We start from the raw sequence: 50921 nt of genomic DNA on the forward strand, positions 1-50921 counted from the left end.
AAACAATCAGGGCCAGCTAACACCTCCCAACAAAGGATTCCCCCAGGCAGGAAGCAGCCAGGCCTTGTAGCTGCAAGGCATTTAAGTGCTAATCAAGCTGGCCAATTCCAACATTCAAATTTGCCTCCAATAGACAAGAGTTCTTTCTCCCACTCTGGACATTCCACAGATATATAAACCTTGCTTGCCTAGTTTCCAACAGACCTCACAACCTCTGAGCATGCCTGCCATAGATGTGGGCAAAACATCCGGAGAGAATGCTTCTGGAACATGGCCATACAGCCTGGAAAACTCACAGCAACCCAGTGATTTCAGCCATGAAAGCCTTCGACAACACATTGAAAATTGAGTTTTGCCTTCAAGTCATTCTACATTCATGGCAAATCTATTGTGCCATTTCCTTCCTCTGAGCACCCTTCCACACAGCCACATAACCCGGAATATCAAGGCAGAAAATCCCACAATATCTGCTTTGAACTGGCTTATCTGAAGCCACATGGACATATATTCCAGTTCAAAGCAGATAACGTGGCACTTTATTCAGCTCTGTGGAAGGGGCCTGAGGGTGCATCTACACTAGATTTGATGCAGTTTGACATTACTTGGACTACCATGGCTCAAGACAATGGAATTCCAGATTTTGTTGTTTGGTGAGGCAGAGGAGGCCCTTGTAAAACTACAATTCCCAGTATCCCATAGCTTTGAGCCATGTCAAAGTGGTGTCAAACAGCACTGGCCCAAATCCCACTTGCTTGAAGTGATTCTTATCCCACATTTTTAATGCTCATTCTGTCAGTGTGGGAAGATGCTTTCCTCTAAACAACCTCGCTTTTGTTCTAAGTGCCCTAAATAATTTCCCTCAATCAAGAAAAATATATATTTGAATTGCTGTGTATTTTCCAGGATGTATGGTCATGTTCCAGAAGCATTTTCTCCCAACGTTTTGCCCACATCTATGGCAGGCATCCTCAGAGGTTGTTAGATGTATATCAACCCCACAACCTCTGAGGATGCCAGCCATAGATGTGGGCAAAACGTCGGGAGAAAATGCTTCTGGAACATGGCCATACAGCCTGGAAAATGCACCACAACCCAGTGATTCCGGCCATGAACGCCTTCGACAACACAAACATGCATTTTATTTTTCATCTAATCTGGAGGGCTGAATGACCACCAATCATTCAATGCCCATTTAGGCCCCTTCCACTCAGTTGAATAAAATCCCACATTTTCTGCTTTGAACTGGAATATATGGGTGTGTGGACTCAGGGCCCTTTCATATAGCCACATAACCCAGAATATCAAGGCAGATAATCCCACCATATCTGCTTTGAACTGGGTTATCTGAGTCCACACTGCCATATATTCCATTTCAAAGGGGAAGAGGCCCCAGATAAGCCATTTCAGATATGGTGGGATTTTCTGCCTTGATATTCTGGTTTATATGGCTGTGTGGATAGGCCCTTAGAGCTTTCCAAACCTCCTTCATGCCCCCCCCCCCCCCCAATTTTTTGCTCAGGAGAGACTGCCGCCATTTTTGGTGGGGTTAAAAAAAAGAGAGGGAGAACGGGTTCGACCAATCAACACGCAGCCTTTCAGCAGCCCCAGCCAATAGAACGCGAGCGGTCGGGCCAAAGGCGCGCGTGACAGGCAGTTGGCCCTAACGGTCGTCATTCGACGCCACTTTCGGTTGAGGTTGGACGCAGGAGGCGCGAGCAGGGAACGTGACAGTCGCCGTCTTCGCGAGACACCATGGTGCGGGGAGGGGACTCGTTCGGTTCAGGTTCCCGCGGGGCACAGTTGGGAAGGGAGGACGGGGCTCGAAACCTCCGAATGGCAGGCGAGGCTTGGCTGGGCAAGGACGAAGGAGGGCCTTCTCGGACGTGAGGCGCCGCCTCATGCGGAGCGCTCTCTCGCGCCACGCGCTTGGGAAAACAGCCGGCCGCCACAGCCAATAGGAAGCTGCCGCGTACCCTCCCTCTTTCCCCGCAAGGCGGGAAAAACGCGGAGGGCGACGGTTGGTCTCGCGTCTGTTGGAACGCGCTGCTTTGAAATCGCCTCAGGCTCGCCATGGTACGGGCGGGAAACGCAGGCTGCGTCTACAATAGGCCTGGGCAAACATGGGCGCATCAAGTGTTTTGGACTGCGGCTGAGAAGGAAAAGGAAGGGGCCTGAGGCCGTTAGGAATGGTGGGAGCTGGAGTCCAAAACACCTGGAGGGCCCAAGTTGGCTTGGTTTACATCGTGAAGTTGAAGCAGTTTGACAGCACTTTAACTGGCTCTGCTTCAAGGCTATGGAATCTTGAGGGTTGTCGTTTGGTGAAGCACCCGCATTCTTTGGCAGGACCGTGTAAAACTACGACTCCCAGAATGCCATAGCTTTGAACCAGACAGTTAAAGTGCTGTCAAATTGCATTTATTCTACATCGTAGATGCACCCAGAAGAAGAGGGTAATCACAGCAGCAGAAATTGTATACGCTCCTAGGGCTCTTCTAAATGCATAAAAGGGAGGGAAGATCATAATGGATAAATAGAATATAGGGCTGGTAATGTGGGGTGTCGTGTCAGGACTCTTCTGGACTCTCGGACCAGTTCTTAAACACTTCTTGAATGAGTTTGTGTGTTCCAAGTAGACTGGAATGTACCTAGTCCTAATGTTTTTTTATACTGGTTTTAAACCACTTCTTTGGCTGTGTTACAATAGCAGATTCCCAGATTCGCTTAGTGTTTACACCTTATTTCATTTTTTTTTGGTTAATTAATATTTAATGTTTATTTCACCTTAGTGATATTTGTCTTTACTGTTCTAATGAAGCACAAATCCTATGTAAAATCATACTTTGTATTTTTGACATTAATATTGAAATCTGAAATATATACAGAAATTATTTGAGTATTCCTTATCCGAAAAACCTGGGACCAGATGGGTCCCCCTTGGGACACATGTTGTGCAGGCCTGCTCTAGGCTGAGGTTTTGTGGTTTACTGCCTCCTGGCCTTATCATAGCCCTCCGTCCTGTATAATAATTCCCTTTTTGGGAGCAGCATGGAATAAGCTGTCTGTCTCATACACCCAAGGTGCAGTGAAATAACTGGCCCAATGAAACCAGATTAATGGGAAATGCCTATAAAAGGTTCTGAGACTTTATTAGGTATTAGAATTGAAACATAAACATGAAATACATAACATAATTTCATTTAAGAGTATTATAATTATGATCCAGATTATATTTTCAATCAGATAATGCAAATGCACAATAAAAATATATTTCATCAGAAAAATGTGATATTTGCAGTCAAGTACACTAATCTCGGAAAAATTTAGCAATGGTTTTCTATGGATTCAGGCATTGTGATTTAGAATTTAAAAAGAGGTTGCATTTTTTATGAAATTTCTTAAAATTTGATCTTTGTAATGTCTTCTCTATTATGATGAAATCTATTTGCTGCAGAATTGCCAGCAAAAGATAGAGATCTGTGACCATTTCAAATGTTTTCTTCAGTGAACAAATATAAGACCAGTTTGAATAAAGAAATGATAAAGTGGAGTATAAATACAATAATAATTTTGGAATCCCTCTATTTGAATATACACCAAAGAATTAATGAAATTTGACACCAGTTTAGCTGCTGCAGCTCAAAACTGGAATCCCGGAAGTTCTAGTTTTACAGGAGCTTTACTTTGCCAAATAGGAATGGTGCCTTGCCAAACTACAACTCCCATGATTCCATAACATTGAGCCTTTCCAGTTATCTGGGAAGTTAAAACCAAGTTTAAATACAGAATTCATTTGTGCTTCAAATATCGCTTGTACACACAATATTTTAAATAACTTTTTTAGTATTTAAAGTATGCTGAGCTATCAGAAAGCAAAGTTATCACTATTTTTGCCAACTGAACATTTTTAGAATATTTTAGGGGATATATATATATATATATGCATGCCTTATTACGGTTCATGGACCCGCAGCTGTTAAGTGGATAACACACAGGAATTTACAGAATATTCAAAACCAGAGAAATAGGCTAAACAGACGCATGCTACACAAAGTCAGGTAATGCCGTGATTGGAGACTAGGCTCTTTTATTTTATTTATTTGCCATATTTATATCGTGCTCATCTCACTCTCAAGGGGACCCAGAGCAGCGCACATAAAGGCACAACTTGGCCAAACAACACATATCCAGTAAATAAAACATACACATTAAAACACCTGCTGAAAAAATTTCAACAATTAAAATCATGTAATCCATTATCCTAGTCCAGACCAATATTGAATTCCAGATATGAGGTACACAAACCTGTCTTTAGGTGCTTAGATTGTAATGAAAGTGGGTGTCATGTTCCTTTTCAGGAATGTTGAACAGTTCTCAAAGTATCATTAGTGACATTTTATAGCTGTAAACTCTTTAAAAATGTGTTAGGAGATACAGTTCTTTAGAAAAGTGAGAAGCAACTAACAATCTAAAAAGAATATTATATTAAATACGTAGCTAGCTACTGTATGCATATTTGTAGTAACTTGTTCTTCAAGCAGCAGGCTAAAACCTTTTCAGGCAGGATTTTAAAGAACATTTTTAAAATGGAGACAGGGTTCTGATTGTTATTTATATATTTTAAAGATTTAATGGTTTTAACTTTTTAATATGCCTATGTTTAATTCAATTTCAATGTTTATGTATTTTTGGTTTTAAATTTTACATTTTTGTTTTATTTTTTAACATTGTTAGCTGCTTTTGAGTGTATTTTAAAAGTAAAAGCGGGATATAAAAATTACTTGTTTTTAAAAGATTGATTGGTACAGAAAACTGGAAGTAAAGGCATTAATCTGTCTTGAAAAGAGATGTTTTAAAATGTCTTGAATTTTCTCTTTTTAAAAAACAGCGTGAATGCATCTCTATCCATGTTGGACAGGCTGGAGTTCAGATTGGTAATGCCTGTTGGGAATTGTATTGCCTTGAGCATGGAATCCAACCTGATGGCCAGATGCCAAGTGACAAAACCATAGGAGGCGGTGATGATTCCTTTAATACTTTCTTTAGTGAAACAGGAGCTGGTAAACATGTGCCCAGGGCTGTCTTTGTGGACCTCGAACCAACTGTGGTTGGTATGTATATGAGTGTTAAACTATGCATTCAAATTAAAGTACATTTTCTGCTTTGTTAGGAATAAGTATAATATTTTGGACACTATATATAGGATGGGTTCATCTAAGAACTTCGCAATGTAATTTATGTTGTCTATTGATACCTTTCAAAAGCATTGTGAGTTCATTAGTGTTATTTAGACAAGTCTTGTCTAACAAGCAATAATGCTTACTTGAAAACAAGGGTTATTTGAGTAGATTTTTAGATATCCACTACCCTCCTGTATTGTAGTGTATTCCATATCAAGGAAACTGCTTCTTCCTAATGCAGAAGCAATTAACAAAAAATATTTTTGAGTTAATCTGAAATAGTTTTTTCTGGGCCATATTTTCTTTTGAATGTTCAAAACAGATCTTTTCCTTTGAAATCATCTACCAGAAGTGATTTGATAATGGGTCTTTTTTTTTTAAGGATTTACTAGCAATTATAGAAAAACTGCTAGTTCTTCTAAAATTAGTAGAGTTTGCAGAAAACATGTAAAATAAAACTAGTTTTATTAAAGTTTTTGCAATGGAACTGAGACTTTACCTGAGAATTTGCAATCTTTGTTACATAAAACTCTAAATGCAATAATACTATTTGGTGATTAAAATGTATTAGCTCATAACAGGGATAAGGAAAATAAAATAATATTGTTCAAATTGAAATTCAAGAAAATATATATATTGGATGGAAAAATTATAAATTAACAAGATTAGAACAGCTACAATTCAGTAAAATTTTTGTTGCTGATTATTCATTTTTTAAATATTGCAGATGAGGTGCGTACAGGCACTTACAGGCAGCTATTTCACCCCGAGCAACTTATTACTGGAAAAGAAGATGCTGCTAACAATTATGCCAGAGGGCATTATACCATAGGAAAAGAGATTGTTGATCTAGTGCTGGATCGCATTCGCAAGTTGGTGAGTTTAATATTAAGATTGGAATTAATGCATGTCTGAAGATACACATCTTTATGTTAATGTAAAAATGAAAAAGTATCTCAGTATTTTCAGAAAGCAGTGATGGGGGGAGCTAGTTTCTTGGTTACCCTTGAAGGGATTTTTGTTTATCAATCGCAAATTGGCTTTCCATTTTTCCCTTGAATGGATGGCTGTTTTAAAGACAATAATATTTAAACATAGCATTAAAATTTCATTAGAATATACCCATCTCATTTCTAAACAAGTCTTCATTTGTAGTGATAATCTTAACAAGGATTGAGGGTTAAAGGTATCCATAGGTGAACTATCTGATACTGGTTACTATTATTAAGGCAGTGTACTAAATATAATTTATAATTGTGTACTTTATGCCTACACAATTGCAAAACTACAATTTTGCTTGTCTTTTTTCTAGGCTGATCTATGCACAGGTCTCCAGGGTTTTCTAATTTTTCATAGTTTTGGAGGAGGTACTGGTTCTGGATTTGCATCGCTGCTTATGGAAAGACTCTCAGTTGACTATGGCAAAAAGTCCAAGTTGGAGTTTGCAATTTACCCAGCTCCACAAGTGTCTACTGCTGTGGTGGAGCCTTATAATTCTATCCTTACTACACACACAACACTGGAGCATTCTGACTGTGCATTCATGGTGGATAATGAAGCTATTTATGATATTTGTCGACGCAATCTTGACATTGAACGTCCTACCTACACAAATCTAAATCGCCTCATCGGTCAGATTGTTTCTTCCATCACAGCCTCACTTCGTTTTGACGGGGCTCTGAATGTAGATCTGACAGAATTTCAGACAAATCTTGTCCCGTATCCCCGAATCCATTTCCCTCTGGCAACATATGCACCTGTTATTTCAGCTGAAAAAGCGTACCATGAGCAGTTGTCTGTGGCTGAAATCACCAATGCCTGTTTTGAACCAGCTAATCAGATGGTAAAGTGTGACCCTCGTCATGGTAAATACATGGCCTGCTGTATGCTGTATAGAGGTGATGTTGTCCCAAAAGATGTTAATGCTGCTATTGCAACTATCAAAACAAAGCGTACCATTCAGTTTGTGGATTGGTGCCCAACTGGGTTCAAGGTATGAGTATGTTGTTTTTTTGTAGTAAATATCAACACTATCTTCATAGCTATGCTGATAATAATTTTTGCTCTGCATTCTCCTGTCAGGTTATATTAGCTAAAACATTCAAAACAAGTAATTGTGCTGTTTAGTTCAACCATCTTATTTTTAATAACATACCTTGGAAATGAATGTGCTTGGTTTATGTGACTACAATTGAAGTTAAATAACATAAAGGGGTTCCTTATGAAGTATAAAAAATAGCCAATCTCAGTGTTTCAAATGACTAAACGAATAGGTTGCTTTTGAAAACAACTTTGATACAAACTTCTTGTATTTTATTATTTGCGTTTATTCCTCAGATTAAATCTCTTTCCAAACCACTTTAATGCCCTTACTAGTGGCCTTGGGATTTTAAAAATACACTTAGAAACAACTTAATTACATTTCAAGTATTTATAATGATGCTATCACAGTCGTCTGGTCAGACAGAAACCATTAAGTTGCTTGAAATCACCAAGTGAACTTTATAAAATAGAGATTTCAGTTTATATTCAGAATTAGAAGCAAAATGTCTATTATGCTCTACTGATTATTGTTATTAGAAATGTGCAAATAGTGGTAAAATCGCTTGAACATTTTTAATAACTACAGACATGTTAGATAATAGATCCCATCCCCAGTCATAGTTAAAGCTATTAAAGCTACTCAGGTTCCATGGCTATGTTCTCTTTACAGAGCAGTCCTGTTTCCCCTGAGAAATAGGGATAAGATATACACAGCACCTTAATGATGAGTTCTTTGAGGTATGAATGAAGTTATCTTGGGTAGTGGAGCATTATATAGTAGGAAAGCTTAATTCTGTGTACTTTTTTCCCTCCTAGGTAGGCATAAACTACCAGCCACCAACTGTAGTGCCAGGTGGAGACTTGGCCAAGGTGCAGCGTGCTGTCTGCATGCTGAGTAATACAACTGCCATTGCAGAAGCTTGGGCTCGTCTTGACCATAAGTTTGACCTGATGTATGCTAAGCGAGCTTTTGTGCATTGGTATGTTGGGGAAGGAATGGAAGAAGGAGAATTTTCAGAAGCTCGTGAAGATCTAGCTGCCCTTGAAAAAGATTATGAAGAAGTGGGTGTTGATTCTGTGGAAGCTGAGGCTGAAGAAGGAGAGGAGTATTAAAAGATGTATCTTCAAATAATCAACATTTTAGAGTATTTTCATATTCTCGTTCAGTTTCAAATAAAAATTTAAAAGTTTTAGCAAGTTTCATTTAATAGTTTCAAATAGATTTTCAGTTATGTCTCATAGCTTGTTTCATCAGTAGTTTTATATAATAGACTCTTATCCAGACTATTTTAAGAGTCGATTGAAAGAATACCTGAAATATTATTAAAAAATAAGGCATATAAAGTATATGCATTGCCTACCCATTAAAATAATGAGAATTTCAAGAAAAATTGAATATTTAGGAAAAATATGTAACCCCATCATTTTGGATTGTCAGCTTTTTTCATGAATGCATGTAATCTTGAACTAGATAAAAATAGTTATGTCTAAAATGCAAGGTTATAGATCTTTATTTGAAAGAAAATCAACACTATTCAGTATGTTTTAACTCCAGAAGACAGGATTGTGAACATGTCTTGCAATTTTGTATTTGTTCATTTGGAATTAAACCATATTGAGCATATCAAGACTTGGGTCCAATAAAGATCGATAGCTTTTCACAGGGAATATTTTGTGCATTTGGTTGTCAGTGATTATTATATTAAACCCAAGACTCCCAGTACTGTTTGAGCAGAATGGAGATCATGATAATAGCAATTTTAAGTATCTAGTTCAAGTGCATTAAAACAAAACACGTAAACTAGTTTCCTGTGGATAGAGAAGAATTTTCTATCCACAGGACATAACATTTAATTTTTTTTTCACTGATATAATATAGGTAATGTCCATGCATATCTTCAAGAATTTGTAAATCTAATTGCTTTAATTAAAATGCGTGTTAATACAAAATACAGTACTGCAGTTTTATTTGTCATTTTCTGTCATTCATGAACATCTAAAAGGATACATGCAATTTATACGGCCAGCATCTGCACAGTGAGCAGTATATATCATTAAGAAATGATTACTATAATTATGCTTAGTTTTCATTCAGTGATTAGTGTGGACAGTAGCTCTTCATGTCTTCCCTCTTTGAACTACTTAGACACAAAAGTACATCTTTCCAGCAATGGTATATAAACTTGATGTCTGCCTAAAATCTCGGAAATACCGGTAAAATTGGAAATAAACTTTCATTGCTATGGCATAAAGTAAAATGCTTACTGGCCACAAGATGGTGTATTCTAACTATCCAGGAACTTAATACTAGGTGCAGTTCCTGATGCCTTTTTACATAGTAAGGAAACAAGAAAAGCTGATTTTTCTCTACATAGAATAATTTGGAGTAATTATGTTTTTAGAAGGCTTGTACGTATGTGGGAGAGTCAATTAAAATTGTCCATAATACTCATTGGAAATATTTTTACATGCTGATTTTTTTTCCTTATGAATATTCAGAATATATTTGATGTCCTAGCATGGCCCTCTTGTACCTTCAGAGGAAAAAATGAGTCATATACCACTTCCCCATGAAGTGTTTCATAAGTAACTAAACATTACTCAACGAAGTTGGTTTTCCATTTAGAAGTAAAGTTCATGATTACATTTTAGTTGGGTTTCTGCAACAAGATCTTCGTGGGGGGTGGGGTGGGGGACAAATATTACAGGTGATTGCATCAAATACATCAGCCTTTAGTTCCATAAATGTGCCCATTACCTGAGAATTTTATCATGGAAGGTGGCCACGTTTAAATTTCTTCACATGACTTGTGGCTTTTTGGGGAAATTGGTAAAGCCGTTTAGAGGGGTTTTTTTCCAAATGATTTATGTAGCCAGTGTACAATGTAGATCTTCCACAGCAAATATAAATACACATGGAGAGAAAGAAAATAAATGCAGCACCCCTACAGTAGCAACAGCATATCAAGGGAAGAGAAAGCGAAAAATAATGGAGCTCAAATTACCTGAACGGATCACGGACAAAACAAGGTTGAGCATCTACTAAGGGATCTCTGATGTGAAAAGAGGAATTACATGCAACTACTTTCCCAATAGTTCTTTAAATTATTTTCCACAAACTATGCAGAATTGTTCTAGGCCTCTGCAATATAATATTGTCAAGTTACATGTTGGATTGCTACAGCAAAGTTCTCAGGTTTTTTTAAAAGCATATTTTCCAAGTTCAAGCTTGTCACGCACTTTGTAATGGAGCAAGTAAAGCACACCAAACAATACTCTGCTTTCAAGACCAGTTATACCACGTTGTGTTGGGGGGGGGGGGGTTAGTATGGAGAACTCCGTCATGAAAATAATGATTGGGATGTGTCATGTGGAGAATATTAACTAGAGCAGAGCCGCAGCTTATTGCAAATAAAGGCACAGAGCTAATTAAGTGGTGCACAACTTGATTAATCGGAGAACGTTAGTGTTTGCATGACAGGTGCAATGTTTAACCTGCTCTGACAGGCACCAAGGGCTTTATAAAGAAGGATCTACTGTTCTACACATGCTGTCCAAGAACATAGACTGTTTCTACAGAGAGCAGTTTTGAGGTAAGATGATTTAAACTAGTACTATATCTCACATATCTGCCACTTTTAATGTGTATATTGGCCTACTATAAATATTTTTTATCTCCAGCCTCACTAATATGTGCTTTCATCCAACAAAGAGACTTCATGAGGTGGGCTACTAGATAGGAAAGTCCACACTTGGGAAGTGCGTATGTGGCATATCGGTATGGAAGTACTGATGGGCAGAAGAGAGGAAGAAAAAGACCCATTCAGGGATGTCTGTAACAGGCAGGGGTTCTTGTGAATGTAACATCTAGATCAGGAGCATTGGTTGCAATGCTGTGTTTCTTTAGGAGTATTTATTATTTCCATTATTTCTATCCCGCTCTTCTCACCCGAAGGGACTCAGGGCGGCTTACAAAACTGGCAGAATTCAATGCCAATACACAACAATACAAAAGAATAAAACATAAGCAATTAAATACAGATTTAAAATAATACAGAATACTTGAGCCATTCATCCACAAAACATTGTACATAAACCTTAGTCCAGACCGAGTCAAAGCCAACAAAACTTATTCTTTGAATGCTTGCTCGCATAGCCAGGTCTTCACTTTCTTTCTAAAACTCAAAAGGGATGGAGCCTGCCGGATGTCACTAGTATGTGCCTTCAATTCTGTCAGCTTATAGAAACTTTCTGAAATTCATAGGGTGTTCTTAAACAACAAATGCTCGGAGGTGGATCTGCCATTTACTCCCTCTGAAATTGAGCCTTCAGCACCTGGTTGTTGACCTTGTTGATCTACTAAGGTCCTAAGCAAACCTGACCTTGCTTCGCTTCCAGGATCAGAAAGGATCTAGTGCTTTTATTATATTTTATCCCTCCTTCGGTATAGTAAAGGTAAAAGTTTCCCCCAATATCAAGTCCAGGTGTGTCCGACTCGGGTGTGGTGCTCATCTCTATTTCTAAACCAAAGACCTGAAGTCCATCGATGCTCCCAAGGTCATGTGGCTGGCATGATTACATAGTGCAACGTCACCTTCCTGCTGGAGCTGTACCTATTAATCTGAAACATTTGCATGGTTTTGAAAGGCTGGCCAAGGTAGGTTGGCAGAAGCTGAGGCTAACAGCCGGAGTTCACCCCACTCCCCGAATTTGAAACACTGACAGCTAGTTCAGCAGCTCAGCAGTTTAACCCGCTGCGCCACCAGGGGCTCCTCCTCCTTAGGTATATGCACCTACATGCAGATGTGAGATGATTACATTCAAAGCCACAGTTCTAACTGGGCTTATCTGTGGTTTTACAAGAGTCCTTTGAGGCTAGAACTCCACAGTTTTGAAATTTTACCCTTTTGTTTTTTACTTTTCTAAGTGCTCCAACTATTATACAAGGTTTAAAATTACACACAATAAAATGGGGAATAGTACCAGTGACCGCAAAAAGAAGAAAATTCCAGTAGTTACAAAGAGCATTTATTCCAGGTCTGACTTACTCCAAAGCATTATATGAGTCAACAAACAATTGTAGTCATAATATAATCAAATTGTTATTAGCAGAGAGTAGAAGTGTTGGTGCTTCTTTTAGGTTCTTCCAAGACAATTATGCTTGCCTTTCACCGCTTTACTTTGAAATGGGGGTGGTTCCTTTTTGATAAGAATTAAGGTATAGTGTTTACATTGGTGTTTTGGTCTATTTCTTTTTACAAAATTTCTAGACTTATGAGTACATACAATAATTTTTTAAAGTTCATAACAAAGAGGATAGGTCCACTCATGTGGTTTCTCTTTTAAGAATTTTTTAGCCAATGTGCATACATGGGGAGAGCTTTAAGAGGCTTTCCTTGCTATGTGCCACTTCTGGAGACGTCTAAAAGTAATTATGTGCTATTTTTGCAATTGTTTGTGTCTGCATTTTTATTTATAGAGTGAACTGTATGATGTTAATTTGAATAATTATTTTAGTGATTTATTGTATAGGTTGTCTATTTTAATGTATTTTAGAATTTATATCCTAGCTCTTTCATTGCTTCAGTGAATTGGGTCCTTTTTGTTCTGTTTTCACAAGTCATTTACTGTGCACCGCTTTGTATGCTGTTTGATGGTAAAAGCAAGCAACAATTCTTCCTGAATTGCCAGCGATTCTGTTGCTGGATGTGGTTTTGTTTTGTTTTGTATGAACAATTTAGCAAAAGGTTACAAGAAATGTTGAATTTCTGTGTACAGTAAAGCCAAATTTCAGGAGATGGGTTGAGAAAAATATCCTTTTGAGAATTTGAAGTAGACAAATTGTATTTCTACAATGTCACTGCAATAATGTTTGTTTTCAGTTCCTTGTGAACTAATTATTCACAGTGCTTTTTTCCATTTTTAAAAGAAATCTGAACAGATGGAGACAAACAATTCTGGAGTCAACTGCTCCCAAAGAAGAGTGAGACTAATAAACCTTCCCATTCTACCTTCCATGGAACTTTTCCAGACAATTGTATACATTCCTACATTTATCCTTGGAGTTCTGTTCAACGGAATGGCTATATGGTTTGCTTTACGCAAGATCCGAAAATTAACGGAGCCTGTAATCTACATGGTGTCACTTATGGTTTTAGATCTCTTTGTACTCTTTGCCATTCCCTTTAGGATAATTTCCTATGATAGCAAAAAGTGGGATCTTGGGCAAACCTTTTGTTCATTCCTGGAAAGCCTATACTTTGTGAACATGTATGGGAGTATCCTCATTTCCGTGTGCATATGTGTGGATAGATACATTGCTATCCTGCACCCCTTTGCAGCTGTGACCTTGAGATCTCCTGGAAAAGCTGCTATAACTTGTGTGATTATTTCAGCAGGAGTCTGGGCCGGAACATCATGTACCTTCCAGCTCCATAACAAGGATACTCCCCCAGTTTGCTTCCATGGCTTTTCTGAAGCTACTTGGGAAAATATAATCTTGATCGTTGTTTTGGAGACAGTTTTACTAAGCAGCACAATAGTTGTGATCTTCTGTTCTGTTCAAATCATGGTGTGTCTGCAGAGGAGCCAAAAGCCAGACAGTCCTTTCACAATCAAAAGCAAGTCACTGAAAATAATTGTCGCAAACCTCACTATATTCCTGATCTGCTTTGTTCCTTATCACCTGGCTCTGGTATTGTACTATCTTGTGATGAATTGTATTCTAAATGATCCTCATGAAGCCATACTCTCATTTCTTCAGATCACCCTGGCCTGCGCTAACCTCAACTGCTTTCTAGATGGAGTCTGCTTTTATTTTGTCTTTAAGGAGTCTGTAAACTTGGCTTCGGTCGAGAGTAATGCAATGAATTAAGTCATTCAGACTGGTCAATCATGTTGTTCAGCCTCTGGTAGGAGAATACAAAGAAGCTGTTAAAAAGATATCCTTTTTTAATGTATGGTGTGAGACAGTGTGTACCCCTTCAAATCGCGTATCAACTGATGATGACCTCATGGATTTTGTAGGGTTTACTTAGGGAAGGAAAACTCTTGAGGTGTTTGGGCTTGTTCCAGTTAAATTGATTGAAAACTCATATTTATCTTGGCCAATAAGTGATACAGAGTGTTCAAGGTTTCCTGGAAATCAAACTAGCATATGCATTTAGGAAACATTATTTTGAGCTGTAACTTCCAGAATTCCTATCCATTGGCCAAATATGCACTGGCCTCTGCATCTTGTAGTCCAAAATATTAACTTTACCAAATTCTGAGGCTTCACATTTGACTGTGGTGTCTGTTATCAACTTTTTGGGATTAGGTGTTAGTGATTATTCAGTCATGTAAATGTAAATCAACTGGCCATAGCAATATTGAATCCACTTTATCAGTAAAGCAGACAGAACAGTCAATTCAGGCTCCATCTGCTATTGTTCACCCAATTCTTTTTCAAGGCAAATATGGTTTAGATAGCATAGTGGACTTTATACCTGTTTGGATCTGAAATAAAATGATGGTGTATGAGTTTCCATTTCCTCTTAGTATAGTGTAGTTATAACTTTTTGAGATTATTATGTTATTACAAAGACCCGGACTTCATGAGTTGAGTAAAAGCAGCTTGTGTGGAACAAATATTTTTAAAAGATGGGAAAACCCATATCCTACGAACAAAACAGATGCATTTTCTGTCTAAAAGTGGGGGATCAGCAATGCCCAAGAGATCAAAGTCAACTTTTTGCCCCCAGCACCCATAGAACGAAAATATTATTTTAAAAATGGAATCACTGAGTGAAAGAAACCAGCATTTGCTTCTCTATGGTGGGGCAGGCAACTGTGGAAGGCAAGGGTTGTACTGCCTGCCCAGTGTACCTTGGCAAAATTACCCCACACTCTGAATTACTTCTCCCCCAATTATTTTTGAAAACATGTTTTTGCACTTAAATATTCATCTAGCACCCTCTATAATCTCCAATGAGGCAGTTTGCCAGGTTCGGGAGAAGCATTTTTTTCCAAAGGAAGAACAGTAACTTCTGGTGAAGCTTGCCTGGGTTCCCTAGTGGGAATATTGGGTCAATATGCAGGGCCAAAAGAGCCTTAAAAGTTGCACATGGCCCATGGGTTGGTCTTTGTCCAGCCCTGCTCAAAATCACCATTTTCATCCTAAAACCTATCAAGGAGCAATAGGAGAAAATTATAGGCTGAGAAGAAAGCATTGAAGGGGAGGGGGGGGGGGGTAATGTATACGACCTTTCTGTTGCTCATCCCTGTTTTAGGAGAATATTCTTCTGACAGATTGTTTAATCTGCATTTTTTCATTGACACCCATCTAGCAAAGCAAGATACTGGGGAATAGATAACATATCGAACAAAAGCGCATTAACATGTAAATCCAAGAACTAAAACATGCCAATTATCAATAGACTAAAAAGTATGGTATCTAAATTTGCATCCAGGAGGGAATGAGGGTGTGACAAAAAAATGACAGAGAACTGGATGAAAAGGGGATTCAATTTTTATCATAATGATAACAGGGTTTGCTGCCAAGGTGACAGAAAGGCATGCCTGGTAGTACCAGGCTCAATTGTCAGGTACTGAATGATGCAAATAGTAAGAAAGCACAGGCAAATGCAAAAGAATTACTAATGCTCGTGACCAGCGTGGGGATGGATTGGGCAGCAGGACAGCTCTAAGATAAATTTGCAAGCCCAAAGCATTTATGTTTCTTAAGGAACTAACTTCAGAGTTGTATGCTCATTGTGCACAATCCCACAAGCATCATGAAAGAACATGTGGACAACAGGTGAATACAGAGGCAACTTAAACCAGAAGTAAAATAATTTATTATGCTTATTCATTTTTCTTAAAGGTAGGATTTTTTTTCCAGATAAAATACGTAAAGCATTTGGTGGTTACTTCACCGCCCTCCAGAATACTGGTGTTTGAACATTCTAAATTAATGTCTGTTCCAACAGGAAACGACAGCCTTGTCTTTCAGACTGTAGCTTTGTACAATGTTAACAAAGTAATTACCAGTTTAAAGCATGGAGAACCCAATGAGGAAAGACTAAATTTCCAACCTGAAGACAAGTAGGTAAACAGTACAAAAGGAAGGCATACATTTATCAGTTATACAATGGTTACTACAAAACATGAAAAATGCTCCTTTTCCTTTATAACCTTACACTTCCTGAGTTTTTTGGAGGGAAATTCCAAAAAATTTATAGGAATTTGAACATTGGTTTAAGCAAATACAATGCATGCAGCAATAAGAGCTGAAAATGGTTTGCAACCTGATAAAATTGAAATAGCGTCAAGAATGTGTTGTCGAAGGCTTTCATGGCTGGGATCACAGGGTTGCTGTGAGTTTTCCGGGCTTTATGGCCATGTTCTAGAAGTATTCTCTCCTGACATTTCGCCCACATCTACGGCAGGCATCCTCAGAGGTTGTGAGGTATGGAGAAACTAAGCAAGGAAGGTTTATATATATCTGTGGAAAGTCCTGGGTGAGAGAACTCTTTGTCATTCACACTGGCCTCCAACTGACGAAGAGTTCTTCTCTCACCCAGGACTTTCCACAGATATATATGAAGCTTCCTTGCTTAGTTTCTTCATACCTCACAACCTCTGAGGATGCCTGCCATAGATGTGGGCGAAATGTCAGGAGAGAATACTTCTAGAACATGGCCATACAGCCCGGAAAATATACAACAATCCAGCATCAAGAATGGTTACACACAATGAGCCCTGTGATATGATAGCTTTTAATAAGGCTACATAGAATCCCACATGGCAAATTGTGATGTTTTGCTAAATTGTAAAGACGTTGGGTTTGTTTGCCTTTTAAAAGCATAAGTTAACAACACCTAGGCAATAATTGGAGGCACTCTACTATTAATATTGATAAGCTGTGCTATCGATCGGGTGGAAAAGCCACCATTCACTCTGCCTGGGGAAGAGAATGGGGTTGAAAAGCAAAGTGCAACTCAGGATCAATCATTCCATGGAGGAACAATGTCACCATAGAAAGGCAAATGCCATATGGACTTTTTCAAGCAGATCCTGTGGGTCATTTATTAATGCGTAGATGCCCCATGCCTTGACAATAAGCATCACTCAACAAAGGGACATATGTGAAACGGAGACAGCTGACAACAATGCAGTGTTATTTCTAAAAATGGAAACAGATCAATGAGACACACACACACCAAAGATAAAAGCATATTCAAATATGTTTGTAAAATGGCTGATAAACATGTTTTGCAAGCATCAAGAAACACTAGCAAAAAAAAATCAGAGGGGAATCTTTCTAGTTCAAAATTTATTCTGCAAAATTTGTACATCTGGTTGTTTTAGACAACATTTCCTGTGGCATGAAGCAGCCATTTATGTGCTGAAACATGGTTATCATTATTACTAAGATCTGTAGGCAATATAGTTGTCCCAATCATTGCCTATCATTACTAAAGCCGAGTTTGTATTTCCTGTAATGGCTATAAAACCAGAAAGGGGTTTTATGATTAAATAAATGGAAAGATGATCACTAGGATGTCACAACTGATAAATCTATGGGCTGGAACTTTTCAGCACTTATCTGGCACAACCCCACTGTCCCCCTCTGCATCTGCCCCCTGCATTGCTATCATCATCTCTGCCTGAAGAGTGAAATGCTGCCATTCTCAGACTCTGAGAGTCTCCTTGACTTGGAAGCTACTACACAAGTGCTTCTCAGTTATCTGATGCAGGAGACCAGCATCCCACCCCTTGTGTGCCCAGGAACAAATGCTATTATTTGTGGCAGCTGTCTACACTTGTTTCTTATATGTTTACCATCAGAAATATTATTATTTATACCCTGCTTTATCTCTCCTGAAGGAGACTCAAAGTCTCCTATAGAAGACTCAATTATCTCCAGGAACTGACAGCTGATTACTTGAGTACTACATTGAATAACATGGCTCCTCACCACTGATGAAAACAGATCCTAAAATGTGTCTTTAGCTGAAAAGTGGGAACAACTATCTAGATTCAACAGAACACTTATTTAGGGCTTAATCTGAATAATTTAAAGTTTTCTGTTGCTCAAATGAATCTTCAGGCTGAGCTTAACTTGAATCTATTCGGGGTGTTAGCTATTTTTTCCTTTAATGTGCCTTTCCAGTGACCAAATCCTTTCCTGGACAAGGGTCTGAGAACACATATTTGACTAAGGATGGAAGACACTTGGGACATCAAAGATAAACAGTGAGTAAGCAGACACATTATCTTATTACTTTGATCTACCAATGCAGGCAGAGTGTCTTTTATGGAAATCAGAATGTGAGAGATCGTCTTCTTTGGCTTATTACTTTGTACTGGAAGTGCAACTGGAGATTAAGGTATTCTGACTGAATACTGCATGATAATAGATTATGTATATTTTACAACATGGGATTGCGTCAGTTGCAACGCAATCATGAAGAAGCACAATAAAGGCCCCATCTACTACTTGGCAGAATAAATCAGCCTCTAAAAGTTCCATTTAGAGTCAAAGACATTTGACATCATTCATTGAACAGCATCTTTCTCACTCCTTTAAAGAACTAATTTCATTGGATTTCTATGAAGGCTTCAATAGTGAAGGAAACTCCCATGCAAAAAAGTGGAACTAATTATTAGATGCCACTGAGAAAAGCCAAATGCATTTACATACTCTTCTTGTGGCTTAATTTCCTCTTTTGTTTTCAGCCTTATAGATCTCAAAGTTGATCATCCTCCAGAAGGTATTACTGCACTAGTTTTAACAAAGAAATACTATTATTTATGTCTTGTGGTTAATGAGTAAATTTAAGCCCAGTTAAGTACGAATATAAACAGCAAGTGCTGTTTAAAGACACAGAAAATCCAATGATCATGAGTGACCTGAGAAGTTAGCAATGCACAAACTATGGAAGAAGAAGAAGAAAAATAAGCCTCCATATCTCAAGAAGAGAATAAGAAGGGTTATGTGGTTATTTAGAAGCCAAGTTAAGAGATGGGCAGTTATACCCCTCACAATCTCTGGCAAATTGCTGTGTCAACCACAAAAGTATTTGCAAAATGGTGGATGTGACGACACTTCTGGGCACCTCGTCGATGGATATCTGGATAGGGAAGGAACAAGAAAAAAAAACAACAGATTAAGCTAAGAGCAACATCAGCAGTTTTAAAAAGCAAGAGATTTTGTTGTGATATAGTCAGCAAAAGAGCTATATGGAAATAAGTATGAATACAGAAAGCAATGCAAGGCCCAGCTACCGGTAATGTTTAACAAAATGCAAAACCTATCTACTAACTAAGAGGCTGGCAAAGTGGGTTCTACAATCCATCGGGCAGAAAAGAGAAAGGGCAAAAAAGGATCTGAGTTATACCACATCTGAACCTCCTCCAGCCTGGGGTCGCAGGAACAACATGAGCACAATGTTAGGCCAGGACTATGGTAGTCATAAGTAATATCACACATCCACAGAGTAGAACTGATTTTGGATTCAGCATGTGTTCAGCAGGCCCCAACTCAGTTTTATATTTGGTTGTAAGCCAGCCTGAGTTCCCCTTTGGGGGTGAGAAGGGCGGGATATAAATGTTGTAATAAATAAATAAATAAACTCCATGGGAGGCCTTCACCTCAGTGGAGCAATTACATAAAGTGGCACGTGGAAAGTTTCCCAAAGCCTTGGAGTTTTCCCAGTCCTACTCAAACTTCAAATTATTCTCAAACAAAACAAATTGGAATTGGAATATATCCTTAAGATATTTGTTATCATTTCCTACATCAGTGGTTCTCAACCTGTGGGTCCCCAGATGCTTTGGCCTTCAACTCCCAGAAATTGTAACAGCTGCTAAACTGGCTGGGATTTCTGGGAGTTGTCGGCCAAAACACTTGGGGACCCACAGGTTGAGAACCGCTGTCCTACATAAACAACATTAATGTGACCTTCACAAGGTTAAAAAATAAGTTGTTGACAAATTAAAATGCAGAATGGGATTTAAAACTGTCACGACCCAGGCGGCAGAGGCACCAATAACCATACACAGAGGCCAGAATCTAACTAATATCTTTATTGAAGGAATATATAAAGTTAATAAAACAAGTATAGAAAATAGTCCAGAATTAGACCCTTCAGGAAAGGTCAGAATTAGTCCAAAAAAGCAATGTCCAATAAGAAATATTAAGGTCCAAAGTTGTAATCCAATAACCGAAACACTCACTTTGCCAAGCAAAGTGAGGGGAGATGACAAGGTCCTTAGTCCATAAAACTTGAGCGTGGCTAGGAAATAACTTGATACTTGAAACAAGGCTTGAACGTGGAACAAGGTAACTAAGAACAAGAACAAGGTCCGTGGAATAACTTGGTAAAATCCGTGAAACAAGGCAAGGATTAGTCCTGGGAAACAAGGCAAAGTCCGTAGGTAAACAAAGGCTGGGAAGCAAGGCGAAGGCTGGATAGCAAGGCAAGGCTTGAGCTGAAGCGAGGCTTGAATCGGAGCGCGCTGTCCAGACACAACTCGCTCCGTAGGCTGACGAATTGACTCCGCGAAGTTGCTACGCGGGCAAAACACCTATATAGAGTCCAACTTTCTCACCAAAGCGGTTCTCTGGGAATCAGAAACGAAAGCTAAACTCTGAGACCAGATGTTAAACTCCTTAAAGATTCTCACGAGAACCAATGTTAATTGGCAACATTCTTAGCTGCTATCCTCGCACTCCTGCGCGAAGCTGAATCCAAACTTCTCTGTTGTTTACAAAACTCCCGGCGCAAGAACACGGGAGAAGTAGGCTCTGGGGTTGTTTGACATACTTCTGGGGCACAACTTTCTTGCAGGTGCAAGGTTTCCAGATCTGCCTGGGAAGGATCTGGCTGAGAGGAATCCAGTTCAGACTGGGAAGGTAAAAAACCCAAGTTTTCATCTTCATCAGGGATTACAATGTCCTGAGCAGGACTACAAGGCCCATGGTTCATCACACTATCCCCCTCCTCAGGGCCCCTCCCAAACTGGGGTCCTCTCCCCGAGGCGCGAGGTCGCGGTTTGGAGGGATAGGTCAGATGGAAGCGACGGGTTAGATCAGGAGCATGGACTGTGGAGGCGTCTTCCCAAGAGCGTTCCTCAGGCCCAAAACCCACCCAGTCAATGAGATATTGTAGGCGGCGGCGATGAAAGCGAGAATCCAAAATGTCCTCAACCTCGAACTCCTCCTCCCCATTCATCAAAACAGGAGGGGGGGCCGGTTGGTCTGTATCAGGACGCACACCATCCGCCGGAAGGAGCAGGGAACGGTGAAACACTGGGTGAATGCGCATTGAACGCGGAAGTTGGAGTTTGAAAGTCACGGGGTTTAATTGCGCCACCACTGGATAGGGGCCAATGAAGCGGGCATCTAACTTCCGGCATGGGCGGTGGGAGGGCAGAAAGCGAGTGGACAGGAAAACCCGATCTCCTACCTTGATTTCGGGGCCCGGCTGGCGGTGTTTGTCAGCGTGGCGTTTATAGTCCTCCTTGGCTTGGTCCAGTTGCTGGAGCAAAAGTTGTTGCACCGCTGTGAGTTCCTGCAGCCAATCCTCTGCTGCGGGAACTTCTGAAGTTTCAATGACAGGGGGAAAGAAACGTGGATGGAAACCGTAGTTTGCAAAGAACGGCGTTTCTTTTGTAGAAGCTTGAACTCCATTATTGTAGGCAAACTCAGACAGTGGTAACAGAGAAGCCCAATTGTCCTGTTGGTAGTTTACATAACAGCGAAGATACTGCTCCAAAGTGGCATTGGTGCGCTCCGTTTGCCCATCTGTTTGGGGATGATGAGCTGAAGATAAGCGAGAGTCTATGCCCAGTAGTTTTTGTAGTGCCTTCCAAAAACGAGAGGTGAATTGAGATCCACGGTCCGTGACTAAACTCTTGGGCAATCCATGTAGTCTGAAAACATGCTGAAGAAATAGATCCGCAGTTTCTTTGGCCGTGGGGAGGCCTTCGCAGGGAATGAAATGGGCTAACTTGGTGAATAGGTCCACCACCACTAAGATCGTGGTGAATCCACAGGAAGGTGGTAGGTCAGTGATGAAATCCGCGGAAATTATTTCCCATGGGCGAGATGGGGTAGGAAGGGGGTGCAAAAGCCCTGAGGGCTTCTCCCTTCGTATCTTGGAGCGCTGGCATACTGGGCAGGTGTTGACATATTTTTCCACATCCTTGCGGATCTTGGGCCACCAAAAATCTCTTAGGATCAAATGCATGGTTTTAAATAGTCCGAAGTGTCCTGCTGGTTTGCAGTCATGACACAGACGAAGCGCTTTTTCCCTGCCCGGTCCGGGTGGGATATAAACATGATTTCTATAGCAGAGCAGCCCATCTTTAAGCGAAAAGGGAAAATGCAGACCTTGGCGAAGTTGGTCCTGCGCCCAGGCATCTGCTTGCTGACTAGCCCTGATTTCTTGAGCACAGATGGGTCCTGGAGTAGGGGAAGTTGAACCAATGGGACTGGATTTGGTGTTCCCCACTGTGAGCGTGGCAAAGTTCTCAGGTTGTAGCAGTTGGGATTCAAAGGTCTCCTTGCGTCCTGCAGCGTATTCCGGTTTACGTGACAGGGCGTCTGCTTGCTTGGTTTGAGCTGGGGTCACATAATGGATCTGGAAGTTGAAACGTTCAAAGAATAAAGCCCAACGTTGCTGCCTCTGATTTAGTTTGCGGGCAGTTCTTAGATGTTCTAGATTACGATGATCAGTGTGGACTTCAATGGGGAATTTGGCCCCTTCTAGCCAATGTCTCCAAGTTTCAAAGGCTGCCTTTATGGCCAGTAGTTCTTTTTCCCAAATGGTGTAATTCCTCTCTGGTGTGGTTAGTTGACGAGAATAAAAGGCACAGGGGTGGAGGTGATCTCCCACCGGTTGTAAGAGTACAGCCCCAATTGCCACATCAGAGGCGTCCGCTTGCACCACAAAAGGGGTTCCAGGATTTGGGTGCTGTAGAATTGGCTGGGAGGTGAATAGTTTCTTCAGTTGCTGGAACCCTTTCTCTGCTTGATCAGTCCAGCGGAAAGGCTGCTTTCCACGGATGCAGCTAGTGATGGGGTCGGACCAGCGGGCAAAATCTGGAATGAACTTGCGGTAGTAGTTCGCGAACCCCAAGAAACGCTGCACCTCTTTCTTGTTAGTTGGCGCCCGCCATTCCAATACTGCTGAAACTTTGGCTGGATCCATGGAAAGCCCTAGAGGCGAGATGCGGTAGCCAAGGAAATCTACCTCTTGTAGATCAAAAGCGCATTTTTCTAGCTTGGCATAAAGTCCATGATCCCGCAGTCGTTGCAACACCATTTTGACGTGGTTCTCATGTTCTGATTGTGATCTGGAAAACACCAAAAAATCGTCCAGGTAGATTATCAAGAATCTGTCTAGATAGTCCTGAAAAATATCGTTGACAAAATGCTGGAACGTTGCGGGAGCTCCGCATAAACCGAAATTCATAACTCGGGACTCGAATAATCCGAATTTAGTCTGGAAGGCGGTCTTCCACTCGTCCCCTTCTCTGATGCGAACTAGATTATAAGCCCCCCGAAGATCCAGCTTGGTGTAGACCTTGGCTCCTCGAAGTCGGTCCAGTAGATCCGAGATTAAGGGCAGGGGATAGCTGTTCCGCTTGGTGATATTGTTCAATGCTCTGTAGTCCACCACCAAGCGTAATTCCCCTGACTTCTTCTTCACAAACATCACTGGGGAGGCGGCTGGGGATTGAGAGGGTCTGATGAACCCCTTGCGAAGGTTTGTCTCTAAGAATTCCCTGAGAGCTTCTTGCTCTGGTTCAGTCAGGGAGTAGAGATGCCCTCGCGGGATCGGGGCCCCCTCCACCAAGTCAATGGCACAGTCATAAGGTCTATGTGGGGGTAATTTTTCGGCTTCTTTCTCATTGAATACATCCCAATACTCGGAGTACTTCTTTGGCAAGGTGATGATGGGCTCGGAGTCTGTGGCATGGCATACCTTGGCTACGAGGCAATGGTTTTGGCAGTACGGTGAAGCAAACTGCAGTTCTCTGTTGGACCAGGAGATGTTAGGGTCGTGGAGTGTCAGCCATGGAATTCCCAAAATCACAGGGAAATGGGGAACCTCGGTAACAAAGAAGGAAATCTCTTCCATATGTTCCCTTATCCACATCCTGGTGGGTTCCGACCACTGGCTTACGGGGCCCGTCTTGAGGGGACGGCCGTCTATGGCTTGCACCACACGGGCATTCTTGAAATCATGATATTGTAATCCCAGAGAGTCGGCATACTCTCTATCGATGAAATTGTTGGTAGCTCCAGAGTCTATCATGGCGTGGATCATGACGGGTCCCCTTTTTGCTGACCATAATGTGACCACGAGAAGGAACAGGACCCCGGTTGGCGGCTCTTGGATGGATTTTTTGACCGGGTTGGCGAGCCTCTCTACACCCGGTCGTTGGCTTCCCCCGCCGGCTGTGTGCCAGTCGGCTCAGACGCCTTCGACTCCGTGGAGGACGCCGCCGCAAGACGGGCGGCAGGCTTCCCTTTGGCTGGGCACTCTCTGGCGAAGTGGCCCCCGTTCCCGCAGTACCAGCAGAGGTTCAAGCGTTGACGACGGGCCTTCTCGGCGGCATCTAGTCTGGGACGCACATTGCCCAACTGCATCGGCACCTCCTCGCCTCCTCTGGGGTATGGGGTTGGCGGCGGGGGTCTCCACACCGGACGTGGCTGAACACTGGCGGGAGCGGGGGGTTTTGCCCCGGCTCTACCGCCCTGGCCTCGAACCCATTGTTTCCTGTTGGCAATCATGACTTCAGCCCGTAAACATTGATCAATGAGTGCCTCGAGGGTCTGGGGAGGATCCACCTTGGAGATTTCTTCCAGCATTTCAATGTTGAGACCCTCCCGAAATTGTCCTCTGAGGGCTACATCGTTCCAGCCGGTGTTGTGGGCCAGCACGCGGAACTCGGCTATGTACTGAGACATGGGTCTGTCTCCTTGAAGGAGGCGCCGGAGTTTGTGACCGGCTGCCTCCAAATTGTCCTCGATTCCCCAGGTCTCCTTAAGGTGATCCAAGAAGCGTTGTGCTGAACTTAGGTGGGGGGAGGCTTGATCAAACAGGGCCGTCGCCCAGCTAGCCGCTGGTCCGTCTAGAAGACTGTAGACCCACGCCACCTTGATGTCTTCTTGGGGAAACTCGGCATCACGGGCCTCTAGATAAGCTTGACATTGGCGGCGGAAAACATGAACCTTAGCAGCTTCTCCAGAAAACTTGGTAGGCAACGCCATGGCCGGGAGGCGAACTCCGCGCTCCCTCAACCCTTTTATTTCTCCATCCTGCGCGTTGAGTCTGTCACGGATGCGGTCCACTTCGTCCTTGCTGATGGTGTAACTGAGCGGCTGTCCAGCCGGCGCGGCTCCGGTAGACATCCTGGCCTCGGTTAGTTGGTGCTTATGGGCGGCGGAGTCAAACTGTCACGACCCAGGCGGCAGAGGCACCAATAACCATACACAGAGGCCAGAATCTAACTAATATCTTTATTGAAGGAATATATAAAGTTAATAAAACAAGTATAGAAAATAGTCCAGAATTAGACCCTTCAGGAAAGGTCAGAATTAGTCCAAAAAAGCAATGTCCAATAAGAAATATTAAGGTCCAAAGTTGTAATCCAATAACCGAAACACTCACTTTGCCAAGCAAAGTGAGGGGAGATGACAAGGTCCTTAGTCCATAAAACTTGAGCGTGGCTAGGAAATAACTTGATACTTGAAACAAGGCTTGAACGTGGAACAAGGTAACTAAGAACAAGAACAAGGTCCGTGGAATAACTTGGTAAAATCCGTGAAACAAGGCAAGGATTAGTCCTGGGAAACAAGGCAAAGTCCGTAGGTAAACAAAGGCTGGGAAGCAAGGCGAAGGCTGGATAGCAAGGCAAGGCTTGAGCTGAAGCGAGGCTTGAATCGGAGCGCGCTGTCCAGACACAACTCGCTCCGTAGGCTGACGAATTGACTCCGCGAAGTTGCTACGCGGGCAAAACACCTATATAGAGTCCAACTTTCTCACCAAAGCGGTTCTCTGGGAATCAGAAACGAAAGCTAAACTCTGAGACCAGATGTTAAACTCCTTAAAGATTCTCACGAGAACCAATGTTAATTGGCAACATTCTTAGCTGCTATCCTCGCACTCCTGCGCGAAGCTGAATCCAAACTTCTCTGTTGTTTACAAAACTCCCGGCGCAAGAACACGGGAGAAGTAGGCTCTGGGGTTGTTTGACATACTTCTGGGGCACAACTTTCTTGCAGGTGCAAGGTTTCCAGATCTGCCTGGGAAGGATCTGGCTGAGAGGAATCCAGTTCAGACTGGGAAGGTAAAAAACCCAAGTTTTCATCTTCATCAGGGATTACAATGTCCTGAGCAGGACTACAAGGCCCATGGTTCATCACAAAAACTTAATTTTAAAATAATTAACGAAGACACTTTGATTCATGCTGATTTGCAGAGCACAATATTCTTGTTATTTTTCCAGCTTTAGCTACCACACAACTTTTAACTACAGCTCATTCATTTTGAAGTCTTATAATGCTTCTTTTTCATGAATAAGATGTAGATTAGTATGCAAACAGTCATCAGTACTGACGAATTGCAAGTTCTTTCCTGCCTTTCTGGAACGAAACTGAGGTAGAATGTAGCATCCATTTTTTAAACGACATATCTTTCAAAAATTGGCATTACTGAGCTACATCTAATGATCACTTCTACTACTACTCCCCCAATACTGTTTTATATTCTCAGCAGCAAAAGCAAGAATGAACAAGGGTCTCCTTACGTCTCCTTCCGGTCCTGCGTTTCAGCCAATAAGTTTCTTTACTGTGGCACAGAAGATATATAGAAGAGCCAAGCTGGTGTGTGTCATTGACCGGTTCCATCACTATCATCTCTTCCTCAATGATGTAGGTTTTTGGCATGTTTCCCCCATTCTGAAATCATAGAATTTGTAATTTATAAAAATAACCCCATGAAAGTTTAGGTATTGGGGAGTCACAACATAGAACAACAGCCATTATTTTCACATTTTAGATCAGCGGTTCTCAACCTGGCCTTCAACTCCCAGAAATCCTAACAGCTAGCAAACTGGATGAGATTTCTGGGAGTTGTAGGCTAAAACACCTGGGGACCTCGGGTCGAGAACCACTGCTTTAGATCATCACCAATATTGTTCATTCTCATAGTGGCTCTTTCCACAGTGGTGCTGTATTGTAGTGTATTATATCACTATTCATTAAACCAGCTCTCCCTTAAGATCTCTGGTATCTCTCAAAGGCCCTCCACCCAAGTAGTAATAAGGCCAAAAGCAGCTTAGTTTCTGAAATCAGGAGACATTGAGTGTTCTATCGGTGGTATATCGGTTTCACACTCTTCCACATACTAGTACTAATTGTCCTCTTGATAGGACAGCTATGATGGCTAGTTTGGCTTTGCAAAATAATAATCTCTATGAATTCAGAGATCTGATTTGAAAATAGGAGTGGTACATCAGCTAAATCCAAAATGTGTTTTTAATAAGAAAAATAAAAGGGATTACTTGTGTACCTTCATATTGGTCAACAGCTCCTGAAATTCTTGAGGTGGCAAGACATTGGTGGTATTCAACTCAATGACATAGCATTGATCCAGAAGAAGATCATGATATGCAGTCAATCCCTGAAACCAAAGTAGACATAATGGACTGAAAATATACCCGTGCACTTATTAAATAACAAGATCTAAGGGAGAGATCATAGAATTATAGTTAGAAGGCATGATAAGACTCTCTGCCCACAACACTAAAACAGTCTTTAAAGGTGGCCATCCAACATCTGAAGACTTTCCATGGTAAAGAATCCATTATCCTTCATGGCAGTTCATGTCACCATCAGACAGTATGTTCTAATAAGACCCACTACATTCTCATTAGACTCCAATGATTCTCTGGCATCTCAACCTCCAATTTTTTCATATAACATAGGAAATTCACACTTTATCGATACTCTTCTTGGAGGCTCGTCATACTATGGGAAAATTCATTATATGCTATCTTCCATCAGGATAATTCAGTTTCACACACATAGAAAACACAAAAATTGTTTTTGACTCCAAGTGGACCCCAAACATGGTAGAAATGTATTTTGCATCCTCTAGAAGCCATTTTGGGAGAATTTTGTTTCCTTCTCTGGGTGGTTCTAGTGATTACAATGGCCTCAGGGGCCAAATGTAACAGTGTACAAGTTTACTCACATTTTGCATACCCATTTCTGGTTTAATAAACCTGGAAGCAAGTCAGAGCTCAGTTAGATGCAGTATGATTTTATTTAATTGCATCATCCCAGAATGAATCAATCTGTTTTGAAAATTTTCCCTATGCTTCCCACATGGCTCTCTGTAGCCTGCATGATGACTGAGAAAGACCTGAAGATAAGACTTTGGATTTCTTCAACAGGTTTTAGTTGAATGTATACTTTGGGCTTAAACTGTGTTTACTCCTTTGGTAACAACAAAGCAGAAGTGTTGCTAATAAAGAGGACTACAGCTACAATGGGAGCAAAATGATATCATTGCCCCTCAAATAAGAACTATAATTTTCCCTCCCCCCCCCCCCCCCAAACTGGCCATGAAACCAGATCACAGAATTGATCCATATGCTATCCAGAAGCTATCCATATACAGCAGATCCAGAAGCTATCCATATACAGCAGGGCTGGACCAAATTTGACACTCTGGATATTTTGGACTTCAACTGCTGGCTGTTAGGAATTGTGGGAGTTGAAGTCCAAAACACCTGGAGGACTGAAGTTTGCCCAGACCTGATATACAGTATTGCTGAATGCAGCTCTAACACTGAGACAGATTACACTATTCTACTGTGTCAGAAAAATATGGAATTTACATTATTCTCATAGTAAGTAAGTAACTTTATTTTTCTATCCCGCCACCATCTCCCGACAGGGACTCGGGGCGGCTAACATGGGACAAAGGCCCGAAAACAAACAAGTACAACAAGGCATATTACAATAAATAAAACACAGTAAGATCAACATTATAAAACAATACATTACATTAATCATAAGAACACATTAAAAACATAAAATGAGTAAAAACAAAATAAAATGAGATAAAATTAACCACCAGGTTGATGGAGGGGGATGGTATGAAGGGGACATTTGAACTAAAGTGCAGTAGTATAGTTATAAAGTGCTTTGGGGCAAAGATCATAGATCTTTAACATTTCCTGTGATTAAGAGAGTTTTGTATTTTAGGCTACTGGTGGTATATGAATCTTCCTAGCTCACCACTCCCACTGTAACCACTTTCCCCTTCCTTACCCGCTGAAAATCATGGATGATATCTGCGGGATCACTATCCTCCAAGTGGGGCAGTGGAACGTTGATCCACTCATAAAGCTCCTCAAGATTAATCCTCACATCTTCACGCAGCTTCAACTGTTCCCCCCTCCTTGAGGTGGAAAAGTAGTCAGCGTAGACCGTCTGACATTCCCAAGGTACATCATCTTCATCAATCTGCAGAAAATGAAATAAAAAAATAGTCACAAAGCCACAAATGCATGTCAACATCCTGGCCTTAGTAACAAAATTATTGCCTTGTAATCTAGAAGGATTAACACAAGAAACTATGGAGCTGTGGTGGCGCAATGGGTTAAACCCTTGTGCCGGCTGAACTGCTGACCTGAAGGTTGGGGGTTTGAATCTGCGAGACGGGGTGAGCTCCTGTCTGTCAGCTCTATCTTGCAGGAAGATGAGAGAAACCTCCCAGCAGGATGGTAAAACATCTGGGCATCCCCTGGGCAACGTCTCTGTAGACGGCCAGTTCTCTCACACAGTATGTTCTCAAATTGCTTCTGACACAATAAAAAAACACACAAGCTACCTTTTACTCTTGTCAGTTTTTCCATTGGTTTTCAATGTGAACCAAGTTTAACGAACTTAATGACTTTTGCCATGAGGCTTCACAAACCTAGACTGAAAGCAGTTGGAATATGTCAAGCAAAGCTTGAAAAGAGGAAGGAAGCAGAGCTGTGCAGAACTTCCTGTGGTTAGCCCAGAGCAGTCCCAATGACTAACAGAAAGAATGATAACATAACTGTGCACTATTTTACAAAATACAGTACAACTGTCATATCCATGGGATTAGTACCTGCCTCTGCATTCAACAAAATATGTCCTCTCGAGGAATTTTCTAGGTCCTCCTGGCAATTCTATGGCATGTTTCCACTGAAGGTGACCATAAAGTCTTATTAGAGGACCTTCTAATAGGGTTTACTATTATCCAGAGTTTCCTGTTTATAAGGTACATTCAAGAACATATCCACTGTGGATATGAGGGTTGCACTGTATGATTAATTTGGAATAGGTCATACATTCTTGAAAATGACTAATTCAAATGAAAATGTAGCTGAGCTGAATAAAATACCATATTATCTGCTTTGAACTGGAAAATATGATAGTGTGGACTCAGATAACCCAGTTCAAAGCAGATATTGTGGGGTTTTCTGCCTTGATATTCTGGGTTATATGGCTATGTGGAAGGGCCCTGAGAAATCAAATCAATCTGAAAAGAAGAGTGTTAAATACACAAGGTAACTGTAAGGGGCTAACTTCAGCTAGTAAGGGGTTAACTCAAGATGAGACACAAGGATAAGGCACAAAGAGGCACAAAGAGATATACAAAGAAAAAGAAGAGGGATAGATTTGCCTGACTTTGATGCAGGGAGATATCAAAAACCATGTTACAATGTTATACTGGACAAGGTCAGAAGAAAAGGACTAAATAATAACTAAGAGTGGTTCAACACAAATCTTGAGAATCCCAGGAACAATAACAATAACAGCAACAACAATTATACATACCATTCTTGCATCATACGTACCAGAGCCAAGCCAGAAATGGAGCCAGTAACAGAGAAATATCTGTAAATATACATTGATGTCAAAATCAGGCCAAGAAGCAACAGCATCAGGATCATAGTCAAGTAGAAGATGTTGCTGAGAGATTTCCGGTTCTGCATTGGGAAGTCCTGCTGCTCCTATTGAAAGCAAAGAGACAGGATTATCTGTCATGTCGGCAGTGTAGCAGCCACATATATACACAGGTAAGGATTTCCTAGTGCTATTGAGAATGCAAGGTTTCATGAAGAAAAGGAATGATTGTAAATAAAACCTTCCAAAAGGTTTGCTTCTAGTGGTAAAGAACATGTTCTTGTATTTTTGATATGGGTGTACATGGACTAAGCAGCAGGAAGGAAGAGGATGGGGAGGGAGTGGAAGAAGCCTGAAGAAATACACATATTTTCAAAAGCAGGATATTGCTGGACTTAAAACTTAGGTTTCAACTCTTAATACACATTTAGGTATCAGTTGCTGGAGAACACAAGATGAAGAATTGTGTTCATTTCTTGCTGGTGAATTTCCTATAAGAAATTGCTTGTCCATTGTACGAACAGAATGAGGGGGTCGGGACCCCGGGGGGTTGCGAGGAGCGGTGTCAGAGGGGTCATCAAAGACCACCAGAAGACACGTATTTCTGATGATCTTAGGAACCCATTTGGCAGAGAAGGCTGAAGATCTCTCTGCCTGTCTTTCTCTTCAAGGTCTATTTTCCCCAAACTCCACCAGTGCTCACATTTGGGCATATTGAGTATTCATGCCAAGTTTGGGCCAGATCCATCAGTTTGAGTCCACAGTGTTCTCTGGATGTAGATGAACTACAACACCAAACTCAAGGTCAATGCCCATCAAACCCTTCCAGTATTTTCTGTTGGTCGTGGTAGTTCTGTGTACCAAGTTTGGTTCAGTTCCATCATTGGTGGAGTTCAGAATGCTCTTCGATTGTAGGTGAACTATAAATCCCAGCAACTACAACTCCCAAATGACAAAATCAATCCCCCCCCCCCCCCCAACCCCACCAGCATTCAAATTTGGGCATATCGGGTATTTGTGCCAAATTTGGTCCAGTGAATGAAAATACATCCCTCATATCAGATATTTACATTACAATTCATAACAGTAGCAAAAATACAGTTATAAAGTTGCAACGAAAATAATGTTATGGTTGGGGGTCACCACAATATGACAAACTTGTATTAAGGGGTCGTGGCATTAGGAAGGTTGAGAACCACCGATACAGGCCAACATGAGAAAGTCCAATCCAACCAGCCCTCCAAAGGCCCCAGACTTCCCCTTTTGTGGTGTTTTTTTCATGCAATTTTTACCAGAAGATTATGCTGCCCACTCACTCAAGCAAAAAATACAAAAACACCTAGAATCCCTCCCCAAATACTTTTTGGGCGTATCCTGGCTAATAGAGATGTCGAACCATTACTCCTGGCCATCCACTGATTGTGCCGTTGCATAACCTTGATAAACTTCTTTGATCTTATGAAAAAAAGTAACAAGTACTAATGAAGAAAAATGGGAGAATTAGCTCCTAATTAGGACCCAGTTAATATCCTGCCTATGAAATTAACCCAGTAGGAGACTTTAGGCAAGCTATTCTCCGTCAGTCTCAATACCCACTTCAGCAAAATGGATACTACCGGGTGATGGGATTATTGTAAATGATTACTGAGATAAAGCTTTGAGCCCATTGAAATGCTGTATAAAACTAGAGTAATCCAAGAACATCTCTGGGAGTTGATGTGAATATAATGCTAAAAAGATAGGCATATGTTCCAGCTACAGTCAGAGACTCATTGACTTACATGTTAGTGAGGTGACATATATCTAACCTTTCTTGATTCAATGGTACTAATCCTAGTTGAGACTAGCAATTAGATTTAGGCTATAGTGTATTATTAAACTACAGCCTAAATGCAATTGGTAGTATCAACCAATGTTAGTACTTTGTACCAATGAAACTTACATACATATTGAAAATAAATACAAATAAAGTATTGATGTTGAAGACTTTCATGGCAGGAATCACTGGGTTGTTGTGAGTTTTCTGGGCTGTATGGCCATGTTCCAGAAGCATTCTCTCCTGAAATTTTGCCCACATCTATGGCAGGCATCCTCAGAGGTTGAGGGGTCTGTTGGAAACTAAGTAGGTGAGGTTTATATATTTGTGAAATATCCAGGGTGGGGGAAAGAACTCTTGTTTGCTTGAGGTACATATGAATGTTGCAATTTGTCACCTTGATTAGCACAGAAAACTAACAACAACCCATTATTATTATTATTATTATTATTATTATTATTATTATTATTATTATTATTTTAGTTTAGTGGCTAGTTCAATAATAGCTTATCATATAGGCCATTGTTTACTGTAATAACATGCACAGACATGCTCTTCCCGTTTTCTCCTATTGTATAGCAACAATATCTAAAGCATAACACACTTCACTGGAAATATTCAAATCCTCATCAACTGACAACAGCCAAATGTTTCAAATAAACATGAAACATGTCCAAGGGGCCTTAATTTAGTCCATATAAGGAAGTAGCCATCTGAACCAGCTATCATGGTATAAGAATAACAACATCCTTTCAATTCCCTAGAAATGCTACTTGCCTAAATTTTGTCAATGTTGTCTTTTCAGGTTATATATTCAGTTCCTATCAAACCATGTAGCAGAGCAAAATCATTATTGAGCATCTTCAGTTGACTCAAAGAAGCAGAAACATATTTCATAGTTTTAGACATCTCTATATGATGCGATACGGCAGAGGTCCTCAAACTTTTAAAGCGGCGGGCCGGTCCACAATCCTTCAGACTGTTGAGGGGCCGAATTATCATTTGAAAAAAAAAAATGAACAAATTTCTATGCACACTGCACATGTCTTATTTGTAGTGCAAAAAACAACAACAATGAAAGAACAATACAATATTTGAATATAAGAACAATTTTAACCAACATAAGTCTATCAGGATTTCAATGGAAAGTGTGGACCTGCTTCTGGCCAATGAGATAGTCAAGTTAATTAGAATTGTTGTTGTTGTTGTTGTTGTGTGCCTTCAAGTCATGTCAGACTTTGGCCGAGCCTGAGTCTAAAATTATTCATTTATTTATTTACTACATTTATTTACTACATTTATTTCCCACCCTTCTCACCCCAAAGGGGACTCAGAGCAGCTGTATGTACATACAATATATTATATTATTAGCATAGCACAATATTAGCATTATATATTACTATATATTGAACTATACCACTATGCTGTAATATTATTAGTAATATTATATGTAATATAGAATATATAATGATTATATGGTATTATTATTAGTGTTATATTGTATTACATTATTATTATCAATATTATATGTATATACAATATATTATATTATAAAACTGAGGGCGGGGGCCAGGTAAATGACCTCGGAGGGCCGCATCCGGCCCCCGGGCCTTAGTTTGGGGACCCCTGCGATACAGTGTTTCTAAAATGCAATTTGCAGATGATGTTACTTTTGATGGATTTGATTTGGATGCATTCTGATAGTTCCCAGTGACTTTCCTATATCTTTAACAAACTTTTTAAATTATCCATGAATTTTTATTAAAAACACGTAAAAAATTCCCCAAATATGTTCAACCTTGTTTCAGTTAGTATGTAATATAGGTAAGGTTAGGTAAAAGTTTTCCCCTGACGTTAAGTCTAGTCGTGTCTGACTCTGGGGGTTGGTGGTCATCTCCATTTCTAAGCCAAAGAGCTGGCGTTGTCCATAGACACCTCCTAGGTCATGTGGCCAGCATGGCTGCATGGAGCGCCGTTACCTTCCCGCAGAAGTGGTACCTAGTGATCTACTCACATTTACATGTTTTTGAACTGCTAGGTCGGCAGAAGCTGGGGCTAATAGCAGGAGCTCACTCCGCTCCCCGGATTCGAACTACCAACCTTTTGGTCAGCCAGTTCAGCAGTTTAATCCGCTGCGCCACTGGGGGCTCCAGTATGTAATATACTGTTATAAAAATCTTAGAGCTATAGTATATACTTATATATAAGTAAAAAAAAAAAACATTTGGAACCCCACCCCCTAAAAAAAACCTGGGTCAATTTATCCATAGGTCAATGCTGTAACAGATTATGAGCTCAATGAGTTTGACTTACACACAAGAATGTACTATATACTCATATAAAAATATTAAGGATTTCCCTCCCAGAATTTTCCCAGGTGTAATCTGTTATTTCTGAGAGTTGCGCATGATCCTGCAGATGGTTAGTTGTTGGTTACTTTTATCGTATGTTTCTAATATTTAGCATATTAGAATCAGACTACAGGATTCGGGCATGACAGACCATCTGGTATTCTATGTGTGGACACCTGTATATATTTTAATGAAAAAATATAAATACTGCACTTCCTCTTCATATGGAACAGGAAGAGATAGAAGCCCAAGTTTTAAAGAAACGACAGTGTTCAATTATGTCCATACTGGGGAAACTGATTTATTATAACTATAGTTAGTGCAAGCGAAATAGAATCTAACTGTGTAGATTCAAACTCTGGGTGTCAACCTAGCTTTTATAATCTAGTATTCTATGCTGCCTTAGGACAAAATTGTGGGAAAAGAATAAACACATTTTAGACAAAGAACTAGTATCTGGTCTGTGGCATTACATCACTGTCCCAATGCCCATGAGATCAGCTTACATAATGCCAGTGCTAATCCAACATCAAGCAGACAGGCTCGCAACACAAAGAAGAGCCATGGCAGAACAACAAGGACGCAGGGAACAAAAAAATTCTGGGCATAAGCACTGCCATCAAGAGGAAGGGAATCAAAATAATAGGCTGATCATCGAGGTAGACTTAGTGGTTTTGTGAAAGCAGCAGAGACTTTTAGTGGGTTTGGAGTCAGTGGTGAGAACAGGTTTCATCTCTCTTGCAGGATGCATGATCTGGAGGCCTTTCAGGAAGGTTTCACCTGTTCAAATCTCCTTCACAGACATGTTAGTGGCATACACAATCCAATACAACATGAGTGCAACTTGGGTAGTTAGTCTGCTCCAGAGAATGAGGACAAATGGAAAGCAGGTACAGAATAGGAGGAACAGTATATTCAATCAGCTAAGGATTCCCACACTTGTTTTAAAACAAGATAAAACAATCTTCCTAACAGAATGGGTTGGTTTATCATACACATATATGAACTGGTAATCCAGAGAGTGAGAGAGAATAAGCCAATAGGCAGCAAGTATGATGTGGTTTGCATGTTGGACAAGGACTTTGGGAAACTAGAATCATGGAACTCAACCATGGAAACCCAATGGGAGACCCTGGGCAAGTCACACTCTCTCAGCCTCAGAAGAAAGTGATGGTAAACCACAGCTGAAAAGGTCTTGACAAAAAAATTAGAATCAGACTGCTATATGTTGGAATCCAGTTGCTGGCACTTAAAAGAAGTATTAGGAATACTAAAATATTTCCAAAGGAGTAGAAAGTTCTTTTCCTAGTGTCAAAAAAGACATCAGGGTGGGTACCAAGCAATCTGGTGAGTTGCTTTGTTGTTTTGCTTCTAGACAAAAGCTGATAAAATCGCAGACACCAATACTGAATGTCTTCATGAAGATCTCAGATGGTGAATCACCCCTTCTATGAAGAGAAATAAGCTGTTCATAAGAAGGGGGGGCAGGAAGTGAGCAGAGAAATGTAGAGAACAGATTACACTATGTAACAAAATTTGAACAAAAATTCTGTTTCTGGTTTGAAAGTGTTATTTCCTCCTGTTCAACTGTATGGTACTTAATTTGAAAGTAGTTGTTATACCCCAGAAACTTCAGTTTTGTGGCTCCCACAAACTTTATGAGATATTCATTGAAAAATTAAGGCAAAATGTGTTGCAGGATTTTTTTTTGCACTTTAATAAATCTTTTCCATGTTTTTATGATAGAACCAATTAAGAAATGTTATTTACAAACCAGGAACAATAATTGTGTTACACAGTATTATCTAAACTAAATTATCTGTCGTGTTTCCTGAAATTAATAATAATGGAATTATTGTTTTTGCTGCTGCAAATTGCACACCAACTCATTCTTTTTATCTGTATCTTTCAAAAGTTGTATAAGAAACAGATGATTCTCGAAATATTCTTGATAGCTGCTTTGGGTCTTGATCATGAGAGAAAAGCGAGGTAACAACAACAATGTCTTATATCTCTAAATAAAACAATCTGAATAATTTCTAATAATATGGTAAATCAGATATGCAAGAAATGTTAAATCAAACATGTAAAACCCTCTGAATGTAAAACAAAACCTCCAACCCAGTTCCTATGGAGATCTGGAAAGCCATTTGATCTTTGATAGAATCATTTTCTACAATATACAAGCTTCACAATCAATTAACTTCACTTTCAAGTCTAGAAATGCTACTTTTTAATATTGCAAATCCCAGACATTTCCACCCAGTAATGACTATGCTGATTATTACAAGTTCTGTATTTTCTGCTTTGCTCTTAAAATCCAGAAGAGCTCCTATTTTTGCAGCTGCTGTATGATCACTCCTTTGACTTCTGGCTAGTAACAGGCAAAGAATATCTTCTTATGACAGGGGATGGTTGCATGATAGATGAAATACGCTAGCCAGGTTAGGATTAAAACACCCAACACAGTTGTTCATCCAGTGAGAGAGCACTCAGACCTAATTTGCCCTTGGATCCACTGATATATCTTTTTTGTCAGGCCATGGTGTTCATAAAACCTTTCAATCTCTGGTTCCAGGAACAAGGAGCCTACACTTCCTGAGGCATGTGCCAACCCAACAATATGGAAGCCTACCATCCGGATCTCCTCCCTGCCCCTGGGGAAACATATCTCCTCCCAGATCATACTGTTTAGGTTCAGACTATGAATGACTCTATGTCTCTTTACAAATGTAGAACTTTAAGATCTGTAGGGGAAGGCCCCATCTACACTACCATATAATTCAATTTCTGAACCCAGATTATCTTCTTTGGACTGGGTTACATAAGTATAGACCAGGTATGGGCAAACTTGGGCCCTCTAGGTTTTTAGGACTTCAATTCCCACAATTCCTAACAGCCAGTAGGGAGTTGAAGTCAAGAACACCTGGAAGGCCCAAGTTTGCCCATGCCTGGTGTAGACTCATGTAATCCAGTTCAAAGAAGATAATCTGGAATCAGAAACTGGATTATATGGCAGTTTAGACCCAGCCTCAGTAGTTGCTCCCACCCTCTGGAACTCCCTCCCTGGATAGACTAGGATGGTCTGCTTTCCTTTCACTGGCAGGGGAAGACATTCCTAATAATCAAACAGGCAAATATGCAGTTACTCTCAAGGAAGTAATAGGGGGAGATGCTTCCTTTTTTGTGCTTTTAACTTTTGTATTCTTTAGAAAAACAATTTTATACTGTTTTAATTGTTACTTAATTGTACGTATTGTTTTAATTAATTTTACCTGTGAGAAAGAAAGGAAGGAAGGAAGGAAGGAAGGAAGGAAGGAAGGAAGGAAGGAAGGAAGGAAGGAAGGAAGGAAGGAAGGCTTGTGATCTATAAAAAATAAATTGAGTTTATCATAGTACAACGCTGGTTGCCCAAATGTCCATCATGCAAATCTCATTATTTCAACTGTTCATGTATTCCTCAAATCCGTGAAAGTCTCTGGAAATACTTGGAAATCTGACTAAAAGGGAACATTATCTGAACATTTTGGGTGTCTTGCAGGCTATTCAAAGGACCAAGACAGGAGAAAGAGAAATTGTACTGCGTAAACAATGAGGAGGCGCAAGTCAGTTGGCAGAAAGCAAACAGAGGCTGCTGACATGTTGAAAACAGGACAGACATTATACAGCGCATACAAACAACAAAGGATGAAGTCAAACTCCCATTATTTCAGAAGGACACATGGAGGCAGCATAACAACCCGTCAATGGGAGCTGATGTGTACAGAAAGGCCAACAGAGTTCTTCTGGCAATAAAGGAACAGAGATTCTTGTTGTTCTTGTGTGCCTTCAAGTTGTTTCTGACTTATGGTGACTCCAATGCGAAGCTATAGCGGCGTTTTCAGAGGCTAAGACTGTGACTTGCCCAAGGTCACCCAATGGGTTTTCACCTTGTTGGCAGTAGCCATAGAGCCTTATTTGACCATGGCAGGAATTGAACATGGGACCTTATAAATGCAAAACAATTGCTTTAAGCATTGAACCTTCTGCTTACTTTATTAATGATTTCCGTATGCATGTTTAGAAGGATTTTTTTTTCGTGTCAGGAGCAACCGGAGTTGCTTCTGGTGTGAGAGAATTGGCCGTATGCAAGAACGTTGCCCAGGGGATGCCCAGATGTTTTGATGTTTTTACCATCCTTGTGGGAGGCTTCTCTCATGTCCCCACATGGAGCTGGAGCTGATAGAGGGAGCTCATCCGCGCTCTCCCTGGGTGGGATTCGAACCTGGCAGCCTTCAGGTCAGCAACCCAACCTTCAAGTCACAAGGCTTTTATCCCCTAGGCCACCGGAGGCTTCTCTAGAAGGAAATATGCATACTGAAATATGCATCCATTTCCATCCTGCTTTTTCTTCACTGGATTGAAAAACTGTGTACTGTATACGGGTCTCCTTGTCTTTATTTTTATCCTCACACCAATTCTGCGATATAAAATGCACTAAAAGGCAGGGATGAAGGAAAGCTTAGTGAGAAAGTTTTGTGGCTTAATAGGAACTTTCAAACAGGACCTCCTGCATCCCAGTCCAAAACTCTTAGCTGCTAAATAAAATACATTTTCAGCCTTGAAATGTTTAGGGAGGAATACATAACTCTTTATTAAGCACATAATACGCTTTGCCTGGCAGCCACAAACAGATAGAAGTTACAAAGTGTTGAGTCTGGGGACAGCTTGCCTATTCTGCAGAGTCAGGCCTTGGATTTGATCCAGTATGGATGGCTCTTCTGATAACAGCTAACTGCAGTTATCATCCCCTACTCTGGGCCTGGTAGATATTTCAGACATACTGAAGCCATAAACAAGTCATGTTTAAGAGGCTCCATAGTACAGTATTAGTATCCTAAATACGTTGTTGTTGTTGTGTGCCTTCAAGTCAGTTCTGCGAGCCTATCATAGGGTTTTCTTGGCAAAATTTGTTCGGAGGCAATGGAGTTGCCATTGCCGTCCTCTGTGGCTGAGAGTGTGTGGCTTGCCTAAGATCACCAATATGAACCCTTGTTTCCCAGTATCCTGGTCCAACATTCAAACCACCACACCGTGCAGACTCTCTTTCCAAAATGTATACAATGGGTCCTTGGTATCTGCTGGGGTTTGGTTCCCCACATGTATACATTTGGATACATGTGGATACCAAAATCTGTGAATACTCAAGTCCCATTACATATAAGGTTGTAGTAAAATGGCATATAGCATTGCAAAATCAAGGTTTACTTTTGGGGATTTTTTTTTTAAAAAAATGCATTTTCAAGCCATGGTTGATTGATTCTCTGAGTGCAGAACCTGTGGATACAGAAAGCCAAACTTAAAAAAAAAGATAAAGCTCCCATAACTGGATGCTATAGCTGAATATCATCAACTATATACTGAATATTGTTGGGATTCAACCCCACACTGTCCAAGTCTCAAGTTCTCAATGAGGAACAGTTTAGTTAGCTTAGAATAGGCTATGGGTTTCCCTTCCCCGTGTCTCCTGTATGACAGTTGGGAATGTATCTATTTCTTCTCTCCTCTCTGTTTCTGCTCTCATTCTGATTGGTTGTGTAGAATGAATACTTTTCTACTGCAAGCCTTTACTTCTACTTCTGTTTCTTACATCTTAGTCTGGAGAACATGTGCTGTGTGCATTGAGATGTGTGCGTGCGTGTGTGTCAGAGAGATGTAGTGATTGGTGACTTGCTCACGGTGGTCCACGTTCTGGTTACATCCCGCTTGGATTACTGCACGTGGGGTTGCCTTTGAAGACGGCCGGGAAGCTTCAACTAGTGCAATGGGCGGCAGCCAGACTTATAACCAGAGGAGCATACCACTCCTCTGTTACTCCAGCTCCACTGGCTGCCAATATGCTACCAATTCAAAGTGCTGGTCTTGACCTATAAAGCCCTAAATGGTTCTGATCCAACTTACCTGTCCGAACGTATCTCCTCCTATGAGCCTATGAGAACCTTAAGATTGTCTGGGGAGGCCCTGCTCTCGGTCCCACCTGCCTCGCAAGTGTAGCTGGTGGGAACGAGAGACAGGGTCTTCTCAGTGGTGGCTCCTCAGCTGTGGAACTCCCTCCCCAACGACTTCCAGCAGGCTTTAGAAAGAAATTAAAGACTTGGCTATGCACGCAAGCGTTTAACGAATAAGCTTTTATGGCTTGACATGGTCTGGATCAAGGATTATGTGCAAAGTTTTTGGATGAATGGATTTAAGCACTTTACATGTTTTAAGTTCTGTATATGGTTTCATTTGTTTAATGCCTAACTGTTTTTAATTGTGTTGTCGAAGGCTTTCATGGCCGGGATCACAGGGTTGTTGTATGTTTTCCGGGCTGTAGGGCCATGTTCTGGAACATACTTCTAGAACATGGCCATACAGCCTGGAAAACATACAACAACCCTGTTTTTAATTGCTCTGTGTTTTATTCTATTGTATTGTTATTTATTGGCATTGAATCTTGCCAGATTTGTAACCTCCTTGAGTCCCCTTGGGTGAGAAAGGCGGGATAGAAATGACATAAATAAATAAATAAATAAATAATCCTCCCTCTCTTTGAAACCTTAGAAGAGATGAGTGTTAGTTAGAGTAGCTCAGACCCAGTTCTTGATTATTAAGAAATGTGGTTATTCTTTATTATTGTAAATAAACCTTTAGTGATTTTTAAGATTGGACTCTGCATCTTTGCCTGCCTAAGATCTAAATTCTTTACAGCCACAACCAAAGGTACTTTTTGTCCGCATACTGTGAGCTAATGCTCAATTTTTAGTATCCTGTTTATTTTTTGGATGTTGTGCTATATTGTAGGGTAGTTTTCCCCTAACAAATATAATACACTTGACAGGTGTATGCAACCAGGACCCCTGGCATACTACTGTTCGTTATAGCAGCCCACAGGACTTTTCTCTGTTGGGGCTAAGAGACTCTCCAAAAATAATAATTCCCATTTACTACTGAAACAAGAGAGCTAGCCGGCAGACATTCTTGGATTCCTGCAGTCATTCAGGAAAGGAATGGTGCCCCTTCCAAAACACAAACAAACAAAAAAAAACCCTAACAAATGAGGGGTCTGGGCAAAACCGGCTTTGAGGAATTTTGGGAGTTGAAGTCCAAAACACTTGGAGGGCCAAAGTTTGCCCATGCCTGCTTTAACCCCATTTCCCCTTGAAAAGTCTCCCTATTTCTCTGTCCTCCTTCTGAGGCTAAGGGCCCTTCTAAACAGGCCCTATATCCCAGGATCTGATCCCAGGTTTTCTGTTTATCCCAGATTATCTGGCAGTGCAGATTCATATAATCCAGTTTCAAGCTCTCTCTCCTGGAGTGTGGTGGAGGCACCTTCTTTGGAGGCTTTTAAGCAGAGGCTGGATGGCCATCTGTAGGGGGTGCTTTGAATGTGATTTCCTGCTTCTTGGGAGGGGGTTGGACTGGATGGCCCATGAGGTCTCTGTCTCTTCCAATTCTACTATTCTATGATTCTAAGCAGAAAACCTGGGATCAGATCCTGGGATATAGGGCCTGTCTGGAAGGGCCTTGAGAGCTAGCGTTCCAGTGATTCCTAAACACTAGTCTTCCAGTTGTTCTAGACTTCATCCCCCAGAAGCCTTAGGCAATGATCAAGGATTTTGGGAGCTGAGATCCAAAACAACTAGAAGACCAGACTTTGGAAAAATCTGCATGAATGCAGTATGACACCACGCAAAAATGCAGGCAGATACACTGACTCATATCAGCAAATGAGTCTTTGCAGTTATCATGTCCAACAAGAGCAGTTAAGAGGAAATTAATGGCTGATTCAAGATAAAAACTCTCCAAAACACTTCGCACTGCAGCAGACATGGTTAATAGCAGGATAACATTGAAGGGCATTGCTTCAAGCAAATCCCATCCCTCCTTTAACGGTGAGGATGCATCTACAACAGGCATGAGCAAACTTGGGCCCTCCGGGTGGTGGGCTGTTAGGAATTGTGGGAGTTGAAGTCCAAAACACCTAGAGGGCTCAAGTTTGCCCAAGCCTGATTTACAATGTAAATTTAAGGCATGGGTTGCTATGAGTTTTCCAGACTGTATGGCTATGTTCCAGAAGCATTCCCTCCTGACATTTCACCCATATCTATGGCAGGCATCCTCAGAGGTTGTTGAGATCTGTTGGAGAGAATAGGCAAGTGAGGTTTATATATCTGTGGGAGGCCAGTGTGAATGTTGCAATTAATCACGTTGATTAGCATTGAAAAGCCTTGCAGCTTCAAAGCCTGGCTGCTTCCTGCCTGGGGGAATCCTTTGTTGGAGGTGTTAGCTGCTCCTGATTATTTCATGTCTGGAATTTCCTTGTTTTTCTGAGTGTTGATCTTCATTTACTGCCCTGATTTTAGCGTTTTTTTAAAAAAATACTGATAGCCAGATTTTGTTATTTTTTATAGTTTTCTCCTTTCTGTTGAAATTGACCACATGTCCTCTAAAATCAGGACAGTAGATTAAGAACAATATTCAGGAAACAGGGGAATTCCAGGCATGAAACAATCAGGGCCAGCTAACAGCTCGCAACAAAGGATTCCCCCAGGCAGGAAGCAGAACCAATTTAAAATACAGTATGAAGACATAAAAGGACCACCGTTTAAAACTTGGAAGCTGAAAGGCCATTCAGTCGTAATCAAGATGGTCAATTACAACACAGTAGAGTCTCACTTATCCAACACTCGCTTATCCAACGTTCTGGATTATCCAATGCATTTTTGTAGTCAATGTTTTCAATACATCGTGATATTTTGGTGCTAAATTCGTAAATACAGTAATTACTACATAGCATTACCATGTATTGAACTACTTTTTCTGTCAAATTTGTTGTATAGCATGATGTTTTGGTGCTTAATTTGTAAAATCATAACCTAATTTGATGTTTAATAGGCTTTTCCTTAATCTCTCCTTATTATCCAACATATTCGCTTATCCAACATTCTGCCGGCCCGTTTGTGTTGGATAAGTGAGACTCTACTGTATTGGCACTTGCCTCCAACAGACAAGAAAGAGTTCTTTCTCCCACCCTGGACATCATTCCACAGATATATAAACCCCACTTGCCTAGTCTCCAACAGACCTCACAACCTCTGAGGATGCCTGCCACAGATGTGGGCGAAACGTCAGGAGAGAATGCTTCTGGCACATGGTCGTACAACCCAGTGATTCCGGCCTTGAAAGCCTTCGACAACACATAGCTTTAAGGCAGTTTGACACCACTCAATGTTCTGGAATGGTGGGAGTTGCAGCTTGGTGAGTCACCATGGAAAACTGGAACTCCCACGATTTCACAGCATTGAGCCATGATAGTCAAAGGGCATGAATTCCACATTGTGGATGCAGCGAATCCTGGGCATCTCAACGCCTCTCCCTGTGTTTCCCAGCGCCCCGTCTTTTCCCTCCGGCTCTGGCTACTCACTCCGTCCGGGGGCAGGCACATTTCGGCCTTGATGGCATGGCTGGGCAGTAACGGGGGCGCCCGCTCCTCCTCCGCCGCCTTCTCCGCCTCCTTGGTGGGCTTCAGCCCCTCCGCCGCCTGCGTGAGCCCGATCTTCACCATGGCTCTGCCGGCGCCGCGCTTCCCAAAGTGAGCCCCAGGGAGCCGCTCGCCCCCGCCTGCTCCTCCTCCTCTCGCGCGCCCCCTCCCGGCCCACGCAAGCATAGCACTGCCTCCTCCACGGCCAAGTTAAGGCACTTTGTCACCACTTTAACTGCCTTGGCTCAATGCTAGATCTTGAGATTTGTTGTTTTACAATGCTCTGTTTGCGAGGATTTCCATATATATATATATGTGTGTGTGTGTGTATGTATGAATATGTATATCTGGCATAGACAAACTTGGGGCCTCCAGGTGTTTTGGACTTCAACTCTCACAATTCCTAGCAGCCAGTAGGCTGTTAGTGTTGGAGATAGCAACCGTCTCAAGCCTCTAATGTTTTGTCTGTTCATAATGTGTTGTTTTGAGGAGCAGCACATTGTGTTAAACCGCTGAACTGCTGAACTTGCTGACCGAAAGGTCGGCAGTTCAAATCCCGGGAGCAGAGTGAGCGCCCGCTGTTAGCTCCAGCTTCTGCCAACCTAGCAGTTCGAAAACATGCCAATGTGAGCAGATCAATAGGTACCGCCAGGGCTGTAGCCAGAAAAAAAAAATCGGGAGGGGTTTTGAAAATTTGGGGGGGGGTGCTGAACCCCTAGCAGCCCCCCCCCCCACTACAAACCTGTCAATATCTGCTTGAGATAGTGCCTGGAGGGACTCTTAATGTTTTGCGTCTCATAGACTTAGCATGGGGATTTGGTTAACCAGTTAAAATTCATGAGTAAACCAGGGTTTTTTTATAACCTGAAAATTTTTTGGGGGGGGGGGGTGGGTTGAACCCAGGGCCGGCCCCACTAATGAGGCACCTGACGCCGCCGCCTCGGGCGCAGGCCCGGGGGGGCGCCGTCAGGCTGGGCGGGAGGCGGGGCACCGCCCTGACGGTGCCCCGCCTCCCGCCCAGTGCGCCCTGGCCCGTCTGGCCTGCTAGAAAAGGCCAGACGGGCGAGCGGGAGTAGCGTGGGAGGCGGGGCCAGCTCTGACGCCGCTCCCCCCCCCCCGCCCAGCGTGCCCTGCCCCCGCCTCCCACGTTGCGTGGGAGGCAGGGCCAAGGCACGCTGGGCGGGGGGAGGAGCGGCGTCAGAGCTGGCCCCGCCTCCCACGCTACCCCCGCTCGCCCGTCTGGCCTTTTGTAGCAGGCCAGACTCAGCGGAGGTTTCTCCAGGCCGCGATTGCGGCCTGGAGGAACCTCCGCTGAAGTCTGGCCTGCTACAAAAGGCCAGACGGGCGAGCGGGGGTAGCGTGGGAGGCGGGGCCAACTCTGGCCCCGCCCCCCCAGCGTGCCCTGGCCCCGCCTCCCACGCTGCGTGGGAGGCGGGGCCAGGGCACGGGGGCGGGGCCAACTCTGGCCCCGCCCCCTCACTATTCGCCCTGGCCCCGCCTCCCACGCAGCGTGGGAGGCGGGGCCAGGGCACGCTGGGCGGGGCCAGGGCGCCGGTGGCGGGGGCGCTTTTCAGCACCCCCGCTTTACATCAAAAAATATCTCCGGCCGGCCCTGGTTGAACCCCCCCCCCTCGCTACAGGCCTGGGTACTGCTCCGGCGGGAAGGTAACAGAGCTCCATGCAGTCATGCCGGCCACATGACCTTGGAGGTGTCTACGGACAACGCCGGCTCTTCGGCTTAGAAATGGAGATGAGCAACCCCCAGAGTCAGTCACGACTGGACTTAATGTCAGGGAAAAACCTTTACCTTTAGATACACACACACGTACATATACATGTATGGAGTGACAAACATCCAACTTATGAACTCACAGTTAAGAATGGGGGTGAGACAATAGGAAGTGTTAGAAATCTACCCCTTGGAAGGGAAATTCACATTTGAAAGAGTTATCATTGGGGAAAGGTGTCTCCACTGAAGCTTTTTCACCAATCCTTGTTTCCACAACAAGCCAAATTTTTAAAAACCAATTATTACAGGGGCAGAAAGGGAGGTGAAATCTTAGAAAGAAGGGCACAGACAGCAAAACTAACAGAACAGGTATGTTAATCCTTCCCTGTTATCCAAAGCATGCCAAGAGTTATCATCGGGGAAAGGTGTCTCCACTGAAGCTTTTTCACCAATTCTTTCCACAACAATCCAAAATGTTCAAAAATCCAATTCTCACATGAACAGAAAGCGAGGTGAAATCTTCTGAAGCAAAGCTAATGGCACAGGGATGTTAACCCTTCCCTATGCTATCCAAAGTGTGTGTGTGTGTGTGTGGCTGGAGTTACACTTAAGAATGTACCTGTTCTGATTTACATACACATTCAACTTAAGAACAAACCTACAGAACCTATTTTGTTCATTACTTGCCTGTATGTGTGTGTCCCCCTCATAAACAGAGTATATATCAGGCATGGGCAAACCTAGGCCCTCCAGGTGTTTTGGACTTAACTCACACAATTCCTAACAATTGGTAGGCTGTTAGGAATTGTGGGAGTTGAAATCCAAAATACCTGGAGGGCTGAAGTTTGTACATGCCTGGTATATATTGAGCCATCTCTTCACGCTTGTAAGAACTGCTTTGACACATCTAAGAGTAAGTACCATAGAATACAATGGGACTTACTTCTGAGTAAAAATGCATAGAATCACAGAAGGCTGGGTGGGACCCATCACAAAATAAGTTAACTGAAACAATAGACAAGGTGGTGTCAGGAAGAATAGCTGTTTTATTTGCTTTGGAGAAATGCAACCGCCTGCTTGCTATGAAATCCAGATGATGATGAGTAATTCAGTTACTATGGCAGCCCTTTCATTGCCTTGGTGATGGAGCCTGTGTGTGTTGACTGGACTGAGCTGCCAGACTAGGCATGTGGGATTGGCCTACTCAATTTCAGAGAAGCAGAAGGTTTTGTCAGAAGACTTTAAATGCAGAATCCTAGGGAGCATCTAAACTGTAGAATTAATGCCCTTTGACACCACTTTAGGTGTCATGGCTCAATGCTATGGAATCGTCAGAGTTGTAGTATTAGAAAGTCTTTAGCCTTTTCTGCCAATGAGCACTGGTAGTTCACCAAACTGAAAACCTTAGGACTCCACAGCATTAAGTTATGTCAGTTAAAAGTGTTATCAAACTGCACAAATTCTACCTTTAGCTCTTTTGAACCAGGACACTTCATATGTATGTATGTATGTAAGTATATGTGTGTGTGTATATATATAGTCCTGGTTCAAAAAGCCTAAAGTTAGAATTAGTGCAGATACAGATATAGATACAGTAGAGTCTCACTTATCCAGCATTTGCTTATCCAAGCCTCTGGATAACCCAAGCCATTTTTGTAGTCAATGTTTTCAGTATATCGTGATATTTTGGCACTAAATTCATAAATACAGTAATTACTACATAATGTTACTGTGTATTGAACTACTTTTTCTGTCAAATTTGTTGTATAACATTATGTTTTGGTGCTTAATTTGTAAAATCATAACCTAATTTGATGTTTAATAGACTTTTCCTTGATCCCTCCTTATTATCCAACATATTCACTTATCCAATGTTCTGCCGGCCCGTTTATGTTGGGTGAGACTCTACTGTATATGCATATATACATATACACATGCATACACACACACACACATTCCCAGTGTGTATTATCTGGGTGATTCTGGTAATTGGTAATTTTGGATTGTAGATCAAAAGAACAAAAGCTATTAAGTTCTGCACAAGAATTATTATAATTTTTGGATAGCACAGCCCAACAAAAAAACAATTACTGGTGTCTTGGTTTTTAGATCTGTTCCTGGGATTATTTGCAGAGCTGATTCAGAAAACTGCATTGGATAGACTGCATCAGCTCTAGTTTATTAGATATGGTTCTAATGTTTTTCTATGGGTGAGCAGTTATGAAATTGATATCCAAGCCTTTTAGCTCCCAGGAGGAAAGTGCTCCTAGGGTATTCTGTCTTGGTTATGAAAATAACATAACCAGCTTTTTATATAGGTAGAAATGGATAAGCAGATGGTGAAGCTGTTGTAGAGAATTGTAAGATAAAAGTAAAGGTTCCCCTGACGTTAAGTCTAGTCGTGTCTGACTCTGGGGGTTGGTGCTCATCTCCATTTCTAAGCCGAAGAGCCGGCATTGTCCGTAGACACCTCCAAGGTCATGTGGCCAGCATGACTGCATGGAGCGCCGTTACTTTCCTGCCGGAGCGGTTCCTATTGATCTGCTCACATTGGCATGTTTTCGAACTGCTAGGTTGGCAGAAGCTGGAGCAACAGCGGGCGCTCACTCTGCTCCCGGGATTTGAACCTGGGACCTTTCGGTCTGCAAGTTCAGCAGCTCACTGCTTTAGCACCCTTCGCCACCAGGGCTTCTTTTATATAGGTAGGTACGTACATTAATCTGTCAGAGGTGGGAGAAGGGTTTGCTGCTTACTGGTCAGCACTGATAGAGAGGTAGTATTGGTTTCAGTGTATCCAAAAACAAGCTCAAAATTCTGATTTTCAGCATCTCCAGTGCTCTCAAATAATATGCCACAATCCCTCAAAATCAAGCATCAGAGGACTTCTACACAAAGAGAAAGAGAACTAGCAGCACCTAGTGGTAATGAGAGAAGATATCTCTTTATTTAGCTAATACAGTAGTCCACTTATCCAACATTTGCTTATACAACATTCTGGATTATCCAACACAATTTGCCTCCCACCTGGATACACAGCTGTGGCAGCAAGGATCAAACTTTTTATGGATTTAATATCTGACAATATTGTTACTGTAAGTTCATTTAATGCAATTCTATCTTTATTTGTAGTCAATTTGGTAGTAGCCAATGTTTTTTTAGTCAGTTTTCAATACGTTGCAATGTTTTAGTGTTAAATTTGTAAATATAGTAATGACTACACAACGTAACTGTGTATTGAACTGCTTTTTCTGTCGATTTGTTGTAAAACATGTTTTGGTGCTTAATTTGTAAAATCATAATGTAATTTGACATTTAATAGGCTTTTTCTTAATCCCTCCTTATTATCCAACATTTTCACTTATCCAACGTTCTGCCGGCCCGTTTATGTTGGATAAGTGAGACTCTACTGTATTTCCCTTTCTCCTAGGATTGTACAATTACGGCACACTGAGTCCACTCTAAGTGCCACACAGTGCTGGTGCCTTATTGAACTACAAACCCCAGGATCCCATGATATTGAGCAAAGCAGTTAAAGCGGAGTTAGCAGTGCAGAGAAGTTGATGGCAGAGAATAATCACTTCAGTGCTGGTGGCCTTTGCTTCTTCCAGAATGCTGACGTTTGTCTGCCTGTCTTTCCAAGAGATTTGCAGGATTTTTTGAAGGCAACACTGATGGAATCATTCCAGAAATTGAGAGTGACATGTGTAAATGGTCCATGATTTGCAGGCATACAACAGAGTTGGACAATAGCTTCATAAACAACCATCTTGCTATCCCAACGGATGTCCCAATTTTCAAATACTCTCTGCTTCATTCTAAATGTTTTGAAGTACTGGCGTTATAATATGGTAGTTAGGGGGTTCTTTTAAAAAATCATGGCTCTTCTTTTAATTCATGTTGTGAGTTGCTTTAGGTCTTGTTTGGAAGAAAAGTGGGATATACATTAAAGAAATAATGTATATCCCTTCCCATTGTTTCCAGTGGGAAAGAATTGTCTGTCAGATCTGAGCCTGAGATATTTTTTCAATCCTGTTTATGGAAAGAACAATAGAGATGCTTTGGATCTGGGAGCTCTAAGGCCTCTTCTGATAATGTCCATGACACATAGCCTTTCTGCTACTACCACTGGCGAACTGATGATGGAGAATGGATGGCTGTGGAAATGTGTGCCACAATTAAAAAGCTCACCTCTATTCCCATTGTGAAAGGCATGTGTCGAATTCGATAGTCCTTGGGTCACTGTTTTCAAGAACTTAGGTTTGCGCATTAAAGTTTTGGTCAATACACACTGGATTTTAGATATATTTGTAGCAGATTGATCTTTGTTTTGACGTTCTGAGATTGTCTTTCTTA

The 50921-nt window shown here is 41.4% G+C and overlaps 3 protein-coding genes across 4 annotated transcripts; 2 read left to right on the top strand and 1 right to left on the bottom strand.

Annotated features, from left to right (window-relative positions):
- The first annotated feature begins 1600 nt into the window (after window positions 1-1600).
- LOC100567848 (tubulin alpha-3 chain) lies at window positions 1601-9174 on the top strand. 2 transcript variants are annotated; one of them, XM_003218307.3, is made up of 5 exons: window positions 1601-1755; window positions 4886-5108; window positions 5905-6053; window positions 6490-7170; window positions 8037-9174. In XM_003218307.3, the coding sequence occupies exons 1-5, from the start codon at window positions 1753-1755 to the stop codon at window positions 8331-8333; spliced, it is 1353 nt and encodes a 450-aa protein (XP_003218355.1). In that variant the 5' UTR covers window positions 1601-1752; the 3' UTR covers window positions 8334-9174. The 2 variants fall into 2 exon arrangements, with proteins under 2 accessions (XP_003218355.1, XP_062832610.1); XM_062976540.1 differs by lacking the exon at window positions 1601-1755 and adding an exon at window positions 1937-2073.
- Window positions 9175-12644: 3470 nt separating this feature from the next.
- On the top strand, window positions 12645-14931 carry LOC103278204 (lysophosphatidic acid receptor 6). Its single transcript, XM_062976542.1, has one exon. It carries the CDS (start codon window positions 13162-13164, stop codon window positions 14092-14094), a length of 933 nt encoding a protein of 310 aa, XP_062832612.1. The 5' UTR covers window positions 12645-13161; the 3' UTR covers window positions 14095-14931.
- Window positions 14932-16034: 1103 nt separating this feature from the next.
- Window positions 16035-44970, bottom strand: LOC100557485 (integral membrane protein 2C). Its single transcript, XM_003218337.4, has 6 exons — window positions 44783-44970; window positions 31122-31277; window positions 29560-29754; window positions 27791-27901; window positions 27027-27177; window positions 16035-19336 (listed from the first exon to the last, which is right to left on the bottom strand). The coding sequence occupies exons 1-6, from the start codon at window positions 44921-44923 to the stop codon at window positions 19245-19247; spliced, it is 846 nt and encodes a 281-aa protein (XP_003218385.3). The 5' UTR covers window positions 44924-44970; the 3' UTR covers window positions 16035-19244.
- Window positions 44971-50921: the final 5951 nt, after the last annotated feature.

Source organism: Anolis carolinensis, chromosome 3, assembly GCF_035594765.1.
Source record: "Anolis carolinensis isolate JA03-04 chromosome 3, rAnoCar3.1.pri, whole genome shotgun sequence".
Lineage (NCBI taxonomy): Eukaryota > Metazoa > Chordata > Lepidosauria > Squamata > Dactyloidae > Anolis > Anolis carolinensis.

Bases quoted from the DNA above. Each gene is read 5' to 3' on its own strand.
- LOC100567848 (XM_003218307.3), top strand. The intron at 5,109-5,904 runs GTATGTATATGA...TAAATATTGCAG, and splicing joins CCTCGAACCAACTGTGGTTG to ATGAGGTGCGTACAGGCACT. The intron at 7,171-8,036 runs GTATGAGTATGT...TTTCCCTCCTAG, and splicing joins GGTGCCCAACTGGGTTCAAG to GTAGGCATAAACTACCAGCC.
- LOC103278204 (XM_062976542.1), top strand. From the start codon at position 13,162: ATGGAGACAAACAATTCTGGAGTCAACTGCTCCCAAAGAAGAGTGAGA.
- LOC100557485 (XM_003218337.4), bottom strand. From the start codon at position 44,923: ATGGTGAAGATCGGGCTCACGCAGGCGGCGGAGGGGCTGAAGCCCACC. The intron at 29,755-31,121 runs GTACGTATGATG...CATTTTCTGCAG, and splicing joins CCATTTCTGGCTTGGCTCTG to ATTGATGAAGATGATGTACC. The intron at 27,902-29,559 runs GTAAGGAAGGGG...CTTTGGTTTCAG, and splicing joins TCATCCATGATTTTCAGCGG to GGATTGACTGCATATCATGA.